The sequence below is a fragment of the Mustelus asterias genome, chromosome 21, assembly GCF_964213995.1.
Source record: "Mustelus asterias chromosome 21, sMusAst1.hap1.1, whole genome shotgun sequence".
Lineage (NCBI taxonomy): Eukaryota > Metazoa > Chordata > Chondrichthyes > Carcharhiniformes > Triakidae > Mustelus > Mustelus asterias.
Window position 1 is genome coordinate 51,163,497 of NC_135821.1, and position 72,089 is coordinate 51,235,585.

Here is a 72,089-nt window from a genome sequence, read left to right on the forward strand (position 1 = left end):
AGACTTTCTGAAGGCCAGTCTTGAGAGTGATGGTGGTTGGGACTACCAGTATGTGACCAGCTGCAGCCATTACATCAGACCAACAATGGTCCGTTTTGAAAAACGGAATTTAACAAAGAACATGGAAGAGGGACAGCTTTTTAAGATTTTCTTGCTTCATCCCTTGATGACATGACAATTTAGATAGCTTTTCTTCACAAAATCATCGAGGGTAAAATCTTGGAATGATGATGCACTTTCAATCATCAGTATTGCTGAACTTGTCAAATGCTCCTGACTCATCATACTTTGCAAATAATTTTAAACTCTTTTCAATGCAGAAAAAGAATGTTCACTAGAAGCATTTGTGACAGGTATTGTTATAAATATTTTCAGAATGATTTCCATGTTTGGAAAAGTTGCCTGCAAAGCCATCATGTACAAGTCCGTACAAGTCGGCTGGTGATCTCGAAACACAGAGCTCATCATTATCAATAAAATGAATGAATTGTTTCACTTCATCCTCAAAAGGATTTGTGTCCATATTCTCCTGATAGAATTAATTTAATTTCTTACTGCAGTGGCTCTTAGCATTCTCATCCAAACTTCTGTCGTAAAGCATGCAAAATAAATCAACAGTTCTCTTCAGAAATTCACTTCTACTCCACAATTGCACAATTGTTGTGTTACAAATAACAGTTCTCTAGTTTCATCTAAAAATAACTTCCTGCATCTTATATGCTTCCTACCATTAGAGGGACCTGTATTTTTGTGTTAATGTTAGTGCCTCTGCTTCCACCGAGCTACAGTCATTTCAAACTACCATGACAAAACTTTTAACTGAGGCTAACGGTTGTGTAGCATTCAATAAACTTGTATCAACATTTTGCAGTGGTTTGCTGATGGCATTAATTCTTTGAAGTAAACAAAACAGTCAAAACAGCAATCATGTACTTTTCAAATTTCCCTGCTGAGGATTTTGCTTCAGCTTTCACATGTAGTTTTTCTGAATTTGATGCGGTAACATCTGATTAAGGTTTCCTTTATATCAACAAAGCTGAAACAGCATCTGTACAAGCGGACCACTTGGTGTCACAAATTCTTTTGACTGTCAAATGTTTTCCAAGTGCCTGCTTCAAGCATGATTGCAAGATATTCCGCCGATGCGTGAAACTGAAAAAAGCAATACACGTTTTGAAAAAGATCAGAAAAATGTATGGCTGTCTCACACTTTGCAGATTAAATTCAAGGGTTTGCATTGTTCAGCCTTGCTCATAGACCTGAATATTTTCCTGCCATATTGTTGCATTACCAAAGCTCTGCCCTTGAAAAGTTTTGATGTTCAAACCTAAATTTGCAATGATTTGCAAAACAGTTGTCTCACTGCATCTCTGCATTTTCCTCCAGTAAGAATGGGGGCGGCACAGTGGCACAATGGGTTAGCACTGCTGCCTCACAGCACCAAGGAGCCACATTCAAGCCCCGGGTCACTGTCTGTGTGGAGTTTGCACATTCTCCCCGTATCTGTGTGTGTTTCCTCTGGGTGCTCTGGTTTCCTCCCACAGTCCAAAGATGTGCAGGTTAAGTGGATTGGCCATGCTAAATTGCCCCTTAGTGTCAGGGGGATTAGCCAGGTAAATATTTGGTGTTACAGGAATAGGGCCTGAGTGGGATTCTGATCAGTGCAGACTCGATGGGCCGAATGGCCTCCTTCTGCACTTTAGGGATTCTATGAAAAGAACACTCCATTTCAACCTGAGCCAATAAAGCAGAATCAATTCTTCCAGATAATTTATATCTTTGAACGAACGCACACATCGCTTTAATATGAGATTTCAAAGTTTTGTGATATCTCTTCCAACATTTCTCTAGTTGGAGTACCCATAATAGATGCTTGTTTCCCTTTACTAAGGTTAGGGAATAATTTGCAAACATAACAGTAGACTGCCTTAGAGATTTCCAAAAAAATTCAACAAATTTCTAATTTCCATCATCCCATTTCTCTTCGCCCTCAAAAAATGGAACGTATGAAGAATTCTAACCTGCTTTCGGCCCCCAACCTCAAACTCTTTTCTCAAATTTTCCATGTTACCAATGTTTTCTGGTTTATTTAGTACGCAATATTATATCATATCCAGTGGAACAGGTATTTGCCCAATGACAATGTTTTCAGGGTAGAATTTCTCCCTTCCTTCAACAGAAGAAATATCTTGTAGTTCCATTGCCATTTCAGGGTCTATTTCTTGTTCAACTTCTTCAGGCGATGTGGTTTCTCCAATATTGGCAAGTCTAAGTTATCAGATAATTCACCCATGCTTTTGGTGGGTGAGGGTGAATGTGCAGTTTGTGCAGTGTTCAATCTTCTAACTTTTTAAAAGGAAAATGACAAGCTGTCTTTTTGCCCAGCTTTGTCCACTTGCCTCACATTCAATTTTCCACATTTTGACTGCCGGATTTGTAGTGTGGCTTCATATTGACTGATCCTTCTTGATTTTAATGAATATGAATTTTCTGAGAGAGAAGGCTTCTTTCCCTTCCTCCGCCCTGGGAGTCGCCCCTGCTCCCCTTGACAAGGAGTGCCTCACACCTCACCTGAACAACTTTGCCTCACTGCTGGCTCAGGCTGCCTGGCCATGACTTTCCCATTTCTACTCAGCCCTGGCCTGGGGGTCAAGCCGTCCTGCTGCTCTCCTCAATGACCGGCACCTCATATCTCACCTCAGCCTTGCCTCTCTCCTGGCTGCTTGATGTGGTGTATCTGGATTTCCAGAAGGCATTTGACAAGGTGCCGCACCAAAGACTGCTGCATAAGATAAAGGTGACTCTGTTATGGGTAATGTATTAGCATGGATAGAGGATTGGTTAACTAATAGAAAGCAAAGAGTGGGGGTAAATGGATGTTTTTCTGATTGACGATCAGTGACTAGTGGTGTGCCTCAGGGATCAGTGTTGGGACCGCAATTGTTTACGATTTACATAGATGATTTGGAGTTGGGGACCAAGTGTAGTGTCTTAAAATTCGCAGATGACAACTAAAATGAGTGGCAAAGCAAAGTGTGCAGAGGACGCTGAAAGTCTGCAAAGGGATATAGATAGTCTAAGTGAATGGGCAAGGATCTGGCAGATGGAGTACAATGTTGGTAAATGTGAGGTCACCCATTTTGTAGGAATAACAGCAAAATGGACTATTATTTAAATGGTAAAAAATTGCAGCATGCTCCTGTGCAGTGGGACCTGGTTGTCCTTGTGCAAGAATCACAAGGAGTTGGTTTGCAGGTGCAGCAGGTAATTAAGAAGGCAAATGGAATTTTGTCCTTCATTGCTAGAGGGATGAAGTTTAAAAACAGCAAGGTTATGTTGCAGCTGTATAAAGTGCTGGTGAGGCCACACCTGGAGTACTGTGTACAGTTTTGGTCTCCTTACTTGAGAAAGGATATACCGGCACTGGAGGGGATGCAGAGGAGATTCACAAGGTTGATTCCGGAGTTGAGAGAGTTGGCTTATGAGGAGAGACTGAGTAGACTGGGGCTACACTCATTGGAATTCGGAAGAATGAGGGGAGATCTTATAGAAACATATAAGATTATGAAGAGACTAGATAAGATAGAAGCAGGGAAGTTGTTTCCATTGGCGGGTGAAACTAGAACTAGGGGGCACGGCCTCAAAAAAGGGGGAGCAGATTTAGGACTGAGTTGAGGAGGAACTTCTTCACACAAAGGGTTATGAATCTGTAGAATTTCCTGCCCAGTGAAGCAGTTGAGGCTACCTCATTGAATGTTTTTAAGACAAGGATAGATAAATTTTTGAACAGTAAAGGAATTAAGGGTTATGGTGAGCGGGCCGGTAAGTGGAGCTGAGTCCACAAAAAGATCAGCCATGATCTTACTGAATGGCGGAGCAGGCTCACGGGGCCAGATGGCCTACTCCTGCTCCTAGTTCTTATGTTCTAATGTGCTTATGGCTGGTTACAGCCTGCCCTCTTCTACTCTGGATCAAGATCGAGAAACTTGCTGATGTGCATTATCTGCTGATAGGTTCAAAATCATCCAGTCAGCAAATGCACAGCTATCAAGCTCTGATTGGTGCCCAAGAACTGCCTATGGACACTGGCCAGTATGCCTCCCCTCCCCCACCCCCCACCTTTGGTTGAGCCCTGTGCCGTGGATTTCACTTCATTGTAAGTCCACCTCTGATTGTGTTATTAGAAATCTACTTATGTTGATAAAAATCCCAAACTGGCACTGGGTCTAAGGAGCTCTCATTAAGACAGTGCATCTTTGGGGGTCTCAGAGAGAGCAGTTTACAAGGGATCTTATTCAGAACTGCTCTGAGGAATCTCACGTGAGTGATCTGAGAGTGAGATTGTCATGTATGTTGGGGTGTAGCCCCTTTACGAGAATGGGTCATGTGACCTGGGGTGTGGGATGAGCTGGCTAGAAATGAGCAATAAATACCTGTGTTCCCTCACACCTGTCTCTGGATTAGTTCTTGAGGGGACCTCTCAGTACTAAGGGATTTAACAGCGATCTCATTTAGAAAGTGGTCTGAGTGTCTCCATTGATTGAGTCAATCTCAGGGATCTTACTGAGAAAACAGATGCAAGAGTAGCTTACTGAATGGGTCTAAAGGGTTCTCATTAAGTGAATGAATGAGGGAAGTATTGTGTTTAAAGAGATTACTTAGCGTGGATCTGGATTATTGAGAAAGCAGGTCCAAAATGGTTTGAAAGCAGGCGGAGGACAGTGAGCAGCTTGGAGGGGATCATATTGAGTGAGTGGGCTTGAGGGGATCATATTGCAGAAACAAGCCAATGAAAAGACACATACTGAAGTGTGTTGGATAATTGCATTCAGTAAAGACAAGTTCTATATTTGCTCACCTCGCGTAGCAATATTTACCATCCTTACCATCATTCAGAGAAGGGACAAGCTTAGATTTCAAAAAGGCATTGTGGTGAGTCAGCAACAGCCCATGTATATAGGCACACCCATAGTGCTGTTGCAGAGGGAGCTTCAGGATTTTGACTCAGTGACTCATTCTTCATACAGACATGTTTTTACAAGTGAAGAAGCATCGATCAATTTGTGAATATTTGTTGTTTTGATCTTTCAGTCCCGGGGTGAGGTGGGGGAGCTCAAAAATGAAGCTGAGCACAGGGCCCCAATAATTTAAATCCACCCCTGGAAAAGTGAGTTTTTGCATTTTAAGTATGTAATATTTTTCTTGGTCTCTTATTCTGGAAGGATATACTTGCCTTAGAGACGGCACAACAGACCTTCACTGGATCAGTTCCTGAGATCAGAAGTCTGTCCTGTGAGGAGAGGTTGAATAGACTGTGTCTATATTCTCTGGACTTTAGATGAATGAATAGTAATCCCATTGAAATGTGAAATTCTGAGAGAGTTTGGCAGGGTAAATGCTGAGAGACTCCTTCTCCAGGCTGAGGAGTTTAGAACGAAGGATACAATCTCAGGATAAGGGATCAGCCGTTTAGGACTGAGATGAAAAGAAATGTGTTCACTCAGAGGGTAGCAAATCGACATGACACATTGCAGCAACTCCCTAAGCCTCCTTCATCAAATCCATGACCTCTACCGCCTAGAAGGACAAGGACTAGCAACACTCCTATGTGCAAGTTCCCCTCCAAGCCACACGTCATCCTGCCTTCAAACTATATCGCTGTTCCTTCACTGTCACTAAGTCAAAATCCTGAAGCTCCCCCCTGTAAAAGATCTATGGGTGTCCTTACATATACATGGGCTGTAGCTGACTCACCACTACCTTTACAAGTGCTGGACTTACCGGGAGCACCAACACCCAAGGGTGAATAAACAGGAATTCTGGGATACCCTGCTCTGCTGAACTGTGAATGCTCAGTCATCAAGTATGTTCAAAACAGAGATTTATAGATTTTTTGAATCCTAAGAGAAACAAATGATATGGGGGTCAGGTGGGAAAGTGATTTGGAATAGATCAGCCCTGATTTTATTGAATGGTGAACAGGCTCAAAGAGCTGCATGATTTACTCCTATTTGTTATGTTCTTATAGTGCCCCTGTGAATTTGTTTTGGAATATTTTCCTCAGTTAAGGTGCAGTGTAATTTTTTGTTGTAATAAAACAGTGTCTCCCTTTTTACAATCTCATTGGTCAGTAGTGCCCATGTAACCATTTCAATCGTCTAATAATCTTATTACATAACTGTTCTATTCACGTTGCTTAACAATTTCATTGCCTGCAACTAATCATGTGGAGGGTTTAACATCTCATTATTTCTTTCACGACAAGGCTTTATATTGATGGTACCGAAGACAGGATATGTTAGCTCATAATGGGCTGGGGATTTGCTCATGTTGACCATTTCTGAGAGAACCAGTGCTATTAACATAGAACATAGAACAGTACAGCACAGAACAGGCCCTTCGGCCCACGATGTTGTGCCGAGCTTTATCTGAAACCAAGATCAAGCTATCCCACTCCCTATCATCCTGGTGTGCTCCATGTGCCTATCCAATAACTGCTTAAATGTTCCTAAAGTGTCCACTATCACTGCAGGCAGTCCATTCCACACCCCAACCACTCTCTGCGTAAAGAACCTACCTCTGATATCCTTCCTATATCTCCCACCATGAACCCTATTGTTCTTTTAAATAGCGATTGGTCAGTGATACAGTAAGACTGAGAAATTTTGCCTTTATAGGCGCATTGCTTATTTGTCCCAACTACATAGAGGCCGTGATTCTCCTGAATCGGGAAGTGTCCACACTAACAGAAAGCCAGAGTGTTTCCTGCTGACGCTAGCAGCGATCTGTATGCTCTATTCAGATTATGCTGATGGCCCATCTCTCATCCCGCTGATGTCCCGATGTTTCCCGCTGATGTCCCGATGCCTGGTGCCTGATTCACTGCAGTCGGAATCTGTTAGACCACTGCAAGCGGGAGCAGTATTTCAGTGCTCCCTTCAGCAGCACTCTTAGTTCAGCCAGCAACGTGGCAGAGAGATGGTCAGAGCTCAGATTCCTCGACGCAGGGGTGGAGAGGATGCTGGAAGTTGTGGAAGAGAGGAGGGCCATTCTCTTCCCGAGAGTTGGAAGGAAGCTTCCATCAGCCGACGTCACAGAGTCATGGGGGGCGGTGGCCGAGGCAGTCAGTGCCAGGCCCTTCACCAGGATCCTGGGCATGCAATGCCACAAGAAGATGAACGACTTGCCCTGGTCTGCAAAAGTGTGTGTCCACTTTCCTACCCCTGGCATCATTCATGTTCCTAACTCCTGCCATCTCACTTTAAACCCCCTCTATCCCACTGCACCATCTTCCCACATTGTCACACAAAATCCCCATCAGGGCACGCCCACACTGCCCCCCCCCCCCGACCCCGCCCCTACCCCGCAGTCCATATCACACTCCCTGATTGGCCAGGCCACATGTCCATGCATGCCACCAGCTATCAGCTCCCCATCCTAGTCAGGTCACCCCCTCACTCTATCACCTCTGTGTCCCCATAGGCAAAGATTGCCATCGACAAGGGGTAGTGGGTGAAGACAGGCAGGGGCATCCCCAAAATATGAGTCCTCACCCCCTCTGAGGGGAGGGCCCTGGAAATAATGGGTGAGACCCAAGAGCGACCTTGCTGACTGTGAGGTCAGTAGGCCACGGAGTAAGTGAGAGCCCAAAGCACCGTGATCCAGGTGACCTATCTCAAGTGGGTGTATCATTCCCCACACGCCTTGACATCTCCACCAACCAACTCCATGCCCTTTGTCTTGCAGGATCTCCATCTGATGAGGTCGAGCCATCCGGGATTGCGTCCGGCCATGCCACCCCTCTGACCACAATGGGCCACAGCTCTGGGGAGGACACAGACATCTCAGCACTGCATGCACCAGCATCAGTGCAGAGACACTCACCTCAGTGGGAAAGGCTAGTTGATAGGCTTCTGGGGCACTTTCTAGTGATGACCACAGTGCTGCTATTAAACATCTGGTGGAAGCTGGAGCATCTAAGGAAGCGGCCAATTGGAGGGCTGATGGTTCCCCGAGAACTGCTGGCCCCAAGGCAGATGTCGGGCCTCTGGAAATGTTCATCCCAGCAATGGTCAATATGCAAAAGTAGAGCCAGGCTTTACAGGAGAGGATGTCAGCAACATTCCAGCAGATGCCGGAACAACTGGAAGAACCTAGGAGCCTCATCTCACAGGATATGGTGCTGGCATTGAGTGGTACCCAGGCCAACACTGCAAGGATAGCGCCCCGAGTGGAAAGCCTGGGCCAAGATGTCAGTACTATGACTAACGACTTCCAAGGTGTGGCCCACTCAGCAATGTCCATGGCCATGCCCTAAGCACCAGGCCCAGTCACAGATGGACTTGCTGCTGGCACTGAGGGACATTACTAATGTACTTCATAGCTTGGCCCAGTCACACAGAACTACAGCTGAGGATATCCACAGCATTGCCCAATCGCTGGGCGCCATGGCTGAAGGCATCGGTGGAACTCCAGGATTGGCAGCGTTGGATGGCAGAGAGGCGTCTGGAGCTCACTGCAGCTGCCCCTCCGTTCTAAGGAGTGGCCCAGGGGCCAACAAGCACCCCGGGGGAGGAGGAAGAGCTGGAGCCCAGCCTGGGACCGTCAGCCAGGGAGGCTGTCACCAGTCTTGTATCCCTCCTTCCTGACACTGGCATTTCTCCGGGGCAGCATACAGATCAGGGTGGCACCTGTGACACCTGAAAGTCAGCCGAGCGCCTCCAGGTCCAGGCCCTCCAAAGGAAACCTGCCTAAGGCATAACAGGCCAGAGGACGCCATCATCAGCAGGCCGCCTCCAACTCTGATATGCAATCTGGGGACACACGTAGAGGAAATAAAAGGAGAGGAAGATAGAGGGCCACTAAGTAGGCACGGGTGAAGTTTCACTGTTGCATTTAGGGGGAAGGGGACAACAATTGTACATTGTCACTAATAAACACTTGTCACCTCCACACTGAGTGACCTATCAATGTTACGTTTGTCCCTTAAGGGGAGGGGAATCGGGGAGGGTGGGATATGCCGACTGCTTGGACCTCTGATCTTCTCACAGGGCTCCACACTCATTCCTAATTGGACATGTTTGCGAGCAACAGTGTTACACACCCTTTGACAGTACCACCAGTCCATGACACTGAAGATCTCACCCTTTAGTCTCCCCATCCTCAACCCCTTACTGTTATGTGTAATTAAGTGGACTCATCATTCCAACAATGATAAACCAGGAGGTAAGTGGGCTGTGATCAGAAAGGCTGGAGTCAGACTTCAGATTGTGAAGAGCACCTCAGCTTTCCTCACAGCAAGTCATCATGTAAAGAGAAAAAGATTGACAAAAATGAATGTCGGCTTCTTACATAATTCATAACGGGGAACAAAGAAATGACTGAGGAACTAAATTCATACTTTGCTTCTGTCATCACAAAGAAAGACATGAATAATGTACCAGAAGTTCTGAGAGAAGCACGTTTTATTGAGGAGCTGAAGGAAATCAGTTTTAGTAGAGAAATGGTTTTGGGGAAATTGATGGGATTAATCTCCAGGGCCTGATAATCTTCATCCCAGAGTACTTAAGGAAGTGGCCCTGCAAATGGTAGATCCATTGGTGGTCATTTTCCAAAAGCCTTTGGACTCTGGACTGCTTCCTACAGATTGAAGAGTAGCTGGTGTAAACCTGCTATTCAAAAAGGGAGGTAGAGAGAAAACATGGAACTATAGACCAGTGAGCCTAATGTCAGTACTGGGGAAGTTGCTCGGGTCCATTATCAAGGATTTCATAACTCAGCATTTGGAAAGCAGTGGTATAATCAGACAAAGTCAACATGGATTTACAAAGGGGAATTATTTGAGGATGTAACTAGTAGAGTTGACCAAGGAGAACCGGAGGATGTGGTCTATTTAGACTTTCAGAAGGCTTTTGACAAGGTCTCATAGCAGACTACTGTGTAAAGTTAAAACGCATAGATTGCGGGTAATGTCTTGATATGAATAGAAAGCTAGTAAGCAGACAGGAAGCCAAGAGTTGGCATTAATGGATCTTTTTTCACTTGGCAGGCAGTGACTTGTGGGGCACCATAGGGATCAATGCGAGGACTCCAACTGTTCATGTTATATATTAATGATTTGGAAGAGGAAACTAAGGGCCTGATTTTACCATTTGGAGTCTAAGGGCCGGATCCGGGCGTAATGCAGATCCAAGCCCGGAATCCTCTTTGCAGCGCGCCCATACGCTTTTTGCCAGCTCCAGTCTGATCCGCGCAGTGGGCGGGGCTTAACGCTGCTGGAACGATCGGAGCTCTGAACTGCGCATGCGCAGTTCGAAAAAAGATCTGAAGCAGCGTGCCCGGGCATGAAAGAAAAAACAGCAGAGAGAGCAGAGAGGGGGGAGGATGGGCTTGGGAGAATCTTGCTAACTGAAAATAATGTAGCATCTTCTTCGTGCTGCCTAATTATCTATGGGAAAGGTAATTAAACTACAGTGTCCTAGTGAGCAATTAGTGACCTGTATAATACATTTGTGATCTGTAACTGGATTGTTGATGTCCCTGTAGCCATGAGCCAGGTGCTCAAATGTTCAGAGTCATGTGGTGAACTTGGAAGAATTGTCCCTGTGGTGGAACTTGGTTGGAAATAAGATTCAAGGAGATTACTAAATCTGGGAAATCAACCATAGTGAAAAGAAGTTTGCATTGGCAACTCTTCTCTCACATTCCATGGCAGATGTGCCCCTACTTATGAATGTGATTTGCATGGGCAACGTTGGGTGCAGCTAATCTGTCTCTGGAGCAGCCTTGGATCCTTTCTTTCATCTTGTTTTCATCTGAACGTTGCACAGAATTAGAGGAATTCCCTTTGGAAGATAATGTCAAAATTATAATCGCAGGAACTAAAAACCTGACAGTCAAAAATTTGGGAAAATATTTCAAAATATGGATGGGGGCATATATATTTTGAAATATTTTCCCAAATTTTTGACTATCAGGTTTTTAGTTCCTGCGATTATAATTTTGACATTATCTTCCAATGCAAACTTCTTTTCACTATGGTTGATTTCCCAGATTTAGTAATCTCCTTGAATCTTATTTCCAACCAAGTTCCACCACGGGGACAATTCTTCCAAGTTCACCACATGACTCTGAACATTTGAGCACCTGGCTCATGGCTACAGGGACATCAACAATCCAGTTACAGATCACAAATGTATTATACAGATCACTAATTGCTCACTAGGACACTGTAGTTTAATTACCTTTCCCATAGATAATTAGGCAGCACAAAGAAGATGCTACATTATTTTCAGTTTGCAAGATTCTCCCAAGTCCATCCTCCCCCCCACCCCCCCCCCCCCCCCCCGGCAACCAGAGATCCATCTGAGCCCGCCCCCCTCCTCCAACGGATGCCAGCGGAAGGCCAGGAAGGTGCTGCAGGCTCTTGAAGGACTGCAGGTCGGAAGGATGGTGGAAGGAGACCAGCGATCGAGGTAGGTTGGGGGTGTGCTCTGCCGAGGGGGGCCTGTCTCCCAGGGGGGTCCAATCCTGGGGGGGGGGGGGTCTGCCGGGGGGGGCCTGCCTCCCAGTGGGGTCTGATCCGGGGTGGGGGGTCTGCCGGGGTGGTTAGCGGGGAGGTCTGCGAAGGATGGCCGAGGAGCATGGGCTTCGGAGGTTCCCCTGCAGAATAGAAATCCGCTTCGGATTTTTATTCTGCAGGTCGCTTACAGCGTGGATCCGGAACAGACCAGAAGACGGTAAAGTGGGATTTGGCGGTAGAGTTGGGCGTGCGGTTTATTAAGTCGCGAATCTTTGGTAAAATCAGGCCCTAAATGTATTATCTCCAAATTTGCAGATGATACAAAGTTAGGTGGGAGAGTGAGGAGGATGCAGAGATGCTTCAGCATGATTTGGACAGGCTTATTGAGTGAGCAAATGCTTAACAGATGCAGTATAATGTAGAAAAATGTGGGGATATCCACTTCAGTAGCAATAATAGGAAGGCAGATTATTATTTGAATGGGTGTAAATTGAGAGAGGTGGATACACAGTGCATCAGTCGCTGGAAGTATGTGTGCAAGTACAGCAGGCAGTAAAGAAGACAAATGGTATGTTAGCCTTCATAATCAGAGGATTTGAGTATAGGAATAGGGATGTTTTGCTGCAATTATACAGGGCATTGGTGAAGTCACACCTGCAGTATTGTGTGCAATTTTGGTGTCCTTATCTAAAGAAGGATGTCCTGCTGTAGAGGGAGTACAGCAAAGGTTTACCAGGCTGATTCCTGGAATGGCAGGTCTGTCGTACTCGGTAAGACGAAGTCGGTTAGAATTATATTCATTGGTGTTTAGAAGAGTGAGAGGGGATCTCATAGAAACTTATAAAATTCTAACAGAATTAGGCAGGGTAGATTCAGAAAGAATGTTCTGGATGGTGGGGGAGTCCAGAACTAGGAAACCCGATCAGGACCGGTATGGCGGATGGGGAGCATAGAAATGGGTTTGGTGACCACCCCAAAACCCATTTTTCAGCTGACGCCTGATTCTCTGGGCCATCACGATACTCACTTGGAGCTAGCGGACCGGGAGAATCTCCCCCAGAGGTTATACCACAGGAATATGTCACTCTGTTCAACCAGTTCACATTAGTGTTTATGCTCCATATGAGTTAGCACTGTAATGACATTTATCGACCCCAATCCCATATTCCTTAACCATCAACCACCTATCCGATCTCATCTTGCATGTTGTCATATTTCTGCCTCCACGACTAAAGTGAACTCTACGGGGGGAATTTTCCCATCCTGCCTGCCACAGGAATCGTAGCGGGTGGGGAGGGGCGGAACATACAAAGGTCCATTGACCTCAGGCAGGATTTTCCAGCTTTGGGGCGAGCGTGGACGGAAAATCCCACCCTACAGCTTTACAATTCTGTGTGCATGGACACTCATCTTGGTTGCCCTGCTAAATTTCTTACTTTAAATCTGTGGCCACTCATTTTAGGTCGCTTAATTACTGGAAACAATCTGCTTCTATCCAGCCAGTCCTATATTTTCATGAATTTAAACACTTCATTAGCTGATGTGCCGAGTTTGTGATAGCTCTGTACAAAAGCAAATTTGTATGAAACATTTTGATTGTGCCACCCAACAATCTCTTGATACGATGAAAACAGTCATTCTTTCAATTATTTCTTCATGTGGAGGCAGCCTGTATCTCGGACATCCATTTCATTTTTCCTAGGATGTAATGACAACATGAATCCTTGCATTAGCTGCTCTGATAAAATCTCCCTGCCAACTCTCTGACTTAAATTGGCAAGTGAACATTTACTGGTGTCTCCAATGATTTATCACTTTGAAATATTCCCTTGACATCAGTCGTGTTATGTTAAATGTTATAACGTGGCGATTGGTTGGATTGAGACTGAAATCAGCAAGTTAGAGTTTGCAACATAGCAGTTACGACATAACAATTGATGGCTGCTAACATAAAACAATTTCAGACAATATTAAACTTATTTGCTACACCTTTATTATTCAATGCTAGATCATCAGGGACACATAACAATACTACAATATGAACAATATCTCCAAATAGCTACCCAGTGGGGAAAATTATATATTCATGCACTACTTTAATGGGTGCACAATTAAAGGGCACATTCTTCATGTAATAATGAATGGCAAAACCTTTTGGGGGAGAGGAGATTCAGAAAAACAATTCATCATGTGATATTTCAAGGGACAAGATTTATTTCACATTGTTGGTTTGCATTTGTAAGTAATTACAAAACAGCGCCCACACAGTTCTTCATGAAGACATTGCCCTTTTACAAGTATTGCTCCATTAAGCTCTGTGCTGCAACGATGCAAGGTGTTTTATTTTCCAGTTGGAATGAAGGCAACAATTTTAAAGGTGACGAACAATCCAAGTAGGGGCAATAATTCAATTTTTTCTTCCTCTCATCTTGAATCAAAGAAAAGGTTCAGAGATGATTTTTCTAGAAGCGATCAAGATCCTAAAAAGGACATAGACAATGGCCTGGAGTTTCTGTTAGGTTATGCTTCTTTCTTCGCCTGCAATCAGGCAAACGGATTCAAAAGATTGAGGAAATTTGAGGGAAAGTTACATTGGAGAGCTGGAATTTACAGGCTGTTGGTGACCTTGTCTCCGGCTGGAAAGTCAGGATGAGTCCGCCTCTGTGAGCCTGAGAAGACACAATGCAATTATTCCACAAAATTGTCCAAGAGCTTTGCATCCATTTCCATGTCTTCAAGGACACTCTTAAAATGAAACTAGTTTTTTTTGGTTCAGGTAAGCATGCTTTTAATGCTTTTAAATATTTTTATTAAACTGACTATAATAGCCAATTAAACTAGCAAATGATTCTGCATAGTTGTTTTCTAAGTCATTATCAGCTAGGTCATGTGAGAGTCAACCACATTACTATCTGGAATTACATATAGACCAGACCAGGTAAGGACAGCAGATTTTCTTCCCTAAAGGACACTAGTGAACCAGATGGGTTTTTATGACAATTGTTTTATGGTCATCATTAGACATAATTCCAGATTTTTTATTGAATTCAAATTTCACCACCTGCCAGGGTGATATTCAAACCCCATCCCCAGAGAATTATCCTGAGTCTCTGGATTACCAGAAAAAATGCAACTACATCACCGCCTCCCCTAAATTATATAGCCCCGACAATATTCCAGCTTGTGCTCTAGAACTCGTACCCCGAGTCAAGCTGTTCCAGTACAGCTACAACGCTGGCATCTAACAGGCAATGTGGAAAATTGCCCAGATATGTCCTGTACCCAAGAAGCAGGACAATTAATGCCCCATCAGTCTCCTCTTGATCATCAGTAAAGTGATGAAAGGGGTCATCAACAGTAATATCAAGTAGTACTTGCTTAGCAATAACCTGCTCACGGATGCTCAGTTTGCATTCCGCTAGGGCCATTCAGCTCCTGACCTTATTACCTGACCTTGGTTCAAACATGAACAAAAGTGCTGAATTCCAGAAGTGAGGTGAGAGTGACTGCCCTTGACACCAAGGTTGCATTTCACCGAGTGTAGTAGCAAGGAGCCCTAACAAAACTAGAGTCAGTGGGAATCAGGGGGAAAACTCTCTGCTGGTTGTTAAACCTGGCACAAAGAAAGATGGTTGTGGTTGTTGGAGGTCAGTCATCTCAGCTCCAGGACATCACTGCAGGAGTTCCTCAGGGGAGTGTCTTGGGCGTAAACATCTTTAACTGTTTCATCAATGACCTTCTTTCCATTATAAGGTCTGAAGTGGGGGTGTTCACTGATGATTGAACAACGTTCAGCATCATTTGTGACTCTCCAGATACTGAAGCAGTCCATGACCAAATGCAACAAGACCTGGACAATATCCAGGCTTGGGCTGACAAGTGACAAGTAACATTCATGCCACACAATTGTCAGGCAATGGTCATCTCCAACAAGAGAGGATCTAACCATCACCCTTTGATATTGAATGGGAGAAGTCTGGGACATTAAAATGGGGTCACACCAGAGAAAGGTTTGGGAAAGTTTGACCTCATTGTAACATTGATGACAGTGCAGTGCTCCTTCACATTGAAATGCAGCCTAGTTTATGTGCACAAGTCTTTGGAGTGGATACTTACTGCCTCAGAGATAAGTGTGCTACCATTGAGTCAAGATTGACAGTAGGTTATGTGAACTATCAACTTCCTGGGGGATTACCATTGACCAGAAACTGGACTAGCCATATAAGTACTGTGGCTATAAGAGCAGGTAACAGGTTTGGAATCCTGCAGTGAGTAACTCACCTCCTGACTCCCCAAAGCCTGTCCACAATTTTCAAGTCAGGAGTGTGATGGAATACTCTCCATTTGCCTGGATGAGCGTAGCTCCAAAAGCACCCAAGAAGCTTGACACCATCCAAAACAAAGCAGCCCACATAATTGGCACCACATCCAAACAGTCACTCCTTCCACCACCAATGCATAATGGCAGTAGTGTGTCCAATCTACAAGATGCATTGCAGGAATTCGCCAAGGCTCCTTTAACAGCATCTTTCAAACCCACGAGCACTGCCATCCATAAGGACAAAGACAGCAGATGCATGGAAACACCACTACCTGGAAGTTCCCCTCCAAGCCACTCACCATCCTGACCTGGAAATATATCTGGTCAAAGTCCTGGAACTCCCTCTCTCACAGCACTGTAGATGTACCTACACTACATGGCCTGCAACAGTTCAAGAAGGCAGCTCACCACCACCTTCTCAAAGGCAAATAGGGACCGAGACAGAGACTCTCACATCCCTCAAATGAATAAAAATATACAGCTGTATGAATAAAAGTGCACTAAGTTACCGCTCTTAAATATAACAAAAATATTTAAAGAAGTTATTTTTTTTTAACTATTTTAAAACAGTAGCACTTGTCCGTGGCAATACCTTTTGTGATATGCAAACGAGTTTGTGCAGAAACTTGACTGAAAGGAAATCTTTTCTGAAAAGCAGTGTAATTTGTGCCCAAATTGGGAACTCCTGGTCAATATGTTTAACATTCTCACAAATCCTAGGCATAGCTTTAGACTTAGAAAAGGATGAAAAGTCACTTTAAATCTGACTGTACAGAAGTTAATGAATGAATGGAATGGATTTGAAAATAAGATAGAAACTGTATCAACAAATTGAAGAGAGTTTGACAGGTATCAAGCGAATAATTTGATGGAATGGCTATATTTCGGTCATGAAATATTCCAGATATTGGGACCAGTAAGATTGATTGCAATGACCTTTTGCGTTCTTGCATATCCTGTCCTTGCTAAATGCCACAACATTTACACTGGAGTTACCCTGAAAAATAGAGTCAGTGATAATGCATTGAATATTACCATTGGAGAGTTTTCTATATACTATATACAGTATGGTATATAAATATATGTGTGATTTTCCCCTCAAAAATTCTAAGAGCACAATGGGTGGGAAAACGGGAGGTTTTTGGGCAAGCCTCGTTAAATGAATTTACGGCACTCTGTGCAACTCAGAGGTTGTCAGGCAATTCATGCCAGTACCGGGAGGAGCAGTGCCCACTTTAGAGGGATATGGTCCCCGGAAGGGTAGGGGGTTTTAGTTAAGTTGGGCAGCATGGTCGGTGCAGGCTTGGAGAGCAGAAGAGCCTGTTCCTGTGCAGTAATTTTCTTTGTTCTTTGTTCCTGGATACCACCGGCCCCAATCCCACTGCACCGCCCCCACCCCACCCCCAACAATTGCCGGCCTTCCAATGGCCGTCCCCGTCCTCCCGATCACTGGTCCCAACCTCTGATGGCTGACCCAGCCTCGCGATGGCCAGCCCCGGCCTCCAATCACCAGCCCCGATCTCTGATGGCCAGTCCTGTCCTCCGATCGCTCGCCCAACATCAGCCCCCACTCCCCTTCCCTCCCCTCCTACCTCCAACCCGATCTGGCTCCATCCCCATTTGGCCACCCCCGTAAGGCCACGTCCCATCAGGCCCTGTCCCATTGGCACTGCCCAGTATCCAGAGGACACTGCCAGTGTGCCAGGCTGGCAGTGCTAGGGTGCCTGGTGGGCAGTGCCAGGGTGCCAGGCTGGCACTGCCCAAGGAGCGCTGACGCCCTTGCTCCCGACCTCCAAGGGGGCCTCAATGGCCTCTGGTCCCAATAGCAAGGCCATACATCAGGTCCCAATTGCTGGGGACCATCTGTGATTTCTGCTGGTGTGGACCTCCATCAGCGAGGTCGGAAACATAAGTGAGCCCGAACAATAGTCTGCCGGGCTCACTAAACAGATGATGCTATAAATATTGAAAACAGCCTCATGTTGAAGCTGATCACGTCATAAATAATGCCTGGGAAGATCGCAACCGGCTGGAGACCAAGCGTGATTCCCATTATTAGCCTCCCGCTGACATTTCCCAACCCACTATGCCACTCAGTCACACCCATACTCTTTGATATATAATTTATGCTATTTATATTATAGTTTATACTGAAATAGAGCTATAAAGAGGTGATAATGCAATGACAAACTATCACCACTGGAGTGTGTTCTATATATCATTTATATTATTGGTTTATATATCAATGCAAAGGCAGGTTCAAACCTAACAAAAACCTAATCCAACATTGTTCTGCAGCAGGCATGCTCAGACCTTTATAAGTTTAAACCTTAGAACAAGCAAGAGCCTCAAAATAGTGGACATCAGTGCATGCAACTTGCTGTCATTCTTGACACAATTGTAGCACACTTGTCTTTGAGACGGTAAGTTATTATCCACTCCAAAGACGTGTGCACATAGTCTAAGCTGATATTTCAATGTGAAGGTACACTACCATCATCAGTGTTTCCCAAGGCTTTCTCTGGTGTGACCCCATTTAAATGCCCCAGACTTCTTGTAGCCCCAGAATGAAAATCTGGGGGTTCGAGAATTGAACTGGGGGCGCAGCGAGCTTCATCTGCTGAGCTGGGGGTGTGAAAGAGAGAAGTGAGGTTGAGTGTGGTAGGAAGTCTTTAAACTGAAGTCTGAAGAAAAATACCAATGTTTTCACAGGCTTTTTTTTGCAGCAGCAGCCTGGGCTCAAAGCCTGGGCTCCATTAGGTTACACCCAGCAATAGAAAAAATGCAGGGAGTTAAAGGAACATCACCAGTAGCTCTCAGCCAGAACTCTGCAGCAGCCATTGCTGCCTCACAACCCCAAAATCTCATCTAGCAACTCACATTTTGGAAAACCCTGGAACAGGCATTAAACTAAAAACCCAGTCTGTGCTATAAAAGATTTATTCATAAAAGACCAAAGGAATTCTCCCACTGTCATGGCCAACATTCATCGCTTAGCCGTCATTATTAAAACAGATAATCTTGTCATTATCGCATTGCTGTTTGTGGGACCTTGCTGTGTGCAAATTGGTTGCCATGTTTCCAGACCTTGCAATAGTGACTGCACTTCAAAAATGCATCCGCGGTTGTGAAGTTTTATTTTGAGTATCCAGAGAATGTGCTGAGCTGAGATGAAAATGGTCAATTATATTTCACAGCAAGGTGAGCATTTAAGGTAACCGTTATGACCGAACTCACGTAGCTCAATCCATCCAGTTTGTCACGCAATAAGGCATGACAAAAAACACCACATACCAACCCATAAATCTGGATTGTTTCACTTGACTTAATCCAGCATCAATTTATTCTCCAGCATTTCTGACCTCTTCACTTCAGTGGGAATCTTCCTGTACACAAACCTGGCTTCCCTTGTAGCATTCCAGAGTCTAAAAGCATCTCTTTTTGTCAGAATGTTTCGCAATTTCTCTTTTTTACTTTCCCTCAACCCCATCAATTATCATCAACACAATGGGTATCGGGCGGCTTTATGTTTAACTAAAAAAACTAACGAAATGCCTGTTGCTCAGATACTGTCAGCTTCCTTTTAATACATTAACCAGCTTTTCTTTAGTTACTTTTTTAAAAAGAAATTATGAGAATATACCTTGTTTCACAAAGAGCAATAACTTTTATTTCCAAATCCTTCCTTTGGAATACAGCCAAAATAATCTTGAAACATGACTGGACTCTTTTCACACAAACAGATGGCTTTATCCAAACTCTTGTCATGTTTCATTCTTGATCGATAAAAGTATGTGTGAAGCAACTGGAATGTTTTTTCCTGTTAGATTCATTTGCAACTTTTAAAAGTGATAATAAATCCTATCAAACTTGTTCAAATAAAAAGGGTTGATAAAAGACTCAGATGTTCATTCCCAGGTCGGACCATACAGAGACGGGAGAATTTCCGGTTCCGTGAACCTGACCTTTCAATGTGGCTGGCTAGATGTCAGCTTTTCAGTTTGGGGGGAATGGGCTGGACTAGAAGTCAGCATGAGCGACCAAGGAAGAACTGAGGAGGATGCTGGGTGTGAAGGTGAACTGGACAGAAGGACTGCCTCGGGGCTCCAGTACTGTGTCCACAATAAGGATTAAAACTTGAAACATTCCACCAGCCCTCAAACCTCATTCCCCAAATTCTCCATGCCAGATCCATGCCAATCCTTGCAAACTCATTCCCCCCACATCCCTCCCATAACCCTTCATAGCCTCCATGCTAACCATGCTCGGGTGGCACGGTGGCACAGTGGTTAACACTGCTGCCTCACTCGGGTTCAGTTCTGGCCTTGGGTGACTGTCAGTGTGGAGTTTGCAAGTTCTTCTCATGTCTATGTGAGTTTCCTCCGGTGCTCCAGTTTCCTCCCACAGTCTAAAGGTTGGCTATGCTAATTTGCCCTTTCAAATCCCATGATGTGCAGTTTAGGGGGATCAGCTATGGCAAATGTGTGGGGTTACAGGAATAGGGCAGGGAAGAGGGCCTGGATAAGATACTCTGTCAGAGAGTTGGTGCAGACTCAATGAGCTGAATGAACCCTTCTGCTGTTGGGCTTCTATGATTCTATGCCCCCATCAAACCACAGCCCATATGCCAACCTATGGCCCTCTGCCCAACTCCAATAGCTCTTTAGAGCCACTGTGTCAAAGTATATCACCACCCCCTTGGCCTTTATAGCTTTATGTCAACCTATGTCCTTCTCAAACCCCCATGTCCCTTTATAACCCCTGTGCCAATTTCATGCCAATTCATGTCAATCCATGCCTTCCCAATCACCACCCTTTGCCCTTACACCTACCATGCCAACTCAGCCAGTATCCAAGATGGGCAGACCCCAGGACCCAGACAGAGATGAGATGAAATAAAGTTATAAAGAATAAATTTCTAAGTGTCCATTACAGACCTCACTGTATTGAAAAACATTCATTAAAAAACAGTTTTAACATATCCATTCCTTCAAATAAATAATGACTTTTAACATGAGATATTTCGTTCAAGTGCACAATCCCTTACATCAACAATATTCCGAATTCATTGTCCTCTATCAAAGAGTGTATAATGATTGGTAGCTGTCAATAAAATTGTGAAATAGCAAGCACCATACTGTGATAATGGATGGTTGTAAAATCAGTCAGGGAGCACTAATCTAGCAATGAAACCCTTAGGCATGTGTCAACAGACTGGGTGAAATAGCAAGCAATCATTTTTTTTAATTCTCCAGAATTGTTTCAAAGATTTAAAGGGCAGGACTTTTGAATTCATTCACAACTTCTTTTACAGGTGCTCCTGGCAGTTTTGACAGTTAATTTTAAGAGGCTATTGACAGTTCGAATGAGCTTGACAGTCATAAGTTTATGCACATTTATGCCTACTTTTAACAATTCCAAAGGGCACTTAACCTATACCAAAAGGCTTCTGACCTCCCCAACAGTGTCCTAGGGCCAGATCCAAAATGGGCACCTTACCTCTCCAAAAGAATACCCTGGCTATCCAAATGAATCCACAAAGTTCAGACCTGGTCTTACACGAGTTAAATGTACACTTTGGGTTTAACACTCCTGGCCTACCAAAATCCAACTTTCAAGGAGGAAGATGATGATTTAAACAGCCAGCTACCTCTGTAAAATGCTTATATGCACAATGCTGTCCCAATGGGCGGCACGGTAGCACAGTGGTTAGCACTGCTGCTTCACAGCTCCAGGGTCCCGGGTTCGATTCCCGGCTCGGGTCACTGTCTGTGTGGAGTTTGCACGTTCTCCTCGTGTCTGTGTGGGTTTTCTCCGGGTGCTCCGGTTTCCTCCCACAGTCCAAAGATGTGCGGGTTAGGTTGATTGGCCAGGTTAAAAATTCCCCCGTAGAGTCCTGGGATGCGTAGGTTAGAGGGATTAGCGGGTAAATATGTGGGGGTAGGGCCTGGGTGGGATTGTGGTCGGTGCAGACTCGATGGGCCGAATGGCCTCCTTCTGCACTGTAGGGTTTCTATGATTCTATGATTCTAATTCCCATCCCTATGAAAATGGGAAATGCTGCATTTACGGGCAAAATGTTGGATTTTTGGCCATTTCCGCAATTAAAGAAACCTCCAGACCCCGTTACCAGCACAATATCTGGGCATGCCAGCAGATTACCTTTAGATTTTACAGACTCACAGATTAACCAGTTCTATACACCTATGCAATGGTGTTAACTAAACATGAACATGTATTGTAAGTAGTGTTACTCCTTTGGAAAGGTGGGGCGGGAGGGAAGTATCTTTAAAAAGAAAAGGGGATGTCGTTCTATGCCTTTAAAGGATATCAGCATGACATCACAAGAAGGGAAATCTTAGTTTCACTTTTGCATTGAGCGGAGCACACACACACAGCTCTAATTTCTTCAAGCTTTATACCTACGTATGTGCATTGTCTTAATAAATGCACCAACAATGTGTTTATACAATGGATTGTTTGGCGTCTTGTGTCTTGTACAGTTATAATTATATCATGATAATATCATGCCAGGTACACATGTTTTTGTATTCAGCCAAAAGCCAAGCAGGCTGCAAAAGCTCACATTATTAATAATGCAGCAATGGATTAACAATTTAATAAAACCAACTCTCCATAGACAAAAGATAATTAAAAATCCATTTTTTATTTACTCTTCTAGTGTATTTTCTGACAATTTGTATCAGTTTATTGTTTCAAATGTCACGACAACTTAAAAATAATTAAAATAAACACAGAGAGGCTATGTTCCTCTTGTTTTTGGGCAAGAATAAGTGGAAAGTTTGGATCTTTTAGCTCATGTTTGGCATATTTGCGATTCTTTGGTATTTATATATATATGCAAAATGTGTCATTCTTTCACAGACTTATCATTTGTGCTTTAAATCTCCTGCAGTGCCAGTTCTGTTTTGTACACTTATTCCAGTTATGCTGCTGCCTACGAGACCCAAATGTGTTCCATCAGTGAAATTGATGCTTTCAACACCTTTCTGTGCAGGTAGCTAAAAATAAACATCTAAAAGTTGTTATTAACAACTCCTTACGAATGCCAATCCCTGCACCCCAACTGCTCCATCAAAAGGTTAATTTCTCCTTCACTTCCAAATGATCATGCTAGTGATTCTGCACAGTTTGGAATAAAATATTTCATACAACTGTGGTCAGACAGAACAGATCTAATTTGCATCGTAGTTAGGTTTCAGAGCGCACTACATCATGTTCTATAAACTGAGCTTACATAAAGAAGGGACAACTATGGATAAAGATTATCTTCTTGATTTATTTAGAGCTGTGATTTTGGTATGGTGAGAAATGCTTATACTATGAAAGGCCTTACAATGGTCTCTCGAAAATGCTTTTCAGTCTGTACTGAGAGATTCATGTGCGCATTTAGGGGAATTAATTGCCTTGGTCACCTGTGTGACCAATTTCTAAGCCTTCCATTGAATGTATTTACTGCTGTGCATTTAAATTTGAGCAGCTCTCTCTGTATAGTGGGACTGGATTGATTATTTGGAAGGCACTTGTGTTACTTGTTAATCAAATGTTCTGTTTAATCAGACTTCAGGCAACAAATCCATCACATTTTATCCATCCATTATTCAAAGCTCACTCAACCGACCAGTTCATACTGGCTGCTGGGTTCGTTCTGGGACAAATAGCGATATCTGAACATCTCCATGTATTAATATTGTCTGATAACAATCATTGTGATGGACAGAGATAGATTAGATGCTTCAGCTGAATGTGTTGCTTGATTTGAATGAAGTGATATATTCTGCTATTGAATTTAACTACAGGTGAATCAGAGTTTTATTTCATTGCACATGACAGGGAAGTAGCATGTTTTGCAGAAATTATTTCACTATAAACTGTGCTGGTACAGTTAAAACTTCAAGTCGGAATGATAATTGTTACAGGCAGAAAAGAACCTTTTTTTCTCTGCTGCCTGCCTTTCAACTCTGATGTGCTTTTGACATTGTGAGGGAGCCAATGGTTCCATGCTGTTGATGTTTAAGAGTCAATGTGAGCTGTCTCAGTTCACTGAATTCCATTTAATGGATGGATGAAAGTGTCTACAGGGTGACAGACTAATGATAGTGCTGTGATTACTGCTAGCCTGTCAAGAAATGTATAATTTGTATTGTAGAAACAATAGTGTCCTTAGAATAATCATCGTTCTACAACATTTATGAGAAGCAGTTGGAAGAAGGGGTTGGGAGGGTGGGGTGTTGGCAGAGATGACGCAACCTCCTTTAGTCCCTGCTGGTATTCAGTATATTTTAGGTTCTGAAGAGGAGATGTTCTGTAGTCAATGGATTGTTGGTTTTTTTTTCACCTATCCATCCTTTACTTGACTTTTTTCTTTAAATGCCGGCAATATTCTGTTTAACCAAAATCAATTCAACATTTCAGTTCCAGCAAGGTATTTGCCATAGCCAATCAGTACTAAATATTCCATTTTCCATTGTATCCTGATCAGCGTCAGGGAGTATTAGTGCTGTAATCTGAGCCATTACCTGATGGGAATCACTGCTGTCTTCAGCCAAACAAATCCAGGTGAGATTTGAGCCTGGAAATGGAAAATTTACAAATAAATTGTCAATTTTCCTGGCCTTTGCATCCATTTCGGTGGCACAGTGGTTAGCACCGCTGCCTCACAGCGCCAGGGACCTGGGTTCAATTCTAGCCTTGGGTCACAGTCTGAAAACAAGGTAACCTGATCCCGCACAGGTAGACAGGGTCCTGTGTGACATTTTACCAGAGGCAGCCAATTAAGAGAAGCAGCAGGGGCTACCATCCAATTGAAAATGGCAAACCACATTCCAGCCCAATCAGAGAGCTGACGACACAACAGCCTTGTCACTGCTACCAGTACAGGTTGCTACTGATGAAGCTACAGGAAGTGGGAGAGATTGTCTCCATGATCAAGTTCCCTTGAAGGCCGTATCAATTTTAAATTTAATGTTTCAGGATCAGGCATGGAAGCCCAAGAAATTGGAGTTGGAGTGAGGATGCACCCTCCAGCAGCAGTGCCATAGCTGCAGGGTGGCCATTGCTGTCAGCCAGCCCACAGTGAGCTAGGGAGCAGTCAGAAATGAGGACAGACCCAACTCCAGGAGCTCCCGGTTGATCTGACAGTCACTGCATGCAGCAAACACTGCCGCTGACGGAGGTAACATGTCGGCTGTGGGTGGGAAGTGACTGATTATTCTCCAATGATTGGTTTAACTGGCAACTCCCGTCCACTGCGTTGGTGGCTGCACTGCTGAGGTTCCGACCCATGATACAATCCCATGGTGGAGGGAAGATGTCAGGGTCACCACCTGGCTCTTTCTGTTGCCATTTTATGAGGCTTCACACCTCTAGGGTGCTGGTAAAATCTAACCCAGCCTGGGGGAAGAGCAAGCATTCAGCTGGCAAACTTCCACCAGTGTCTCCTGTGGTCATCACCAAGAGGGGCTGCTCAAATGTTGCCTTTCGCCTGCAGAAAAATGCCACGCATTCACTTACTGCTTCTTCATTCAGATCAGGAATAGGAATTGAGATGATGGTCATTCAGGTTTAATGCGATAACATCACAGCTGTCCAAATGGCCTTAAAACAATCACCAAGGCACTTTGCAATTCTACTGATATTAATTCAGGCCCATTAAGCCACCTGAGTTTAGTAACTCCTTCACAACAGTTAATCTCTGAGAATCCTAGCAAATGTAGAACACCACCATACACAAGAGTGTATCATTTGCAATGATTATATTGCATTGCACTAGCGCTTAAGCTCTGGTGGAAGTTTTTTGCTTCTATGCATGTTGCCTAAATATCACCCCATTCTGAGAATCCCCATATGACGTGTGATTTTATTTCAAGAGCTTTTCTCCCCAAAATGACACAGATCTACCTAATAAATCAGTGATGACTTTTGATCCCAATTGAAAACAAATCATTACACCGGCCTTGCATTTCATTTACAGTTACATTGGCATGCACAGAGACAGATTTGCCAACAACTGGCACGGTGGCACAATGGATAACATTGCTGCCTTACAGCACCCAGGATTCAAGTCCGACCTTGGGTGTCTGTGTGGAGTTTGAACATTCTCCTCTTGTCTGCATGAGTTTCCTCCAGGTGCTCCAGTTTCCTCCCACAGGCCCAAGATGTCTTGGTTAGGTGGATTAGTCATGGTAAATGTGCAGGGTTACGGGATAGGGCGGAGGGGCAGAGAGGAGGCCTGGATGGGATGCTCTTTTGGAGAGTCGGTGCAGATTCGATGAGCCAGATGGCCTCTTCCTGCACTGTGGGGATTCCATCGTAACAGCCAACTACCATCAACACTGGGGCTGCAATGCAATTTTACTGTCGGTAGTAGAACATCTTTCTATCAGATCATTACCGCCTGGTAACATGCTGAAACTCATGAAACTCTGCATGCTTATTACTATGAACAGCAGCAAAACAATCAGCAAAGTCTTTGGTATTCCCACATAAAATTTAAAAACAAAAACTTGGCAGTTAACTGTTCCCTGGTGCATTCTTCATGGCAATGCCTCTACCAATAGAGTCCACTTTCCAACCAATCAGTACCTTCTTCTCATGGAGTAGAAATTGTTGTTCCCTTTGAGATTTGGTACTCTAGCAAATCTGTCCTGATAAGGGCAGGGTGAAAATCTTCGACAGCATGTCTTTTTTTTCAGTAATAACTTTCTTACTCTTATAATCTATCACATTATTAATAAAGCCGAGGATGCTGGATGCTTTATTAATCACTCTCTCAACCTGTCCTACCACCTTCAATAATTTGTGCACATATGCATGCAAGTAACTCTGCTTCAGACCCCCTTTAGAATTAAATCCTTTATTTTATATTGTTTCTCCTTGTTCTTTCCAGCAAAATGAAACACTTCACTCTTTTCTGCTTTAAATTTCATCTGCCATTTGTCAGCCCATTCCACCAATCTGCCCTTTTGAAGTTCTACACTGTCCTCCTCACTGATCACAATGCTTCCAAGTTTTGTATCATCTGCAAAGTTTGAAATTGTGCTTTGTACACCAAGGTCATTAATATGTATCAACCTGCACAAAATAAGTTATGGCATTTTTAATCAGCGGTTAGGAGAATTTCTTGAGTTATGCAAGGTGCAGGGAGCATTGGTTTTTCAGTGCAAGGGTTAATGTTTGGTGGCTTAGTACTTTCACTGATTACCTTAATCACTGGAGAAAATCATACAATCTTCTCTGGAAAGAAGACATTGCCACTCATCCCAAAGACACTTTCAAAGACTTCTGATGAAGGGCAGTTTCTGGGCAGCAGGTGACAGTATTCAATCACTGAGGAAGTTCATGCCCTAGCATTTTCTTTTCAAAGTGAACGCTAATGATACTGCAGTTTGCTGTTCCTCATCTCGAGCTGCTATCTTGAGTTAAAAGCCCACGACAATTATGGAAGTATGTCAATTTAGGCTAACTAGAGGCTTGTACCTCAATAAAAAGGAGCAAAGTCCATAATTAGAGACATTCAAAAACATTTTGGGCCATTGCATAGACTTCAGGAAAAGTACTGCTTGAACATTTATTTCCTAAAGTGCCAAATAGCTCAGTGTATTATAGGTAATACTATGGAAGAAAGTATCTGTACTAACTGTTGTGAATGTATTTTTTATTCCATCACGGGATGTGGGTGTCACTCACTAGGCCAGCATTTATTGCCCATCCCTAATTGCATGTGATGTAAGTACCTCCACAGTGCTGTTAGGAAGGGAGTTCAAGCATTTTGGCCCAGCGAAGGAGCAGCAATATTGTTCCAAGTCAGGATAGTGTGTGGCTTGGAAGGACACTTGTAGATGGTGGTGTTCCCATTCATTAGCTACGCTTAGCCATCTAGGTGGTAGAGGTTGTGGGTTGGAAGGTACTGTTGAAGGGGACTTGGTGAGTTGACGCAGAGCATCATATAGATGGTACACACTGTTGCCACTGATTCTCTCTTGTTGGAGATGGTCATTGCCTGGCACTTGTGTGGTTCGAATATTACTTGCTGCTTATCAGCCCAAGCCTGAATGTTGTTCATGTCTTGCTGCGTATGGGCACGGACTGCTTCAGTGTCTGAAGAGTCCCAAATGATGCTGAACATCGTGCAATCATTAGTGAACATCCCCACTTCTGGCCTTATGATGGAGGGAAGTTCATTGATAAAATATCTGAGAATGTTTGGGCCTAGGGCACTACCCTAAAGAACTCCTGCAGTGAAGTCCTGGAGCTGAGACGATTGACCTGCAAAAACTAGAACCATTTCCTTTGTGCCAGATATGATTCCAACCAGTGGCGGGTTTTCCCCCTCATTCCTATTGACTTCAGTTTTGCTAGGGTTCCTTGATGTCACATCTGATCAAATGCTGTATTGATATCAAGGGCAGTCACTCTCACCTCACCTCTTGCATTTAGTTCTTTTGTCTATGTTTGGACCAAGGCTGCAATGAGGTCAGGAGCTGAGTGGCCCTGGTGAAACCCAAACAAAGTGCCACTGAGCAGGTTATTGCTGAGTAAATGCCATTTAATAGCACCATCAATTGTACCTTTCATCATATTGCTGATGATCAAAAGTAGACTGATGGGGCAATAATTGGCCAGGTTGGATTTGTCCTGCTTTTTGTGAAAAGGACATATCTGGGCAATTTTCCATATTGCCAGGTCGATGCCAGTGTTGAAGTTGTACTGGAAGAGCTTGGCTAGGGGCGCAGCAAGTTCTGGAGCACAAGTTTTCAGTGCTATTGTTGGAACGTTGCCAGGGCTCATAGCCTTTGCAGTATCCAATACCTTCAACCATTTCTTAGTATCACAAAAAGTGAATCAAATTGGCTGCACAGGGGCATCAGAAGGAGGCTGAAATTGACTATCCCCTTGGCATTTCTGACTAACAATGTTTGCAATGGTTCAGTCTTGTCTTTTGCACCATTGTGCTGGACTCTCCCATCATTGAGGATGACATTGTTCATTGTATGCCATGAAGGGCACCCTTAAATTCTGTAGGCTGCTTATAGCTTCAGTCAAAGATCTTCCTTCTCAGAGATGACCTGAGATATATTATTTAATGCCCAGATGTTTCTTCAGATTGATAGTCATGTATCAATCTGAAATTTCTTACTTTTAATTTCCCATTTTCTCATTTCATTCAATCAACAACAGTGAATACTCTGATTTATTAATGATTCTGTTAGTTACAAGAACTACTCCATATTTGAACTACTGGGGTGGGGGGAACGGTCTTACCATCTCGCCTCAGAGGTCACAATCATGAATATCGTTAAAAGCTCAGGGGGCAGAGCCTATTCACACCAAAGAGCCTGAAATCAGCGGGATGAGCGGGAACCCGCGCACGCGCACACCTCTGGGAAATCGCTGAAAAGACCTCCCAGCATCCTGATCACTGCCATCCAACCCCCACAGACATCGCTGGCCTCATCGCTGGCCCCCACAACCTCCCGCCCCAACACACACCGCTGGCCCTCTTCCCCCATATAGACATTGCTGGCTCCCCTCCCCAATACAGACATCGCTGTCCCCTTCCCCCTTACAGCCATCGCTGGCCTCATTGCTGGCCCCCACAACCCCTCCACACAGACACTGCTGGCCCCCACAACCTCCCCACGACATCGCTGGCCCCTCTCCCCCATACAGACATTGCTGGCCCCCCTCCACCATACAGATAAAGCTGGCCTCATTGCTGGCATCCACAATTCCTCCACAGACATCGCTGCCACCCCCCGTCTCCCCCCATACACAGACGTGGCTGGCAGCTCACCCCATGTCCCCATGAATCCGGATAATGCGGGTATCCAATCCCTCCATTCTTCGAATGTACTGTCCTCACTGTTGCCGTGCAGAGAACTAGCGTTGTGCTGACATGCACAACCCCAGCTTGTGATCATTCCCTCTCTTGAATGGAAGCATTGAATATTGCACCCCCCCCCCCCCCCCCCTCCCGCTAGACACAGCAGCTTATCAATTAGGAGCCCTGAGCACTGCACCCCCCACTGGACACAGCAGCCTATTGAATGGCAGCCAATCAGCACACCGAGAGAAGCATGACACTCAACTGAAAGCACTCTTCAAAATTTCTCACAAGTTTTTGTTGCCAACTGGCCCTTGACTGGCCGCACTCACTGCACCTGCACTCCCCTAATAATGATGTGGAGATGCCGGCATTGGACTGGGGTAAACACAGTAAGAAGTCTCACAACACCAGGTTAAAGTCCAACATGTTTATTTGGTAGCAAAAGCCACTAGCTTTCGGAGCGCTGCCCCTTCGTCAGGTGAGTGGGAGTTCTGTTCACAAACAAGGCGTATAATTATTGCTTGCCTGGTTAGCAGGAACCAATCAAATCTAAAATAACCCCAGGCATTGAAAAGGTGCAGCTGACAGTTAAGCTAACCACATACAGTTACATGTTGGAATTTTAACAGCTTTTCTTTAAGAAAAAGCTACAAGATACTTGGGGAAGACCAAAAATTCACTGGATGTTTAAGCGGCACCATAAATGTCTGGAGAGTTGGAGGCTATAGTCGGAGTGTCAGCTACCAAAGTCGAGAAGATTCTATTTTCATTAATAACATAATTGGAGATCAAATAATAATCCCAAATGATCAGATCCTGACTGATCATTTCACATCCTTCCACTTGAACTTCATCCTTATTTTTCTGAACTGGAAAGGTATGCATAACTTTCTCACTGCTACCTGCTCTAGGGCATCAACAGTTATTGCATCTTCATCTATGTGACACACGTTTCGGAAGAAAATGGGATGAAAAAGCAGAAAACAACTGCTACATAATACCAGAGGCAAATGCTTTCAACTGCTGTGCCACCCAGAAAACCATCACAGATCTTGTGGGTATAACAACGTAATCTATTCTTCGGTGATAACTTACTCTTAGCCATATGTGTGAGGCACTGATGATGTACCACGGTTGGTAGTATTCAGAGTGTACTGTTTCTTCAGCTGCATCTCCTGCAACCTCTACTACTTGGGAGGACAAGGGCAGCTGATTCCTGGGAAAAACTGTTTCCAATTTCCCTTCCAACCTGGATTACGACATATATCCCTGTTCATTCATCGTGGCTGGCTCAAAGTCTTGAATTCCCTCTCTAACCGCATCGTGGAAATGTCTTTGCCACATGGACAGCAGCAGTTGGTTACTGAGGACGGACAGTAACATTTCAAATGTTTTATTCACTCATATGACTTCACACTTTGTTTTTTCTTCCATTTTCATTGGTTGACGTGTATATATTACCAATAGCAGGGCGATAATTGCAACAAATACCAGCATACAGGAGCTTAGAACAATCCACCATTTCTTGTAAATGCCATCTTCCTGAAAGCTATGTTCTGAAAGTGAAGGAAATAAAAATGTGAAATATTCATAAGTCATATTAAATCACTTTTATAAAACATATGTGAAGAAGTGCTAGCTTCCAATGACTGGTGACTCCAAGGACTCAAAGCAACAACAGTTAATTAAGTATTCTGAATAGCTCTGCCCGCGCTCCCGGGGAGAACTCCCACGCTACAAACCGTGACCCCCTTAAATAGCCGTGTCATCACGTGACCACTTGATCTATGCATCTGGAATTTCCCCAAGGGGCTCTCCTATGTTCCCACTGTAACTTCATTTACACCATTTCTTTAGAGTTTCTGCTGAAGTTATAGTGGGAGATCAGGAGAAACTCCTGTAGAAACTATGCCCATGAACTTAAGGCTTTGCATCATACCGCTTCTGTGAATATATCACAAATAAATTCCAGGTATCAAATTCGTGTAAAAACTCGGGTAGATCACTTTGTTTTTTTCAGTGGGATTTTCAAAATGAATCTCCCACACTCCATGCCCTGCAGAATGCACTAGCGCGAATCAGTCCAAAAATCAGGGGGCGCGGCCTATTCCCGCCCAGGAGGCCGGCAGCATAGCGCTGAGCAGGCCACTGTGCATGCGCCAATCTGTCAGCGCCGAGGTCGGCGCATGCGCAGTGGCCCCTGTCTGCTGGTCTCCCAATTTCTGGCCAGCTCGATCACTGGCCAGCCCTGTGACCCCCGCATCATTGGCCGTATGACCCCTCCCCCACAGCTTGATCGCTGGCCCCCCAAACATGCCCAATTCAACCTCAAGCTCCCAATCCCCAGCCCGTCACGATGTTCTCCGCCCCCGCAGCTCCGATCTCATGATCCCCCCTGCACCAACCCAGAAGCCCCAACCCCCCAGCAGGCTGACCCCCACCCACCCACTCTGATGGCCAGTCCCAATCGTTGGCCTCCTTCCCTCTGTCACTCAGCCCAAAAGCAGCAGAACCCTCCCCACTCCCACGAATCGCCCCTAGAGGCCTTGTCCCCATTAGGCCCTGGCCGATAGGCAGTACCAAGATGCCCCCTGAGCATTGGCACTTTGCCCCTTGGACAGTGCCAGGGGACCCAGGCTGGCACTGCCAACATGGCAATGCCCAGGGGGCACCCCCAGCACCAGACCCCCTTGGGGGGCCTCGATTGCCCCCCCTTCACTCCAGCAGCATCGGGCCACAAGCTTCCCGGAAGTGGGGATCTATACTAAACCCCGCTGGAGTGAAAGACTCCTGGCCGGGGGGGGGGGGGGGGGGGGGGGGGAGGAGAGGCTAGCGGATCCGGAGATTTCAGTCCCAGGCCCGCTAATAGCATTTCAAACAGATGCAAATTAGGATTAACATAATTTATTCAGATCCACGCCAATTTGCGGCTCGGATGACGCCGGAAATCCGGCTGCTGGAGACACGTGGAGGCTGTGGCGCCCAGCGGGGTGCCCACGAAACAGCCTCCGCTAGAGTCTCCTGGCCCGCTGCACTACAAAAGTAGCACAGCATGTTGGGAGAATCGCCCTTGTTGCATTTAGAGATAAAAGTTACAATGCTCTTTTTCACAACTAAAGTTACAATTTTATGAATGTACGTTCCCAGCACAGAATCTCAGCCACAGGAGATGCAGATCAGGAGCAAATATTTAAACATTTAGGTCACAGTCCGGATGATTGTACATCTATTAAAAGTTGTGGATGGGACATTGTGGAAAAAACATTGTGACGCATTGTGATATGTGCTCATGGTGCATACACCATTGCTCTGGTAGCTCAGGTTAGGAAAATTGACCCCTACATGCAGTTCTACAGAAATCTTTGAAACAGATTATTATGTCCCAGTAAATACACACTAAGATAATCTACTCATTGTTGAGTAAAATAATAACTCACGGGGGAAAAGGAGGTTGAATTTCCTGGCAACAGTCTGGTTAACAAGGTAGTTCTGAATCTCAACTACGTGGCTACAAATTGCCTTTGTATTATCAACTTCAAGAGTGGTTTGGAGTGTGTAGAGGCCATCTTCACTTGGAACAAATGAAATATTAGGCCTGAGGAGCAGGTTTTTATCTTCTGCACAGTACCAGAGGATGGAGGCCTCAGGATAACCTTGAGATTCGAGAATGAAGGTTGCACTGGATAGTTGGAGTTTGATCAGCAATTGTGGGTCCTTGTAGTAAGCTGTGGATTATAAAGTCGAATAACTTGGAAATTTGCTTTAGTTGACATTAAATAATTTGAAAATATGCTAGATACAGATACAAGCCAAAAAATTCAGCTGTTAACAAAGCAAAGCCCTGCCTGCCCACAACATCTACACATTACAAATAATAATGCACCATTATAGATCTCCACATATCTTTAGCAGTTATAGCCTGCCAACCAGAGTGCTTTCTCTTAATCCCCACTCTTTTGGTAGGGTTTTCTGCCCCACGGGTGGTGGGGGACGACCTGCCGCTGGCCGGCGCCAGGAATTTCTGGCCTCACGGCTGTCAATGGGATTTCCCATTGAATCCACCTGCTGCCCTCGGGAAACCTGCAACAGGGGGTCGCGTTAACGGAACTGGAAGATCTCGCCACTGGCCAATGGTCTGAAAATTCCACTCTTTGCCTCCTACGTCCCTATCAATTATCAAGCCCAAGTCAAAAATCTACCTAAATTCTGTGCCCTCTTACTTTTCACTATTACTCTCTTTTGTTGAACTTTGTTGGATGCATAGACACTCCAACAACATTTTGCTTCTCATCAAAAAAGTTCAACAGCATTAATTAGACATAGCCATGTCCGCTCTTTCTGACTTGTTCATATTTGCTCCAGTGCTCACTCTATCCCTAATGATAGCTTTGGGTAGCTTCTCCACAACTGATGTTAACTGAGATCAGTAAAGGACAGCTGATGCCGCAAGAAGTCGATTGGAAAGTGTAAGGAGATGTGTGTGGTGAGGAATACTTTGATTTGATTTGATTTATTATTGTCACATGTATTAACATACAGTGAAAAGTATTGTTTCTTGCACGCTATACAGACAATGCATACCGTTCATAGAGAAGGAAACGAGAGAGTGCAGAATGTAGTGTTACAGTCATAGCTAGGGTGTAGAGACAGATCAACTTCATGCAAGATAAGTCCATTCAAAAGTCTGACAGAAGCACGGAAGAAGCTTGAGTCGGTTGGTACGTAACCTCAGACTTTTGTATCATTTTCCCAACGGAAGAAGGTGGAAGAGAGAATGCCCGGGGTGCGTGGGGTCCTTAATTATGCTGGCTGCTTTGCCAAGGCAGCAGGGAGTGTAAACAAGGTCAATGGATGGGAGGCTGGTTTGCGTGATGGATTGGGCTACATTCACAACCTTTTATAATTCCTTGCAGTCTTGGGCAGAGCAGGAGCCATACCAAGCTGTGATACAACCAGAAAGAATGCTTTCTATGGTGCACCTGTAAATTTTGGTGAGAGCCGTAGTTGACATGCCAAATTTCTTTAGTCTTCTGAGAAAGAAGAGGCATTGGTGGGCTTCCTTAACTATAGACTGGCATGAGGGACCAGGACAGGTTGTTGGTGATCTGGACACCTAAAAACTTGAAGCTCTCGACCCTTTCTACTTCGCCCCCATTGATGTAGACAGGGAGGTATGGTCTCCTTTATGCTTCCAGAAGTCGATGACAATCTCCTTCATTTTGTTGACATTGAGGGAGAGATTATTGTTGCTGCACCAGTACACCAGAGTCTCTATCTCATTCCTGTCCTCTGTCTCGTCATTGCTTGAGATCCGACCCACTACGGTGGTGTCGTCAACAAACTTGAAAATTGAATTGGAGGGGAATTTGGCCACACAGTCATAGATGTATAGGGAGTATAGTAGGGGGCTGAGAACACAGTCTTGTGGGACACCGGTGTTGAGGATGATCGTGGAGGAGATGCTGTTGCCTATCCTTGCTGATTGTGATTTGTGGGTTAGGAAGTTCAGGATCCAGTCACAGAGAAAGGTGCAGAGGGAGGGAATACAAGAAAGTGGTTGGCGATTACCTTGCCCATGATTGAGACCACAGGAATGGAGAGGCTATGTGAGATGATAAAGGTGGCTGTATAATAAAAACAGAAGGTGCTGGAAACTCCCAGCAGATCTGGTTGCGTCTGTGGTGAGAGAAACAGAGATAATGTTTCGGGTCCAAAATGGCTCTTCTTCAGAGATCAGGAACTTAGGAACTGTTGGTGGTTGGTGGGGGAGAGGGAGGCGGTGGCTCTGTGTGTGTGTGGATAGAAAAGTTTATATAGAATGAGAGGATACAATAGGACAGATGGCAGTGAAATCAAATGAGAGAGCAAGGTGAATGGAGATGGCAATTGCCAGGAATGAGGAGTTACTCAGCTCCGAAGGTGAGGAAGTAAAGGAGTGAGGATACCTCGGTGAGAAATCTGGCAGTTCAGGATGCGTTGATATAGAACAAGGATAGAGACTTGGGCAAGGAGAAAGTTTCAGATGTGTAAAGCCACTTGGTGATAAAGGCCACACATCACTGTGGCAGTTTGAGCAGAGTATTCGGTGGGGAAAGTATTACCAGCTGGGGAACCTTCAGTACAGGCAACGATTTGACATGTGAGCCAAGAAAGATACGTCAGTGCAATTAGTTATCATAAAGTTATGGACAACAAGGGCATTGCTCATCAGTGAACAGATATTCAGGAATGAAGTGAAGCTTCCAAATGAAGCAACCTGTTATCCTTTCTCTCCAATGGCTTTAATGTTAGATTGTAAAAGATGCCTATAATCTTGATCAGTCTTTGATTGTAATATTCAAACCATTTTCCATTTACATCTGAGCTTTTAATTCCCCACATTAACTGCATTATGTTTGATTTATAACAATTTTAGTTACATTCACTTCAATTTGTTAAATTAATTGCAACCCAAATATTCTCCACTTAAGTTTTTCAATGTATTATTATTAATTATCACATGATGTTTAGTCACAATAACATCATCTTTGCATGAATCCAATTAGCATTTGTCCGTAATTAGGAAAAAAATAAAACAGTAAAGCCTATTTACCTGCAAATTTCAAAAAAACTATCTCTTTGGTAGTTCCAGATATCGTGCTGACAAAACATATGTACCGTCCAGCATCTTCAGCCTTCACTCCATCCAGTTTCAATGAAGCATTGCCGTGTTTGAATTCCTCTGGAAATAGACTCGTTCTGCCTGAATACTGTTCACTCTGATAATTGAGTTGGTCTTTGACATAGTAATAACTGTGCACCACCTCATTATTCTCCACACGTTGCCAGGTGATTATAGTATGTTCCAATGGGGAGCCATCATTAACAGGAAAGCTGCATCCGAGGACAATACTTTGACGATGGATGCCTATTAAAGTTGTCTCCGGCACAGGGTCTTCAAATGCATCTGAGAAAACCGGTAAAGTAAGATTTTAACATTGTCATACGTTATTGTTTTATACAACTGTTATGTTAGTTAAAGCATCTGGTCAGATTGTAATTCAGCCTTCTAACTACAGTACCTAAATACATAGCATCATACAGTGCAGAAGAGGCCCCTCGGCCCATCACGGCTGTACCGTCTTGGATAAGTAAGCAGCTAAATCAAAGCAAAATCTGCAGTATCGCTGAGGGGTGGAGATGTCAATCTTTCGTTGCATCCAATTCAAGCAAGTAATATAAGACTTCCTTAGACAGGGATCGTGTTCCCTTCAGACTTAGCAGTGGCAGTTGGCAGGAAGCCAACTTTTTAAACTTTACATTATAAAGAATGGCTGCTTTGACCATGGGTCTAACCGTGTGTGTATATTTCCATTTGCCTCATAGAACCATAGAACCATAGAAAATTACAGCTCAGAAACAGGCCTTTTGGCCCTTCTTGTCTGTGCCGAACCATTTTATGCCTAGTCCCACTGACCTGCACTTGGACCATATCCCTCCACACCCCTCTCATCCATGAACCCGTCCAAGTTTTTCTTAAATGTTAAAAGTGACCCCGCATTTACCACTTTATCCGGCAGCTCATTCCACACTCCCACCACTCTCTGCGTGAAGAAGCCCCCCCTAATATTCCCTTTAAACTTTTCTCCTTTCACCCTTAACCCATGCCCTCTGGTCTTTTTCTCCCCTAGCCTCAGCGGAAAAAGCCTGCTTGCATTCACTCTATCTATACCCATCAAAATCTTATACACCTCTATCAAATCTCCCCTCAATCTTCTACACTCCAGGGAATAAAGTCCCAACCTATTCAATCTCTCTCTGTAACTCAGCTTCTCAAGTCCTGGCAACATCCTTGTGAAACAGCAATATATAACTCAGTACTGGTGTCTTATACCACTCTAAAGCAGTAAAACAGAAACAGATCCTTGAACTATAAAATAATCGTTAGACTAACACAGATCATACGACATTTAGAGTTGAACATGAACTTTGACGACAACTAACAACAGTTATAATAGTTAAACTGGATATTCCCAAAGGAGAAATACTAATCACATTTATTTGCTATGTTTTGCTCCAGATGTGTATTAATGTTTCAGAGCTCTGTCTGAGCTACACAATTCAGGGCATCAGTCCCACAAGACCTCCAACTGTAACTAGATCATTGAAAATGCAGCTTGTGCCACAATGATCGGGAATGGGAAGATTTCACACCTACCACAATGTCTGAAAAGCCAACAGCATATAAATAGTGACCAATTGAAGGATGTTAAAGTTATCAATGCAAGTTCATCAACATTTTACATTAACTGCAGCTTTGAGCTTTTCTGAACACTTCACTGTTCTCCCAGTTTCAGTGTCTTTAAACTGACTGGTGTTTAAATGCAAAGATTTCTGGCTTGGCATTCATGATTCCTGGTGGCAATCCGCCTTTAACGGATTTATGTGACTTATTTTCCTTTTAGACAATAAAGTCATTTACTACGATTACAGGCAAAAAGCAATAAATAAGGCCTACCAGAAAGAAGGGCCAGTCCCCACACAATTAGAACATGAAGCAAATATTTTGCTCTGTTGTGGCCTCCCTGTGTTTCAGTATTCTGGAAAGTGAATAAACACGAAGTTGGTTAGTAATAAACAGAATAAATATATCCATAATAGCAGCTTGGCAGTCTAGTGCCATTACTGTGAAAGGCTTTCTGCTCACTATCCATTTCTTTACTCAATCAAAGATCCACTCTGATGTTGCAATGAGGCCTACTATCTAAAAGGATGAACTCCACCAGTGAGCCCAGCTGAAAGTCCAGAATTATTCCATGTTGAAATATCGCACTGCAATTCACGGGATTACTTTCCCATTTCGCACACGTGACCAGGGGCACGCCACCCCAGCAGCAAAGACAAGATATTTAGATGTGTGTCATTGAGAAAGCAAGCATCCAGTCCCACGGTGAAAAGTTGGGAACCACACTCCAGTGGTATCCAATTTCTTAAAAAGTAATGGTCTCATGTTTGGTGAGAGTGAGAAGAATTAGTTGTGTCACTTGACATTGTGCATAAATTCTTCATCCTCATCCTCATTGTACGTGCTCTCCTTGAAGACAGTTCCGTGGCTCAGTCTCTGGTGATGTTTGAATCCTGAGCCACTTGCTTGGCAGTGGTGGTTAACCATTTCCTTCCACACTCAGCGACAAGGCAAGAAGGCAGGTGGTGAGGTCAGAGATGTGCGGGTTAGGTGGATTTCCCATGCCAAATTACCCCTTAGTGTCAAGAGGATTAGCAGGGTAAATATGTGGGGTTACGGGGATAGAGCTTGGGTAGGATTGTTGTCAGTGCAGGCTTGATGGGCCAAATGGCCTCCTCCTGCATTGTAGGGATTCTATAATTCAATAATAATTCTAAGAGATACAGTTCCATCTGACTACAGATAGGAAAACCATGTTTATAAGTTTATTTTTGCTTTCTCACAGAAAGCTATATTAATTAATATGACAAATGTTTAATTCTCTTTATTCTCCAAATTTAATTATTAGCATTTTAAATCAAGAGACATTCAAATTATGGTTCAGAAGTGCTACAAATAAAACAAATGATTCAAAAATTGCTAATTTTCTTGTAACCAAGACAGTATTTGTTAACACTGCAATTACTGTAGCAGATACTAGATCAGGCATGTTCTGCATTACAGCCGCAGAACATGTCTGATCTAGTATTGCTGCTACTTAATAAAGTAGCTGTGATGCAGACCTGCACACAATACTCCAGTTTTGCTCTCACCAAGGCCCTGTACAGCTGCAGTAACATATCCTTGCTCCTGTACTCAAGTCCACTTGCAATGAAGCCCCACATACCATTTGCCTTCTTAACTGCTTGCTGTGCTTGCATGCTTGCTTTCAGTGACTGGTGTACAAGGACACCCACGTCCCTTTGGACATCAACATTTTCCAATCTATCACCATTTAAATAATACTCTGCCATCCTGTTTCGCCATTCGAAGTGGACCATTCCACATTTATCCAGATTATATTGCATCTGTCCTGTTTTTGCCCACTTATTCAACTTGTCTAAATCGCTTAGAAGCCCCTTAATGACCTCCTTGCCACTCACCTTCCCACCATCTTTGGTGTCATTAGCATACTTGGAAATATTACTTTTGCTTCCCTCATCCAAATCATTGATGTACATTCTGAATAGCTGAGGCCCAAGCACTGATCCCTGCCGGAATCACTAGTCACCGCCTGCCACTTCCTACAATTCCTACTCTCTGTTTCCTGTCTGCTAACCAATTCTCAATCCAATCCAATATATTACACCCAATCCCATGTGTTTTAATTTTGCACACTAGCCACCTATGTGGGACTTTATCAAAAGCTTTTTAAAAATCCAAATACATCACATCCAGTGGTTCTACCTTATCTATTTTACTAGTTATGTCCTCAGATATAATATTGCCTCAGATTATGGGAGATGAAAGAGGGACAGGATTCCTAATTTGGCTTGCTACCGAGACATTTCCCTGGAATTCCATGTATTGGACAGGGCAAAATTGGTCCAGGCTGTGACCTGCTCTGCAACAAAATAGCCTGGTGACACTTACTGCTAAATCTCCACTTGGGCAAAGAACCAGTAGATGTAGCTTGAGGAACAATGGGGAGAAGAATCACATAAAGGAATTAGGCAAGGGAGAACATTGGCAGAAAAAAGGGGGGAAAATAAGATCTTCCGGAAAAATTTCTCTTTGTGTTCTAGCCATGTATGGGCGGCACGGTGGCACAATGGTTAGCACTGCTGCCTCACAGCGCCAGGGACCCGGGTTCAATTCCCAGCTTGGTGACTGTGTGTACAAAGAACAAAGAACAATACGGCACAGGAACAGGCCCTTCGGCCCTCCAAGCCCGCGCCGCTCCCTGGTCCAAACTAGACCATTCTTTTGTATCCCTCCATTCCCACTCCATTCATGTGGCTATCTAGATAAGTCTTAAATGTTCCCAATGTGTCTGCCTCCACCACCTTGCCCGGCAGCGCATTCCAGGCCCCCACCACCCTCTGTGTAAAATACGTCCTTCTGATATCTGTGTTAAACCTCCCCCCCCTTACCTTGAACCTATGACCCCTCGTGAACGTCACCACCAACCTGGGAAAAAGCTTCCCACCATTTACCCTATCTATGTCTTTCATAATTTTATACACCTCTATTAGGTCACCCCTCATCCTCCGTCTTTCCAGTGAGAACAACCCCAGTTTACCTAATCTCTCCTCATAACTAAGCCCTTCCATACCAGGCAACATCCTGGTAAACCTCCTTTGCACTCTCTCTAAAGCCTCCACGTCCTTCTGGTAATGTGGCGACCAGAACTGGATGCAGTATTCCAAATGCGGCAGAACCAATGTTCTATACAACTGCAACATCAGACCCCAACTTTTATACTCTATGCCCCGTCCAATAAAGGCAAGCATGCCATATGCCTTATTCACTACCTTCTCCACCTGTGACGTCATCTTCAAGGATCTGTGGACTTGCACACCCAGGTCCCTCTGCGTATGTACACCCTTTATGGTTCTGCCATTTATCGTATAGCTCCCCCCTACGTTAGTTCTACCAAAATGCATCACTTCGCATTTATCTGGAGTGAACTCCATCTGCCATTTCTTTGCCCAAATTTCCAGCCTATCTATATCCTTCTGTAGCCTCTGACAATGTTCCTCACTATCTGCAAGTCCAGCCATTTTCATGTCGTCCGCAAACTTACTGATCACCCTAGTTACACCTTCTTCTAGATTGTTTTTATAAATCACAAACAGCAGAGGTCCCAATACAAAGCCCTGCGGAACACCACTAGTCATGATGTGGAGATGCCGGCGTTGGACTGGGGTAAACACAGTAAGAAGTTTAACAACACCAGGTTAAAGTCCAACAGGTTTATTTGGTAGCAAAAGCCACACAAGCTTTCGGAGCTCCAAGCCCCTTCTTCAGGTGAGTGGGAACTCTGTTCACAAACAGAGCTTATAAAGACACAGACTCAAATTACATGAATAATGGTTGGAATGCGAATACTTACAACTAATCAAGTCTTTAAGAAACGAAACAATGTGAGTGGAGAGAGCATCAAGACAGGCTAAAAAGATGTGTATTGTCTCCAGACAAGACAGCCAGTGAAACTCTGCAGGTCCACGCAACTGTGGGAGTTACAAATAGTGTGACATGAACCCAATATCCCGGTTGAGGCCGTCCTCGTGTGTGCGGAACTTGGCTATCAGTTTCTGCTCAGCGACTCTGCGCTGTCGTGTGTCGCAAAGGCCGCCTTGGAGAACGCTTACCCGAATATCAGAGGCCGAATGCCCGTGACCGCTGAAGTGCTCCCCAACAGGAAGAGAACAGTCTTGCCTGGTGATTGTCGAGCGGTGTTCATTCATCCGTTGTCGCAGCGTCTGCACAGTTTCCCCAATGTACCATGCCTCGGGACATCCTTTCTTGCAGCGTATCAGGTAGACAACGTTGGCCGAATTGCAAGAGTATGTACCGTGTACCTGGTGGATGGTGTTCTCACGTGAGATGATGGCATCTGTGTCGATGATCCGGCATGTCTTGCAGAGGTTGCTGTGGCAGGGTTGTGTGGTGTCATGGTCACTGTTCTCCTGAAGGCTGGGTAGTTTGCTGCGGACAATGGTCTGTTTGAGGTTGTGCGGTTGTTTGAAGGCAAGAAGTGGGGGTGTGGGGATGGCCTTGGCGAGATGTTCGTCTTCATCAATGACATGTTGAAGGCTCCGGAGGAGATGCCGTAGCTTCTCCGCTCCGGGGAAGTACTGGACAACGAAGGGTACTCTGTCCACTGTGTCCCGTGTTTGTCTTCTGAGGAGGTCGGTGCGGTTTTTCGCTGTGGCGCGTTGGAACTGTTGATCAATGAGTCTAGCGCCATATCCTGTTCTTATGAGGGCATCTTTCAGCGTCTGGAGGTGTCTGTTGCGATCCTCCTCATCCGAGCAGATCCTGTGTATACGGAGGGCTTGTCCGTAGGGGATGGCTTCTTTAACGTGTTTAGGGTGGAAGCTGGAGAAGTGGAGCATCGTGAGGTTATCCGTGGGCTTGCGGTACAGTGAGGTGCTGAGGTGACCGTCCTTAATGGAGATGCGTGTGTCCAAGAATGCAACCGATTCCGGAGAGTAGTCTATGGTGAGCCTGATGGTGGGATGGAACTTGTTGATGTCATCATAGAGTTGTTTCAGTGATTGTTCACCATGAGTCCAAAGGAAGAAAATGTCATCGATGTATCTAGTGTATAGCATCGGTATAGCAGACGCTGCGACAACGGATGAATGAACACCGCTCGACAATCACCAGGCAAGACTGTTCTCTTCCTGTTGGGGAGCACTTCAGCGGTCACGGGCATTCGGCCTCTGATATTCGGGTAAGCGTTCTCCAAGGCGGCCTTTGCGACACACGACAGCGCAGAGTCGCTGAGCAGAAACTGATAGCCAAGTTCCGCACACACGAGGACGGCCTCAACCGGGATATTGGGTTCATGTCACACTATTTGTAACTCCCACAGTTGCGTGGACCTGCAGAGTTTCACTGGCTGTCTTGTCTGGAGACAATACACATCTTTTTAGCCTGTCTTGATGCTCTCTCCACTCACATTGTTTCGTTTCTTAAAGACTTGATTAGTTGTAAGTATTCGCATTCCAACCATTATTCATGTAATTTGAGTCTGTGTCTTTATAAGCTCTGTTTGTGAACAGAGTTCCCACTCACCTGAAGAAGGGGCTAAGAGCTCCGAAAGCTTGTGAGGCTTTTGCTACCAAATAAACCTGTTGGACTTTAACGTGGTGTTGTTAAACTTCTTACTGTGAACACCACTAGTCACAGGCATCCAGCCGGAAAAAGACCCTTCCACTACCACCCTCTGTCTTCTGTGACCAAGCCAGTTCTCCACCCATCTAGCCACCTCCCTCTTTATCCCATGAGATCCAATCTTTTGCACCAACCTACCAGGAGGGACTTTGTCAAACGCTTTATTAAAGTCCATATAGACGACATCCACGGCTCTTCCCTCGTCAACCATTCTAGCCACTTCTTCAAATAACTCCACCAGGTTAATGAGGCATGACCTCCCTCTCACAAAACCAGGCTGACTATCGTTAATGAGTTTATTCCTTTCTAAATGCACATACATCCTATCTCTAAGAATCCTCTCCAACAACTTCCCTACCACGGACGTCAAGCTCACCGGCCTATAATTTCCCGGGTTATCCTCCCTACCCTTCTTAAATAACGGGACCACATGAGCTATCCTCCAATCCTCTGGGACCGCATGTGTCCAGTGATGAGACAAAGATTTGGGTCAGAGGCCCAGCGATTTCATCACTCGTCTCCCTGAGCAGCCTTGGATAGATTCCATCAGGCCCTGGGGATTTGTCAGTCTTTATATTCCCTAAAAAACCTAACACTTCCTCCCTTGTAATGGAGATTTTCTCTAACGGGTCAACACTCCGCTCCGAGACACTCCCAGTCAACACATCCCTCTCCTTTGTGAATACCGACGCAAAGTATTCATTTAGGATCTCCCCTACTTCTTTGGGCTCTAAGCATAATTCCCCACTTTTGTCCCTGAGAGGTCCAATTATTTCCCTGACAACCCTTTTGTTCCTAACGTATGAACAAAATGCCTTGGGATTCTCTTTAATCCTGTCTGCCAAGGACATTTCATGACCCCTTTTTGCCCTTCTAATTCCTCATTTGAGTTCTTTCCTACTTTCTTTGTATTCCTCCAGAACTCCCTCCGTTTTTAGCTGCCTGGACCTAACGTACGCCTCTCTTTTCTTTTTGACCAATCCCTCAATTTCCCTGGTTATCCACGGTTCTCGAATCCTACCCTTCCTATCCTTCTTTTTTACAGGCACATGCCTATCCTGCAGCCCTAACAACTGTTCCTTAAAAGACTCCCACATGCCAGATGTGGATTTACCCTCAAACAGCCTCTCCCAATCAACAGCTGCCAATTTCTGCCTAATCCCACTCAAGTTAGCCTTCCCCCAATCCCACACCTTACTCTTGGGACAACACTCATCCTTTTCCATCACTGTCCTAAAGCTAACAGAATTGTGGTCACTATTTGCCACATGTTCCCCTACCGAAACTTTGAAGACCTGACCGGGCTCATTCCCCAGTACTAGGTCCAGAATAGCCCCCTCTCTAGTCGGGCTATCTACATATTGTTCCAAAGAACCTTCCTGTACGCATTTTACAAATTCCTCCCCATTCAGACTCCCAGCCCTATGCGATTTCCAGTCTATACCAGGGAAGTTGAAGTCCCCCACTACAACAACCCTATTTTTCCTGCACCTATCCATTATCTCCTGACATATCCGTTCTTCCACTTCCCTTGGGCTGTTGGGGGGCCTGTAGTATACCCCCAACATAGTGACTGCGCCCTTCCTGTTTCTGAGCTCCACCCACTGTGACTCGTTACACGACCCCTCTGAATTGTCTTCCCTCTGCACCGCTGTGATATGCTTTCTAGCTAATACTGCTACTCCCCCACCTCTTTTGGCCCCTCCTCTGTCTCGCCTAAAACACTTGTACCCCGGAATATTCAGTTGCCAGTCCTGTCCCTCTTTCAACCAAGTCTCTGTCACTGCAACCACATCCAAATTCCTCGTAAGCATTAAAGCCCTAAGTTTGTCTGTCTTACCTGCTACGCTCTTTGCATTGAAGTAGATGCACTCCAGACCTCCAGGCCCCGCGAGGCCATCCTCCCCCAGAGTGCTCTTCTTCTTTGCCAGCCTTGTCCTGGCCCCAAGCTCGTCCCCAGCCTCTACACTTGTAGAGATAATTTTTTGATCCCCACCCCCCTGCCATATTAGTTTAAACCCACCTGAACTGCTCTAGCAAAACTCCCAGCCAGGATATTCGTGCCCTTCCAATTTAGTTGTGACCCATCCTTCTTGTACAGGTGCCCTCCTCTCTTGAAAACTTCCCAGTGATCCAGGAATATGAAGCCCTCCCTCCTGGACCAGTCCTTTAGCCAAGCGTTCAATTGTACTATCTCCCTATTCCCTGCCTCACTGGCCCTAGGCATTGGGAGCAGCCCAGAGATTGCCCCCCTGGAGGCCCTACTTTTTAGCTTATTTCCCAACTCCCTGAATTGCTCTCGTAGGATCCCCCTGCTCTTCCTATCTATGTCATTTGCACCAATGTGTACAATGACATCCGTTTCTTTATCCTCCCCTTTTAATATGCCTCCTATCCGCTTGGAGACATCCAGTACCCCAGCACCAGGTAGGCAGACTACCATCCTGGAGTCCTGTTCGCACCCACAGAATCGCCTGTCCGTGCCTCTAACCAACGCGTCCCCCACCACCATTGCTCTCCTAATCCCTCTCTTTCCTTTCCAGGCCACAGAGCCTGACTGTGTGCCAGTGACCTGGTCACTGTGGCTTACCCCTGGAGAGTCATCCTCCTCCACACTATCCAAAACAATATACTTGTTTTGGAGGGGGACAACCACAGGTGACCCCTCCACTTGAATGTAGCTTGTACATTCTCCCCGTGTCTGTGTGGGTTAGGTCCGGATGCTCCGGTTTCCTCCCACAGTCCAAAGATATGCAGATTAGGTTGATTGGCCATGCTAAATTGCACCTTAGTGTCAGGGGGTTTAGCTGGGTAAATATGTGGGGTTATGGGAACAGGGCCTTGGTAGGATTGGTTATCGGTGCAGGCTTGATGGATCAAATGGACTGCACTGTAAAGGCTCTATGATTCTATGTAAAATGTACCATTAAGCCAACTGAAAGCTTGTTATGGATTTCTATAAAATGTGGGCTGAATTTTAATGAGTGGGTTGAGATCATGACAGAGGTCAAAAGGGAACTCAATCCACCTTGAAGCAGTCGATGACTGGTTTTAATGAGTGCGAGTGACCAACCCACTTGCAGGAAGCTGTTTGGTTATTTAAATATTACAATGGAGCTATGTGTCTTCAATTTAGTTTTAATCACAGGCAGTCAGGTGCCTCAGACCTCACGAAACCTGACAGTTTATAGGAGGCAAAAGGGTTAAATCCATGAGGTAAAGGTCTTTCCGGTACTCTTGGTGGCCAGGAGAGTAGTAGTGTTTCCCAAAGGGAGGAGGTAATGGCATAATGCTAATTTCATTGGACTAATCACCCAGAGTCCCTGGCTAATGCTCTGAGAACATGGGTTCAAATCCCACCCTGGCTGCTGGTGGAATTAAAAGCTACTCTCGGTAATGGTGACTCTGAAACTATTGTTGTAAAAACCCATCTAATTCACTGAAGGAAATCTGTCATCCGTACCTGGTCTGGCCTACATGTGACTCCTGACTCCAGACCCACGGTGATGTAGTTGACTCCGATATGGCCTCATAGTTGAAGGGCAGTTAAGGATGGGCAACAGGATGCACTGCAGCAACTTGTTAAACCTCCCTCAAGAGCACCTGCAAACCCTCCACACATCTGCCACCTAGAAGGACAAGGGCAGCAAATGCATGGGGCATCACTACCCCTCCAAGTCACACACCATCTTGACTTGGAGCTATATCATCATTCTTTCACTGTCCCAGGGTCAGAATCCTGGATCTCCCTTCCTAACAGCACGATGGGTGTACCTACACCATGTGGACTGCAGCGTTTTAAGAAGGCAGCTCACCACCACTTTCTCAAGGGAAATTAGGGATGGGCAACAAACATTGGTCTCGCCAGCGACACCCACCCACATCCCATGAAAAAATGAAAATAGGCCCAAAATTCTACTCAGTGAACCCATTCCGTTCCACTGCAATCTGCCTACGTGCTCCCCCCAGCTGGACCACCATCAGATTGCCCAAACACCTTCGCACTCCCCTGTAATCAAGACATGCCGAAACTACCATATTGCACTCATCCAACGGTCAGGACCTCCCCCTACAAATCAGAGCACCCAGTAAGATGTGGATAACCCTCGTCTACCACAATCTTTCTCATTCCCTCAGGGGCCCTATCGGTCTTGTGTGCTTTCGGTCCTAAAGGCCTCCAGCCTGTCAGACAGGTTGCCCAGGGATGAGAAGCTCACTTAAAGGCAGCCTGGATTTTACGTCTGCAGGACATTACAGAAACTGATTCTTCCGAGTTTCCCAACCAGACGACAGCACCACTCCCCCCCCACCCCCCAACCCCCACCCCGCCGCCCCCCAACGACTCTGGAATTAGAATCACTTTTTATGCATCTTGTTCCAGAGTCCTGTGAAAACTTTCCTGAGATCTCACATTTGCGTCACTTCATTAATCAAAACTCCTGACTTGAAGGCATGGATTGTTTATCAAGTAGCAGTGACAGTGATCAAGCAGTGATAAGCATGTCTGATCTTATTTGCCTGTGGCAGCAGCCATAATAACTCCAGTGTCAACAGATATTGTCTTGGTTACAAGATTAGAGTATCAGCAAGTTTTGATTTGTTTGTTTTTAATGTGCTTCCAAACTATAACTTGAATGTCTTCTGATATAAAATGTTACTTCATTAAATTTAGAGAAAATAGAGATTTAAACATTTGTTATATTAATTAATACAGACCTCTGTGAGAAAGTCAGGGAGAATAGACTCATAAACATGGCTTTCTTTTCTGGAGTATCCCCCACCTCATTCCGTGCCCCACAATCTGCACATACACCATACACATCACACTCACACACACACACAGACACATAGACACACACACAGACACACACTCATTCGCACTCACACTCACACTCACTCACTCACATTCACACTCAGACACACACACATACATCACACATACACACACTCACTCGCACTCAAACACACACTCATACACACACACACTGACACACACTCTCACACATACACTCACACATACACATATACACTCACACAGTCACACACACACACAAACTCATACATTCTTACATACAGACACACACACACTTCATACACACACACGCACACATCAAACACACATACACTCACACACAGACACACACACACAGACACACACAGACAAAACACAAACCGTACACAGGCCATACATACTGCACATACACCATACACAATCAAACAAAAACATGGCAGAATGGAATTATCATCTTTCACGCACCTGCCCTATTGTCAGAGGGAAAGATTTCCAGGATTATCATACCTTCTTCAAAGCATTTTTAAAAATGTGAAATAGGATGAAATATAAAATGATGATAAAAAAGGAACACTTACCATTTTATATTTCCTTCAGCACACCTGTGATTCCACCTTTTCTCTACTGTGTACTGACTGAAGTCCTTGAAGTTATGCCTCTTTTATCTCTGATTTACGTATGTTGCCACGGTGCTAATGACATAAGAAAACAAACAAGCTGGTTATTCGGGTTGGGCAGTAAATGCTGGCTCAGCAATGACGCCCGAATCCCCAAAATAAACATGTAAAACTTGCATGCGGAAGTAACTGGCAACAACTAATGAGAATCATGGAAGGTTAGTTGAGAACAAGTTACACATGCAACTGCAATTCAAGTGTTTGTTCATCAAACAAATATCTGCCAATGATAATGGCCACGCTTCACCTTCCAGATGTAAATGTTCACTAATTCTATTTGGCCGGAGGATCTCTTGATATCGTGACCAGATTTTCAGATGCAGCAGGGGACAAAGCTATTTTTTTGGGTCTTTTAATTGCAATTTTATGAATTGGTATTTGTATTTTATAACTCAAAGAAGAAATATATTGATGTGGTATAAAAATAGGCGGTAAGAGTTTCTACAACTAAGAAATAGAAAGTGTGTCTGGAGATTTGATAATGGAAAACAAGGAGATGGCAGATGAATTGAACAGGTATTTGTATCAGTTTTCACAAGTAGCATCCCAGAAACAACCAGAAATCAGGAAATAGAAGGGAGGGAAAAACTCAGGAAAATTACAATCACCAGAGAAGTTTATTTATTTATTATCACAAGTCGGCTTACATTAACACTGCAATGAAGTTACTGTGAAAATCTCCTAGTCACCACACTCCAGCGCCTGTTCAGGTACACTGAGGGAGAATTTAGCATGGCAAATTCACCTAACCAGCACGTCTTTCAGACTGTGGGAGGAAACTGGAGCACCTGGAGCAGACACGGGGAGAACATGCAATCTCCGCACAGACAGTGACCCAAGCTGGGAATCGAACCCAGGTCCTTGGCGCCATGAGGCAGTAGTGTTAACCACTGTGCCACCATGCCACCCTCATTTGGTACTGAGTAAATTGTTGGAGCTGCAGGCTGACAATTGAGTGAGTCCTGATGGACTTCACCCTCAGGTCTTGAAAGGAGTGACGAGTCTGATAGTTAATGTGTTTTTAATTTTCCAAAGTTCTCTAGATTGAGGGGAGATCTCATTAGATTGGAAGATAGCAAATGTAACTCCATTATTCATAAAGGGAGGGAGACAGAAAGCAGGAATCTACAGGCCAGTTAGCTTATCATCTGTCATAGGGAAAATGTTAGAAGCCATTATTAAGGAAGTTATAGCAGGGCACTTGGATAAGTTCAAGTTAATCAGGCAGAGTCAGCATGGTTTTGTGAAAGGGAAATCAACTTCAACGCATGTATTGGAGTTCTTTGAGGAAACAACATGTGCTGTGGACAAAGGTGAACAAGTGGATGTACTGTACTTAGATTTCCAAAAGGCATTTGATAAAGTGCCACAGCAAAGTTTGAAAAAAGAAGAACCAACCTATTTGTGCTTGTTTAATCTCATACCCCGCTGCTCCTTTCCCATCTGAATAATCTCTCAATAGGCAGAAGCCCTTTGATTATTTTAAATTTCTCTGTCAGATCATCTCTAACTCACAGCTGTAAATAAGCGAAGGTTCTTTCACATATATAAGTAACTGAGATTCTACAAGTTAAGTAACATTACTCTCCTCTGGACCATTTCCAAGTCACCAAATCACCAATTGTGGAGGTGGAGCAAACCTAGACACAATACTCCAGGTACGGCCTGACAGTGACACTTAGAGCAGAATTTTCCCACCCCCGCCCATAGAGGGTTTTCAGAGTTCTCCCACCCTGCCCATGGAGGGTTTTCTGGCAGGTGGGAGCCAAGAATCTAGCAGGAGTGAAGAAATAAACCTAGCGGCGTAAAAACAATTTGCAACTCTCCCAATGGTGGGTTAATGGGGAGTTGGTTACCCAGCTGTGGGGTGGCATGAATTCTATTTTCATTCATTTGCATCTCATGAATGCTCATTAAAACAGCTGCTCGCTGGAATCTCCCCACACCTTCCAATCCTGCATCATGCCAGTATCAGCCTCAATCCTGTTTGAAAAGGAATGACATGCATAAGGAGGACCTCAGTTCACTCAAGACTTCAGGGTGAGTGCAACATACATTGCCTGTCTTCCATAGCGTCGCTCCTGCTACACTAAATGCCACTCTGCTGGGGCAGATCAGTTTGTGCCCTCTGGTTGGCTCCATGCTGACCCTGGCACTGCGATACTGGACTTATACAGACCCCACCTGGACCAACTCGAAGTTTGAACAGGGCTGGAGTGCGAGGTGAGGGGCAATGGGGAAGGAGGGCTGTGCAAGGACAGGGTGGGTGGGGAAGAAAAAGATGGAAAGCAGAGGGCCAAGAAGGAGGAGGAGGATGCAAGGAATGGAAGGCAGCTGGAAGACTGAGGGGTAGGAGGCTGGACCCTGACAAGAGTGAATGAAACACTGACAAACAAGGGTGTCAAAGGAATACCCCATTGTTCACGGGGAGGCGAGGCACACAGATTCTGGAATGGAGGTGGGGGGGCGGGGGGGGGGGGGGTGTGGGGGGGATGGCTTGTCAGTGTGACAGTACTACCTTCACATCCTGAGACTTCAGGTAAATCGGAGGCACACAGACAGTAAGGGAGGGAGCATCAAACACGGCAATAAAGTAGAGGTGTAGCAACACCATCTTAAGATCCCAGAACAATAGTGCCCAGCAAAAACAAAAATAAGTTCGGTTCTGCCTGGAAAGGCAGTGTGGGAGCACCACTCAGTGGGACTATGGGCCCCGCCTTATTGAAATGCAGTCACCTATTGGTGACGCCACATCGGACAGGGTTCAGATCAGTTAAAAAGGAGAGAGACCTCAAAACCCAGGAAGCAACTGAAAGCCAATCATCTCCTTCAGCGCTGTTAAAGGCATAGACAGAATTCACCAGCTTCACATAAAAGTTTCAACATCGACAGAGTATAAGGTAGGAGTGCAGCTTTGGTGAATGGAGGCAGTGGTAAAGGGGGCACAGTCACAGCTGTCAGCTGCCCCCATCTCCCACCTTCTCCCCAAACATTGAACCACTTCTCCCAACCCTCCACCCACACAGTCACATTTGTTGTGCGCCCACATGGCCTGTATGAAGATAAAAGAAAGGCATGTGGTCAGTGGGATGGAGCAGAGGTTGAGTGAAGTGCATGTCTCCTGTGTGTAGTGAGCCCTCCCCAGAAGGGTCAGAGGATGGAATTGAGCAAATTGACAGATGAGGGTGATGTGATAGTGTCTGTGGGAATAGGAGTGTTTATATGTGTCCCCCACTGACGAATGTGTGAAATCCATGAAGAGAGTAGCTGTTAGAGTACATGATGCCATGCCACCAGTTTGATACTGGAGGGAGTTAAGAGAAAACTTAACCCGGAGAAGCTGATGAGATCATTCACCCCCATCTTATATAGTGCATCAGGCCTGGTTTCTGGCTATGCTGACCTCCTGGGCAATGGCCTCCCAGGCCGGAGGGGTGATGTTCAAGAGCTTTTTGGAGCCATCCTTTGAGTAGAAGACATGCTTCTGTGCCCAGACTCCATGGATCAAGACATCGAGGGCCTAGTGGCTGAAGTGGGGAGCTGACTTCTTCTTGAAGCTGATAGCCTTCTGCTTCTGGCTGGATGCCATCTTGAGTAGTCTCCTAAGAACGAGCGGGCTGGAGAAAGCCAGATGTGTGTGTGGGACTGGTGTTTAAATATGGCGGCTGAATCTTCGAACACACGAGTGACAGCGGGCAGGTGACCTGCCAGATGATTTGGAGAAATAAGCGCCTGTGCATAATTAATTAGGTTCCAAGCATGGATTTCAGTGTGATTTCCTGCCATTCCGGCCAGCAGGAATCGCAATGCTAGAACCGTCCATGACAAAAAAATGGAAAATTCCACCCTCAGAGTGCGATATCATATCCACAAATGGGAAACATTTACCCAACAACTCCTTTATTAAAGTTAAAAACCTCCTTCCCCTTGCCTCACAACTTTAGCATTGATTTGTCACACAAAAACATGACCTTGTGGGACTCTGAGTCACACGCACTGAAGTCCAAAAACCACATTTGGGTTTCATTAGAATTGTGTTGACATGTAACAATGGGAATGTAATATCAAATGATTCATATGTGAGCTCTAATATATCAACATTTATTGTAACTCACTTCTAACAGGCAATTTAGCCAAACACGACCTTAAATTTACTCCTCTTATTCCCAGTAATCATAGTGGAATACTTACCTTAAAATGGCAAGACATATTTAAGTGAAACTGTAAAGACGTGTGCGTCCAGAGTTTGTGGTGTTAATGTTGATAGACTATCAGCATTCACTGTTATTCACTGTCATTACTGCACTGAAACTGATATTCACTCTTGTCAGTTTGAACATGTGGAGAACAGCTCAGAAATCCACCAGGTGTTAGTAATAAATCTAAGCTGCGTCACAGGGTGTGCTGAGAGGTTCCTATAGATGCAATTGCCATTGCAATCATGAATTGATAAGACCTCCCACTCTAATGATGTTAGATTTGCTTTTCAGACTCTGGGGAAAGTCTATAAGATTTATTGCCAATCACTGAGGCAATCAAGATTCAATTATATTCCTTTGGCTCTGGAATCACATGTAGGCCAGGCCAGGTAAAGACGGCCGATTTCCTTCCCTAAAGGACATGAGTGAACCAGATGGGTTTTTACGACAATCGACAACAGTTGCATGGTCACCATTAGACATTTAATTCCAGATTTTTAATGAATTGAAATTTCACCATCTGTTGTGGTGGGATTCGAACCCAGGTCCCCAGAGCATTACCCTGGGTCTCTGGATTAATAATCTAGTGAAACAATTTCTCCACAATAATTAAAACTTCCACTTAATTTTCACAAAGATAGAAATATTCCTTTTTAATTAATGCCTGCCTATCTTTAGTTTAGCTTCTATCTCAATGCAGCCTTCGATTTATTTCACTCTCTAAAAATTTAAATAAAAATGTAAAGATTTTAAGTGATTTTAACTTCCTGCTTAGTTGGCATCACTGCTGCTGCATGCCAAGATAACCGCATGATCTGTCCCATGATCTGCCAGCATGGAAAGATGAGATGCCGTCTCTGAGATTGCTGGATTTGCGTGTGTGTCTTTCTTTGAGGTTAGCAGCAAGCGTCTTTATTTTGACGTTAACTACGATGATGTCAGACAATCCATTGTGTTTAATTCAATGACAAAGGTGTCTGGACACGTCCCAGGATTAGGCATTCAGGGAAAAAAGAAGTAACTTTATAGAGCCAAAGGTAAATATTTGGCTTCGCAAAGTCCAATATTCCCCCCAATTCTTGACAATTTAATTTTGCATGTTGCCATCTGACTTTCTATTAGTTCCTGTGGGTTATCTTTTCCTCCCTCCTCACCTGCTTCAGAGAATCATAGAATCCCTACAGTGCAGAAGGAGGCCATTCGGCCCATCGAGCCTGCACAGACAACAATCCCACCCAGGCCCTACCCCCATAACCTCACATATTTACCCTGCTAATCCCCCTGACACTGGGTTAATTTAACATGGCCTAACCTGCACATCTTTGGACTGTGGGAGGAAACCGGAGCACCCGAAGGAAACCCACACAGACACGGGAAGAACATGCAAATTCCACACAGACATTGACCCAAGGCTGGAATTGAACCCGGATCCCAGGCGCTGTGAGGCAGCAGTGCTAAGCACCGTGCCACCCAGAAGGGCCAAGCTGACTTTGTGGATGGATAGGGAGCAGGATGGATGGAGGAGCTCCAAAGATACATGACGTTCACCAGCTGATAATTCCAGACTCTGGAGGTGATCTTTTCACCGGCTAATACTGCTTTGAACATATTGCATTGCAAAAGAATAGTAAAGGTTTTTGATGGCTAGTTGAACCTGTTGAGTATGATCTCATTGGGCTGGATTATACACTCCCCCACACCGTCAAACCCGCTGGAGGAGACACGTGTAGTCCAGCGGCCGTGTGCCCGCCACATGCCCGTCTTCATCTGCCAGCATCGAAATTGAACTGGGAATGGAGTGCTTTGGGCTATTGAGGTCCCTAAATGGCCCATTAAAGGTCATTTTTGGGCCTTACTTTACTGATATTGATACCCACAGTGGAGAGAGTCTGACACCAGTTGGGACACCCAGCAATTTTAGCAATGGGGCTGAGGCAGACCAAGGGTTTGGGTACCGCTTTTGCAGCACACCCTGCACCCCGCCCCCCACCGCCAGCCCATCAACTCCAAGATCAACCCTGTTTTCACTCTCCCCCCAGCCTCTTAAACCTAGCCCCCACCCCTTCACCCAAGCCTACCAGAGCCCAAGCAAAAGCCTGGACCCTGGACTTACCTGTACTCCTCGGCCTGTTGCCTGCAGTCCCAGCAGTGGCCACCACTTGTAGTGGCGCTGCTGAGATTATGAAGCAACTGGCCTCATATTTGGGGGACTTCCTTATTTATTTAATTTATTAGTGTTACAAGTAGGCTTACATTAACACTGCAATGAAGTTACTGTGAAAATTCCCTAGTCGCCACATTCCGGTGCCTGTTCGGGTACACTGAGAGAGAATTTAGCATGGCCAATGCACCTAACCAGCACATCTTTCAGACTGTGGGAGGAAACCGGAGTACCCGGAAGAAAACCCACGCAGACACGGGGAGAACGTACAGACTCCACATAGACATTGACCAAGCTGGGAATCGAACCTGGGTCCCTGGCACTGTGAAGCAGCAATGCTAACCACTATGCCACCATACTATCAAGAAAGGGACATAAGTCCGAATCTAACCATTTAACATGGCTTGCAGCGTTAGCTAGTTATGAGGCAGCTTTCAGGAACATAGGCAGACACCTCCTCCCTGATTTTTAGCCAGGGGAGGTGGGGGCTATGACTCCACATTGAATCCAGCCAATTATTTCTGTAATTCTCGGGTCAGAACTCTCAAACCTATTTAGGACTAAGAGAAATATTACAGGCAGCTGTCTGACCACCCATACAATTGGAACAGTGATCTTTGGGGCCTTTGTCATGCTGATGCCATTCAAACTGCAACCTGTCTGTACAGGACACAAGTCCTACAAATATGCTGTCTGTCAAGGGATCACATCTATCAAGAGATGGGTACAGACTTGATGGGCTAAATGGTCTTCCTTTGTGCTGAACTATTCTTTGATATGTAGATAGTTCTCTCCATTAATTGCGCTGCTATCCACTCGAAAACCACCCCACACATGTTTGATGTTCCTCAGGTCTTGTCCTTATAAATATAGAACCTATGAAATTTTGTCCCAAGACTCTTGAGCCAAGGCTTTTGTATTCTGATTTCCTGGACAGCAATGTCTTCATCTTCCATCTCCAGCCTTTCCTATCATTCATGTTGTGGGTGTCAGTCAGTGCTCTTCTCTCTACTTTCCTTTTTTAATTTTGCTGGGTAAAAAATAAATACTGAATTCAATCAATACAATGCTGAGATCACAACAGTGGTGTTAGAGCAACTGTGGAACCTCCATTATGGAAACACACTGGAGCCATACTGGAGAGGTGTCATCAGAGATTTGCCACAAAGGTGTCAGGAATGAGAGGTTATGGATCTGAAGGAAAACTGGAAAGAAATTGACCTTTTGCCACTGGAACAGTTAAGGGGGATATAATAGTGGTTTCCAAAATAATGAAAGGCTTAGTGACTGATACAATTGCCCTATCAAGACAGGGGACAGGCAGAAGTGAGGATAAAATATTAGGGTTGGAGGAACATTTTGCAGATATACTTGGTTCAGGTCAGAAAAGCAGATAGCAATCAATCAGATTGTTTTAGCATTGGTACAATCCAAAAAATTATGAACTGAAGTCATAAGATGTCCAGTGAGTGGCCCAGAGAAACATCCATACTCTGGTGGCCTGGTAGTTGGTGTATGAGGTTGGTTTGAGTGTCTCATTCCTGCAGTAAGTCTTTATTCACAATAACTGATATTAGTAACAAGAATCATTTTTTTATTTGTGAATCAAATGCCTTGCATTTGTGTTACAATGTGTAAGTTTAAATTTATTTATTAGTGTCACAAGTAGGTTTACATTAACACTGCAACAAAGTTACTGTGAAAATCTCCTAGTCACCACACTGCACCATCTGTTCGGGTACACTGAAGGAGAACTTAGCATGGCCAATGCACCCTAACCAGCACGCCTTTCAGACTGTGGGAGGAAACCGGAGCACCCGGAGGAAACCCCACGCAGACATGGGGGAGAATGTGCAGAATCCGCACAGACAGTGATCCAAGCCGGGAATCAAACCCGGGTCCCTGACTCTGTGAGGCAGCAATGCTAACCACTGTGCCACCGTGCCGCCCCCGGGTATGGTGCTTAGTTCATCATTTTTTTAATGACATATGACTACACAATTGACTTCCATGTTCATTACTTGCTCTTTACAGAATTATGAATCTGTTTTCTTCCACACCACAAACAATTATTTTAATTTTTCAAGAAATTTTAATAAACATTCTCCAAAACAAGGAAAAACACATCTGCTGATTGATAGGGCTACACAGGGTGAAACAAATTATTGAGTTAGGAGATGATGTCAAAATTATCATGGTTTAATAAGCAGGCCTTTTGTTCAGCCATGAATTATGCATTAAGGTGAAACAATGTTATCTGATCCATTAAACTGCAGATCACTCAGGTTACTTTTCTGGCCCTCATGCCAGTTGACATTCTGAATGATTCCATTTCCACAGATATTATCTTCCTCCTTTTCGAAGCCGGTATTACACTTTGCTCTGAAAAATTTCCCTCTGCCCTGAAACTCCCCCATCTCCAATCATTCTTCTGCCAAAGTCCTTGAACATGTTAGTGCCTCCCATCTCTGGTGAAATTTCTTGCCAGTTTTTGTCTCATTCCTGGTAACAGTAATAACCAAAGCCATGAACAATATCCTCTGTGTGACTGTGGAGTATTATCTCTCCTTATCTTCCTCAGCCTCTCTGCAGCCCTTGACATGATTGATGACATCATCCTTCTCCAATGCCCTCAATTTGTTTCACTCTTATCCATCCAATCATACGCAGATCAAATTAGGGACTCACATTTAAGGGCAGAGATTAGTTTTTTTTCTCTCAGAGGGTTGTGCAACTTTGGAACTCTCTGTCTCAGAAGGCGGTGGGGTCACTGAATATTTTTAAGGCCAAGGTAGATAGATTCTTGTTAGGCACGGGAATTAAAGGTTATCCGGAGCGGATGGGATATCGGACTTGAAACACTAACAGATCAGCCATGATCTTATCGAATGCTGGAGCAGGCTCGAAGGGCCAAATGGCGTCTTTCTGCTCCTATTTCGTATGTTCTTATGTGTACCTCTATCGATCATTCTCTTCCCACCTGTACATGGTAATTTCTGGAACTCCACTGATTCTTTGCCTCCTATTCTTCATCTACATCTGTCCTTTTGTCTTTATCTGCAGAGGTAGCTTTATCTTTTGGATGCAGGTTAATGATACATATGCTCTACCATTTCTCTCTGTTGTGATGTGAGATACATGTACCTTCAAGGATTAATATCTTAAACTGTTGTCAATCATTACCATCACAAGATATAACTTGTGGTCAGTCCACTTGCAGCTGCAATAGGGGTCAGGTGCAAGTACTTAGCCACTATGTTTATAATACTTGTATATTGTCTATCTTCAAATAAAGAACCCACATTATTGTTTACCAATCTTTGTTGAATGATTGGTGTATTTACATCAAAGAGAACATAACATGGTGGCACCCTATAAGCAAAATACAAACCCTTCCATATACAGCAGAACAACTGGTATAGAACTGAAACAACTCAAGAACACACTGCCCAGAAGTGATTCTGGAAGAATCTATAGGAATCTTACACTTTGTACCTTTACTCTGCAACATGGTTAGCCCTCACGCATCAGGGACCGGGTTCGATTCCCGGCTTGGGTCACTGTCTGTGTGGAGTTTGCACATTCTCCCCGTTACTACGTGGGTTTCCTCCGGGTGCTCCGGTTTCCTCCCACAGTCCGAGCGATGTGCTGGGTAGGTGCATTAGCCAAGCTAAATTCTCTCTCAGTGTATCCAAATAGGCGCCAGAGTGTGGCGACTAGGGGTTTTTCACAGTAACTTCATTGCAGTGTTAATGTAAGCCTACTTGTGACTAATAAACTTTTTATGTCCATTCAGCAGGCACCAGGTTCTGGGAGTGCTTAAATAGTATGAATCTGCCTGCTGTGAAGTTTAAGCAGGAATAGAAATTACACAGCAGAAGCCACAGACGGGAGAGACTCCATTACTGCTGCTTTCTGTCTGTACAGGAGGTCAGGGGAAGTTAAAACTCTGCAGCCCGGGCTGGGAAGAGAAAGCTCATCCAGTAACCACTCCTAATTGCATCTAATATCTCCCAATAGTTGCAAGTAGCATCAAGCCTGTAAAAAGGCTTTCTCACTGGTCAATTTTAGCTTTAAAGTCTGCAGTACAAATTCACACCTAAACCATTGTTATGTAGGTGGAGCTTAGTTAACCCGGAACAGAAGGTACACAATTCAATAGCATTACCATTGCAGTCAAGCGATAATGCTTGACAAGCTAAGGCATGAAAGGTTCTGCAACTTAAAAAGCCAAATTGCCTGGATAGCTATCCTGCTTCAGGTAGGGTCCTAATAATCATAGTGACCAAAGAATTTCCAGCATTCAATTGGAAGGCCACGGGATATCCTTTGTTCTGACAAAGTGTGGAGCTGTGTTTTCCGGGCCTCAATATATTCGAACCAGATAAACAAGCTATTAAGATTAAAACTGATATCGGCAATGAAGGCCTCCACAGACTGTACACATCAGGTCAGTCCACCACCCTCTGAAAAATCTAACAAAAGTATGGTCAACGTGTGAAGATCATTGGTAAGGCCACTCTTGGAATACTGTGTACAGTTCTGGTCACCCTATTATAGAAAGGATATTATTAAACTAGAAAGAGTGCAGAAAAGATTTACTAGGATGCTACCGGGATTTGATGGTTTGAGTTATAAGGAGAGGCTGGATAGACTGCGACTTTTTTCTCTGGAGCGTAGGAGGCTGCGGGGTGATCTTATAGAGGTCTATAAAATAATGAGGGGCACAGATCAGCTAGATAGTCAATATCTTTTCCCAAAGGTAGGGGAGTCTAAAACTAGAGGGCATAGGTTTAAGGTGAGAGGGGAGAAATACAAAAGTGTCCAGAGGGGCAATTTTTTCACACAGAGGGTGGTGAGTGTCTGGAACAAGCTGCTAGAGGTAGTAGTAGAGGTGGGTACAATTTTGTCTTTTAAAAAGCATTTAGATAGTTACATGGATAAAATGGATATAGAGCGATATGGGCCAAATGCGGGCAATTGGGATTAGCTTAGGGGTTTAAAAAAAAAGCGGCATGGACAGGTTAGGCCGAAGGGCCTGTTTCCATGCTATAAACCTCTATGACACTCAATTCCATAGAATCAACTACAGTGCAGAAGGAGGCCATTCAGCCCATTGAGTCTGCACTGACTCTCTGACAGAGCATCAACCCCAGCCCCCCACCTGGATTAGCCACTAATCCACCTAACCTAAACATCTTGGGAAACTAAGGGTCAATTTAGCATGACCAATCCGCCTAACCTGCACATCTTTGGACTGTTGGAGGAAACGCATACAGACACAAAGAAAATGCGCAAACTCCACACAGATGATCACTCAAGGCAGGAATTGATCCCGGGTCTCTGGGGCAGTGAGGCAGCAGTGCTAACCATTGTGCCGCCTCACATCCAAATACACCATATGGAATGTATTTCTTTTAGGCAGCAACTGACAGAGACCATTGACCAATTCATAAGTGGATGCAGAGACAAGGGACATGATTATAACCTCATGTCAGCAGAGCTAGCCAACAGAGTAATCTGTTAGCAGCTATCACAGTGGAAATATTCCAAAAAGACACCTTAGGCTAACACGACGAGTATAGTATGGGAGCACTGCTACACACGGACAGAAGTGTGAAGCCATATTGCTGGGCAGACAGAGTCTACAGGTGATGAGTAATTCATCTACCCTTGGCATGACAGTCAATACAGGCAAGCCTAGTAAGCAATGTAGGCGGTGCAGCCTCATACTTGCACCCAGAAATTGCCCAGCTTCGATATTGTCTGTGAAGCATGTTGCAGCAGAGGAGATTAGAAGCGCCAGTGCAAAAAGCAAGGGGCAAAACAAATGGTTCAGCACAGAGCCAGGGAAATAAATAATGGGCACTGGTTCTTATCCTGTTTCTAGTCTCCTGCTAATCCCCGGGGTGGCACGGTGGCATAGTGGCTGGCACTGCTGCTTCACAGTGCCAGGCACCCGGGTTCAATTCCGACCTTGGGTCACTGTCTGTGTGGAGTCTGCACATTCTCTCCGTGTCTGCGTGGGTTTCCTCCGGGAGCTCCGGTTTCCTCCCATAGTCCTAAGATGTGCGGGTTAGGTTGATTGGCCATGCTAAATTGACCCTAGTGTCAGGGGAATTAGCAGCGTAAATATGAGGGGTTACAGGAATAGGGCCTGGGTGGGATTGTGGACAGTGCAGACTCAATGGGCTAAATGGCCTCCTTCTGCACTGTAGAGATTCTATGAATCTATGATTATCCCTTCCCCCTCCTCTGCTCCTTTGCCCTACCCTCAATCAAATATGCGATTTCTTCCCCCATTCAAGGTTCATCATTCAATTCACTAAACAATCACAGAAAAGTCTTAACTAAATGATAATGCCCACTGTTGGAATCTGTTACATATATCGTCCAATATATATGTGGCATAGGTCATTAATATGTCTGAAATATTAACTCATCGACTGTCAAACAATAAAAAGCTGAGAATAATTTGAATGCTCAGAAGATTTATCTTGTTACAATTTCTGGCTCTTTTATATTATTTTAATGCTGATGGTTTTTGTAAGCAGGCCACATCCCTCATGATCAGAAATCTACATGATTTGTTTCCCAGTTTTGAAGAGTGCCTGAGCTGGAAATTAACCCCATTCCTGTGCCACTACTGAAATTTACAAAAAATTCACAATGTAACTTCAGGATTTTTTCGCTCATGGGATTTGGGCATCGCTGGCTGGGCCAGCATTTATTGCCCATCCCTAATTGTCCTGAACTGAGTGGTTTAATCATAGAATCCTACAGTGCAGAAGGAGACCATTCAGCCCATCGTGTCTGCACTGACCACGATACCACCCAGGCCTTATCCCCATAACCCCATGCATTTACCCTAGCTAGTCCACCTGACACTAAGGGGCAATTTGGCACGGTCAATCCACCCAACCTACACATCGTTGGACAATTGGAGGAAACCGGAGCACCCGGAGGAAACCTATACAGACACAAGGAGAATGTGCAAACTCCACACAGACAGTGACCCAAGCCAGGAATCGAACCCGGCTCTCTGGCGCTGTGAGGCAGCAGTGCTGACCACTGTGCCGCCCATTGCTAGGCCATTTCAGAGGGCATTTAAGAATCAACCACATTGCTGTAGCTCTGGAGTCACATGTAGGTCAGACCAGGTAAGGATGGCAGATTTCCTTCCCTAAAGGGCATTAGTGAACCAGATGAGTTTTTATGATAATCAACAATGGATTTCATGGTCATCATTAGACTCTTAATTCCTGATTTTTGTTGAATTCATATTCCACCATCTGCCTTGTTGGGATTTGAACCTGGATCCCCAGAACATTACCCTGGGACTCTGGATTACTAGTCCAGTGACTGGAAATATTAAACTTGAACTCAAGGCAGAAACAATCATATTTTTTCCAAACTTAGACACATTTATTAAAAAAAGAAATTAGATTTCAGGACTAATAATGTTGATAACAAAACGTTCACCAGAGCTCTCACCAATCCTTTGTTTTAAGTTTAAAGCCACCCACAGTAAAAGATCCAGTCTTTTAAAATGAAAACAGGCCTAAGGACCGGCACAGTGAATTTTAGTAAATCAGTCTACTGCTGCCCTTTAGTTAACAGGATGTTGGCCTTAGAATTTTAAGCAGGTTCTCCCACTGTAATACTGGGGATAGACCAATAGAACCCTCTCCAAAATACAAAAATCTGGAATAAATGGGTTCCACCCAGTCAATGTTGGGTTTGTTAGGAATTCTAATTGGAATTATTACAGGAGACCCAGAGAATCTACATGGAACTTGGAGTTCTGGTCTTAAGCTACACCACAGAATGTGAAACAAACAGATTGTGAAGTATATTATTCAGTGTGGTGAACCATAGATGGTTACCACTATGGGTACTGAACCATAGATGGTTATCACTATGGGTACTTGTACATATGTTACTCTTGTTACTGTTGGGGTTAGGGTTGGGGTGTTCCACCTGTTGGCATTGTTCTGTGGTACACTCTGGTTGGCTCCGCCTTCCTATAGGAGTATAAAGGTCACTGCACTTCCTAGTGACCCTTTAGTCTGGGATTGTATTGTTAAGCAGTATGCTCTATTCTTGTTGCTAATAAAAGCCTTTATTTCCCGGGTACGATCCAGCCTCCCGAGTGAATTAATCGCGCATCATTCAGAATAAGTAGCCTCTAGAATTCAGCAAAAAAAGAAAATATGCCAATAGGTTCTGCTTCATCCACTTAATTTACTTGAAGAAGGAAAGCTGGATTTTAAAGCTACCATATAGACACCCTGCTACCCATAACCTATCTAACACCAAGCCTGACTCATCCATTATCCCACTCCTCCTGTCTGATATTAGTTCTCAATTCCCCATTGCCTCAAATTTTCAATTCTCAACCTTGTATTTCAAACTCTTCCGGGCCTCACCCCTTCCTTATGCTCCTCCAGCCCTTTCATGCTTATGAACTCCCACCCAGATTCCTCTAAGCTGGCTGTTTCATCCATCTCCCAGTCCCCCTGCCACACAGACCATGGGCTGGATTTTACAAGGTTCTGTGGTCTCCGTCATGGCTAAAATGTTGGGATCACGATCCTGAGAGATGCCCCTTAGCAATTGAAAGCTGGCAGTGGTGTTACTAGCTTTAAGATGGAACATCTGTCCCTATCTCAATGTGCGATTGTGCCTCTTACTAAGCACTAGTAAACTGATCTATTAAAATTCACGGTGCCAGTTTTGGAGTATTTACAGTGCCACTGGGAGACACTGCTGGGATCGCAAGCAGTCTCCAAGGCTGAGGCGTGGGACTGACAGGTAAGTTCCGGATTGGGAGTTATGGTGAGATGAAGGAGGATGAGTGGGGATAAGGGGGGGTGAGTGGGGTTTCTGGGCTGGGTACAAGTTCAGATCAGAATTTAACAGGTGGTATGTATTTATAGGAGTGCTTCCAATGAGCAAAAGAGGTCCCCCTTGCCCAACACTAGCTGTGGTGACAAATGCAATCAGCTATTGAGAATTACTTTGGAGATTTTAGCTGCCAGGCTTCCTGCATGGTGTGGGCCTCCCCCCTGTTTGGGTAAAATATCAGTAGCCCCAGAATGAGGTCCTTAAACAGCCATTAATTGACCACTTAGGAACCTCAATAGACCAAGAATGGGTGGACCACCCAATGCTCCACTAAAATCATTCACATTCTTTCTCTACTCCCGTAAAGTTTCAGACGGAATGGAGACGATGGGTAGGTGGTGGAAAGGTGGCCTCCTCCATTTTGGGTGGCTTCGAACCTGCCAGTGAGATATGTCAAATCGAGCCCTATGTCTTCAACTGCCTGAACGACATGCCCTGGAATTAAATCACTTTTCCATCTCCTTAATAATCCTTAAATTCCAGCTTGTTGATAAAGTTCTTGGTCTCCCCTCTGAATAACGCCTTCTTGAGCTCAGCATCTATTTTTTGAGTATATTTCTGTAAAGGGCCTTGGAGTTCTTTTCAACTTCAAAGCACTCGACAAATTCAATCTGCGATTGATGAAGACTTTGGAGATTTTAGTTCAGGACATAGCTGCTTTTTAATGAAGTGGGTGAAACTAATTTGAATAATCCCATCTTTCTAATGTTTGCATCGCACGGACAGAAAACACAGATGTCAATGTGATCTGGTATTTACATCACGGCAGGAATTTTACCACCTCGCCCCCACCCACCACCACCGCCCCCCCCCCCCCCCTCCCCACCCCCCCACCCCGCCCCAGAATCGGGGCGGGCGAGGCTCGCAGAACGACATTCTCCGTTGGCCTCAGGTGGAATCTTACGAGCCTCAGGCGGGCGAGGCGGTAAAAGTCCGGCACACATGTTCGTTTAAAACTAAATTCAATAAGCTATCATCCTCAACACAACATTCAGCAGTCCCTCTGAAAGAGAAAAACAGAATCATTTAACCAAACCCTCATTCCCTTGTTTAGAAGAAAATCATTCACATTCTTTCTCTACTCCCCGCCATTAAAAGAAACAGCTTGGCTGAAGCATAGGATAGGATTTTCCAGCCCCTCTGCAACGTGGTTTTCGGTGGCAGAGTTGGTTCCACCATTGTCTACGGAGCTTTGCATGGCTCGCACCTTTCACCACCGGGGAACCCAGGACAGGGTTTTGCCATCAGCAGGGCCGGAAAATCTTGCCAGTGCGAAGGGCTGGAAAGTTCAGTCCTCAAATCATTTAACTTATCTACAGGTGACTCCAGCATCCTCAGAATGCGTACAGTCATTAGAGCCAAGTATTGCTGGGCATTTCCAAATACTGTCCTCACTGCCGGTACATAAGGCTTCATCCAGCCTTATTGGCCCTGAACCTGCAAAAGAAGCACTGGAGTCAGTTTCACTGATTATCAAAATCACCACAGAATAACCCTTTATGTAAAGTTCTCACTGGTTACAGCTTAATTACAAATTATAAATCGAAAACCAGAGTCATTCCAGAGTCTTGTCTGACACGTAAAATGCAACTGTTTGTTGTAAGGCACCTGATATATCATTCCAGTCATATTGTCATAGAATCCCTACAGTGCAGAAGGAGACCATCTGGCCCATTGAGCCTGCACCGACAACAATCCCCATACCCCACACATTCACCCCGGCAATCCCACTAACACGAGGGTCAATTTAGCACAGTCAATCAACCTAACTTAACCCGCACATTTTGGACTGTGGGAGGAAACCGGAGCACCCGAAGGAAACCCATGCAGATACGGAGGGAACATGCAAACTCCACACAGACAGTGATCCGAGACCGGAATTGAACCCAGGCCCCTGGCGCTGTGGGGTAGCAGTGCTAACCACTGTGTCACCGTGCTGCCCTATCAGTAGCATTGTGAGCATTGATTTGATTGATTTAATTTATTATTGTCATATATATTAACATACAGTGAAAAGTATTGTTTCTTGCATGCTGTACAGACAAAGCATACCGTACATAGAGAAGGAAAGGAGAGAGTGCAGAATGTAGTGTTACAGTCATAGCTAAGATGTAGAGAACAATCAATTTAATGCGAGGTAGGTCCATTCAAATAACAGTCATGTTATTTGCCAATATCTTTTGCCCTGAGGCACACCGTTGGTGTGCCTCAGGGATCAGTGCTGGGCCCACTGTTATTTGTCATTTATATTAATGATTTGGATGAGAATATAGGAGGCATGGTTAGTAAGTTTGCAGATGACACTAAGATTGGTGGCATAGTGGACGGAGAACTTTACATAAAGGGTTATTCTGTGGACGGTGAAGAAAGTTATCTCCAATTGCAACGGGATCTTGATCAATTGGGCCAGTGGACTGACAAATGGCAGATGGAGTTTAATTTAGATAAATGTGAGGTGATGCATTTTGGTAGATTGAACCAGGGCAGGACTTACTCAGTTAATGGTAGGGTGTTGGGGAGAGTTACAGAACTAAGAGATCTAGGGGTACATGTTCATAGCTCCTTGAAAGTGGAGTCACAGGTGGACAGAGTGGTGAAGAAGGCATTTGCTTGGGTTCATCGGTCAGAACATTGAATACAGGAGTTGGGACGTCTTGTTGAAGTTGTACAAGACATTGGTAAGGCCACACTTGGAATACTGTGTGCAATTCTGGTCACCCTATTATAGAAAGGATATTATTAAACTAAAAAGAGTGCAGAAAATATTTACTAGGAGGCTACTGGGACTTGATGGATTGAGATATAAGAAAAGGCTGGAGAGACTGGGACTTTTTTCTCTGGAGAAAATTGTTATCCAATGTGGAAATTATTTGTTCTTCTGCTGCTTCAAAAGCCAATCCTTCTGAAATCAACTGTTCACAGCGTAGGAGGCTGAGGGGTGACCTTATAGAGGTCTATAAAATAATGAGGGGCATAGGTCAGCTAGATAGTCAATATCTTTTGCCAAAGGTAGCGGAGTCTAAAACTGGAGGGCATAGGTTTAAGGTGAGAGGGGAGAGATACAAAAGTGTCCAGAGTGTGCAGATATCAAAAGAGCTGAAAAAATAGGAATTTCCTGCTCATTTCTTCTGATCCTGGAGGTGAAGCCAGGAATTTACAATTGCCAATCTGCTGGGAAGAGTCCCAGGGAACAGGACATATTCTCTAATTGATCTCAATGTGGTTCTGAGCAAGTAACTGCTCGTTGACCTCAGGATGTGCCTGGGTACAGCAGCTAAAACGTACCACCTTCAGGGAAAACACCATTTACAAAAAGCTCTTCCTTAGCAGCAGAATAATACATTGGGTGGATCATGGTATAATGCGTCTGACCTGCTAAAGCTTTGTATTAGCAATTCCTTCGGAGATTGACAAGCTGTAATCAGGTTTTTAGAGTGCATCCTGACCATTTGAAACCCATCACTTATCTGCTTCTCCACCATCTATCTCTTTTCCCACTGTGAAACAGGGTTTTAGAGTGGTTATTTTAGAAGTCATTATAATTACAGACCAAAAAGACCTAGCCATTTGTGGAATTTAAATGTCTTGAGCTAAGGATCGGTTCTCAAGACATACAGTGGCTGACCTGTGGTCCTATAATGGCAGCCATTTGCTGATGGACCCATTGCTCACATCGACAAGGGAGGATACTGTCAACCAGGAGACCCCATGCAGAATTTGACACGGGAGGAAGGCAGTTCACCCATTATACCTCAGCCTTATCATCACAACTAGCCACTCTAACCTGATTTCATTGTACCCCCTGCAATAGAGGAAACACTTTTCTTCAAGTGTTTGCCCAATTTCCTCCGGATTCATTTGACTTTGACACTCGCCTATTGCTAGAGGATCTCACATTGAGATAACTATATGACTGGAAGCTATATTCTTCTCAGGATGTTTCCAGGGCTAATCCTGACTTCTCCCTGCCTTGATGTAAATAAGCTTTCACTATTTACTCTCACAAACATTTCATAATGTTAAGTGCTTCTACTCAATCTCCCCTTATCTTTCTCTGCTCTCCACTGCTACAGCGCTATATTTGAAGACACTCGTCCTGTAAATACCCTCTCCACACCGGTATCATTCCAGTGAAATACACTACAGCCTCACCATGAGTCCAACAGAGTGCCAAACCTCTAAACTAATGTCGAGAATTGGAGTTTTTATGTTAGAAGTATGGTGTTTTATGATTTGAATTTATATGCAGGAAGGTATTAGAAGCAGTAAGAAGTCTCACACACCAGGTTAAAGTCCAACAGGTTTATTTGGTATCACGAGCTTTCGGAGCGCTACTCCTTCATCAGGTGAGTGGAGAGTTGGGTTCACAAACAGAGCATATATAGGCAAAGACTCAATTGCAAGATAATGGTTGGAATGCGAGTCTTTACAGGTACAGACAATGTGAGTGAAGAGAAGGATAATGACAGGTTAAAGAGGTGTGAATTGTCTCAAGCACGGACAGTAGGATTTTGCAAGCCCAGGCCAAATTGTGAGGGTTACACGTGGTGTGACATGAACCCAAGATCCCGGTTGAGGCCGTCCTCATGTCATGAGGCCATCGTCATGGTGATATTAGAAGCAGTGGCTTCTGTCTGACGGCATTCAGTGTTGAAATGTTTAAAAGACAGAATGTGAGGCTGGGACTCAGAGAAGCTATGTTTTTATGCTACAATCTCTGCAAATTTATTTAACTCTATAAGGAAACGTGATGGTAAATATCAGATTTTGGATTGGCCGCATTGGAATTGTTATGATTATTTAAAATAGTGAATGATTTGTCAAAGATTTTTTTCAGTGCAGGAATGGAATTCAATCAGTTGATAATCTGTTGAATGATTACCTTCAAATAAAGGTTGGAAAATTATTTTCTGTCCACCTGCTTATTTCGTTTCCCAGTTCCCAGTTGGTGAGATGAGATCATGCAATGAGCAAACTACCCTCTTTTCACTTTTAAGAAATTGCTTTCCAGCAGAACAGAAGATGAGGAGAGAAAGGTATGGAAGAACCTTAGGTGGGCACGCTATCTCTCTCTCTCTCTCTCCCTCTCTCGCTCCATCCCTCCTGCAAGCCTCAGCCCTGCCTGTTGTTTAATCAGCTATATTATGTGAAAAGCATCTAAAACCAACTTGCAGCTCCTGACTCCTGGAAAACCAATAGAAATTGTCCATCAATGGTATATGTGCTTGTGTTTGTGCGCCAGTGTGTGTATGTGCTTGTGTGTCCGCGCAATTGTGTGGGCCCGATTTTATCATTGCGTCGCGCCCATTTTCGGGCACAAAACTTGGTGAAGTCGGACGTGAGGCGGTTAGCGCGATTTGCGCCCACGTCTGCGCAGATGCCCACTTTACCAAGGCCCAAAAATGGCCGCGATCCGAATTGCATCCGAAACGGACGCAGCGGCGATTTAAATGCATTTGCAAGCATTTAAATTGAATTAATGGGTTGCCCATCCAACTTTACCTGCATTTCCCCCTTTAACATTGTGTTTGCCCGTCCAGATTCGGCGCAAAACTGACATGCTCGCCAAAGGTACGTTCAGAGCTTCCAACGGCTCTCCAACTCAGATCGATGGTGGTGGAGGGGGTGCGGGGAGGGAGGCAGGCCAGATCATTCTCTGGTGGGGGGGAGGGAGGAGAAGGGTCAGATCATTCTCTGGTGGTGGGGGGTGGCCCAATCATTCTCTGGTGGGGGGGAGGGAGGGAGTAGGAGGAGGGAGGCCAGACGGTTCTCTGGTGGGAGGGGAGGAGGAGGGCCAAATTGCTCTCTGGTGGGGGTGGGGGGGGGGGGGGGGGAGGAGAGAGGCCCGACTGTTCACTGGTGGGGGAGGAGAGAGAAGGGAGGCATGTCAGATGTATCTCGGTGGGGGGGGGGGAACCCGGGCATTCTCTGGTGGGGGGGAGGGAGGAGGGAGGCGGGTTAGATGTATCTCTGGAGGGGGAGGCCTGATCACTCACTGGTGGGGGGGCAGGGGCAGAGGGGACCGCTGCCACTCTGCGGGTGATCAGTGGGGGGAAGGGGGGTCCGCTGCACCCTGCGGGCAATCGGTGGGGGGGAAAGGGGGGCAGAGGGTCACGATCAGTCTGGATAGCGGGGGGGTGGGTGCATAAGGGGGACAGTTATGTTGTGGGGGTGGGGCGATATCTGTGGGGGGCCATCGCTCCCGCTTTGTGCGGCCCAGGAGCGATTTTTTTCTCACTGCGCATGCGCAGTTCAGAGCTCCGATCGGGGCTGCAGCGTTTCGGACGTGATAAGCCCCACCCACAGCGCGATTCAGACTCACGATTTCTTTTTCAGGCTAAGTGTGTATGGGGGCGCCTGAGAGCAGTTTTCCAAGTGAGATCTGAATAGCGCCCAGATTCAGCACTCAGACTCAAAATGGTAAAATCGGGCCCTGTGTGTGCGTGCAAGTGTGCGTATGTGCTTGTGTGTGCAATTGTGTGTGTAAGTGTTTGTGTATTTGTACATACATTCACCCATGTGCGTTTGCATGTGTGTGTGTGAAAGTCAGAGCATTTCTATTTAGGTTAATAAATACAATAAATACCACTCTCATTTCTTTAAAAAATTATAAACTCTGAGTGGAAAGCATTACCTTTTTCAAAAACCCTGTTATGATCAAAAGAGTGGGAAAAGAGGCAGACATTCTACCCCTTCTTACCTGACTGGAACACATGCTTTTGCTTTTTGTTAGTTTCTCTGTTTTTCCTATAGTTATCCTCCATGATTTTCTGCAACCTCACCATTTCTTAACTGTTCTTTAAGCGGTTCTCTTTGCTGGCCCCTGTTGTTTCCATTGAAGGTTTTCCTCATCATTGCACCAGGCATTTTAAAGTCTTGTACATTTCTGAGTCAGTTCTGAAATTTGGGTCTCGTTGCCCCATAGCTTTCTACCCAGGAAACCCTTTTTATATAGATATACTTCAGTATCTTCATATTTCCAATATTATATCTCAATACTAATGTCCCATCCGTAACAAAGAACCCAAAACTGTACATTACTGTGGCCTTGCCAGAGTTGTAGAAATTCTTTATCAGGTTCTTACTTTTCAATTCAATGTCTCATCAAAACTCCAGAATTCCACTTGCCCCTCTATCACTTCTTTCTCTGGCAATCTTGCTTTTAAAGATCTGAACAAAGAACAGTACAGCACAGGAACAGGCTCTTCGGCCCACCAAGCCTGTGCCAAACATGTTGTCTTATCTAGACCAGCCACCTGTATCCCTCTATTCCCACCTGTTCATGCGTCTATTCAGATAAGTTTTAAATGTCGCTAACGTGTCTGCCTCAACGACCTCACTTGGCAGTGCATCCCAGGCCCCCACCACCCTCTGTGTAAAAATTCTTCCACCGCACATCTCCACTGAACTTTCCCCCCCTTTATCTTGAACTTGTGCCCCCTTGTAATTGTCATTTCTGCCCTGGGAAAAAGGTTCCAACTGTTCATCTTGTCTATGCCTCTCATAATTTTATAAACTTTTATCAGGTCGCCCCTCAGCCTCTGTCTTTTCAGGGACAACAATCCCAGTTTATTCAATCTCTCTCATAGCTAATGCCCTACATGCCAGGCAACATCCCGGTAAACCTTTTCTGTACACCCCCCGAAGCCTCCATGTCCTTCTGGTACTGCGTCCTTCTGTGTATCTGCATCTCTTAATCTCTATTAGTTCAACATTGATATTTTACCACATAAACTTGTCACATCTGGAGTAAGGCACAATCATCCTCCATTATCAATCATCCTTTGCAATTCCTTCCCTTATAAAGAAATAGAGTAGTTTCGCTGACAACTCC

The 72,089-nt window shown here is 44.7% G+C and overlaps 1 protein-coding gene across 2 annotated transcripts; it reads right to left on the bottom strand.

The window, feature by feature from the left end:
• Positions 1 to 13,493: 13,493 nt before the first annotated feature.
• LOC144508960 (CD276 antigen-like) lies at positions 13,494 to 49,050 on the bottom strand. 2 transcript variants are annotated; one of them, XR_013500367.1, is made up of 6 exons: positions 48,890 to 49,050; positions 38,189 to 38,270; positions 36,284 to 36,637; positions 33,129 to 33,416; positions 30,787 to 31,247; positions 13,494 to 14,190 (listed from the first exon to the last, which is right to left on the bottom strand). XR_013500367.1 is itself a non-coding variant. In XM_078237179.1 (5 exons), the coding sequence occupies exons 1-5, from the start codon at positions 48,890 to 48,892 to the stop codon at positions 31,093 to 31,095; spliced, it is 882 nt and encodes a 293-aa protein (XP_078093305.1). In that variant the 5' UTR covers positions 48,893 to 49,050; the 3' UTR covers positions 30,106 to 31,092. The 2 variants fall into 2 exon arrangements, 1 of the variants encoding a protein (XP_078093305.1); XM_078237179.1 differs by lacking the exon at positions 13,494 to 14,190 and having other exon boundaries at positions 30,106 to 31,247.
• Between the last annotated feature and the right edge of the window lie 23,039 nt (positions 49,051 to 72,089).

Coding starts and splice junctions, on each gene's coding strand:
- LOC144508960 (XM_078237179.1), bottom strand. Junction 36,638..38,188: donor GGGACTGGCCCTTCTTTCTG/GTAGGCCTTATT, acceptor CGGTTTTCTCAG/ATGCATTTGAAGACCCTGTG. Junction 33,417..36,283: donor AGTTTTTTTGAAATTTGCAG/GTAAATAGGCTT, acceptor TATAATCCACAG/CTTACTACAAGGACCCACAA.